General features: G+C 37.2%; 2 long non-coding RNA genes across 2 annotated transcripts; one reads left to right on the top strand and one right to left on the bottom strand.

The window, feature by feature from the left end:
* The first annotated feature begins 14,175 nt into the window (after positions 1–14,175).
* Positions 14,176–40,196, top strand: LOC111096361. The gene is made up of 4 exons (XR_005360406.1): positions 14,176–14,320; positions 26,192–26,272; positions 32,275–32,406; positions 39,810–40,196. It is a non-coding gene; the product is annotated as an uncharacterized LOC111096361 (long non-coding RNA).
* Positions 35,300–68,926, bottom strand: LOC111096360. The gene is made up of 6 exons (XR_005360405.1): positions 68,874–68,926; positions 66,473–66,544; positions 64,799–65,385; positions 64,585–64,684; positions 38,480–38,534; positions 35,300–35,357 (listed from the first exon to the last, which is right to left on the bottom strand). It is a non-coding gene; the product is annotated as an uncharacterized LOC111096360 (long non-coding RNA).
* Positions 68,927–72,089: the final 3,163 nt, after the last annotated feature.

The following is a 72,089-nucleotide window of genomic DNA, read 5'->3' as shown; positions in this document are numbered from 1 at the left end:
GGGCGTGGTGTGTGCAGTGTGTTAAACTGTGTCCTTCCACAAAAGGTAGGTCCAAGTCCTAATCTCCTGTACCAGTGAATGTAACCTTATTTGGAAATAGAGACTTTGCAGATGTAATGTTAAAGATTTCAAGAAGAGATTATCTTGAATGTTGAGTAGATCTGAAATAGGATAAAGGAAAGGGAGACTGAGACACAGAAGAAGGCCAGGTAAAGACAGAGGCAGAGATTGCAATACTGCTTTGAGCCAAGAAACACCAAGAACCACCAGAAACTAGAAGAGGCAAAGAAGGTGTGTGACCCTGCTGGCACTTGATTTTAGATTTGCAGCTTCCAGAGCTTTCAGAGAATAAATTTCTGCAGTTTAAGCCACCCCATGTGCAGTTCATTGTTATGGCAGCCCAAGCAAACTAATGCAACTTGTATTACTGTTTCTACAACTACTTCCAATAACTGACATTTTTGTATGTTTGCAGTACCAGGCACTGATCTAAGGGCATAACGTATGTCAACCCCTTTACATCACTATCATTAGCCCCATGTTATAGAGAAACAAACAACTTAACCAAGTTTAATAACTAGCCCCCATGACCAGAGACTTGAGGATATGGATTTGGCCCAGGCTATCCAGCTCTAGAGCGCTCAACATCTAAGCACCATAGTCCATCAAAACCAAAGTACAACTGGGCCACATGGTTTAAAACCCAAAAGTGAGACAGTGTCTTATGTTTTACATGTGATCTAATGGCCTCCCCTCCCTGTCCTCACGTATTTGTGGGATATTCTTTTCTCTACAGAATCAGGTAAAGAAGGAAAGCTATTTGCCAAGTTAACCTGCCCCTTAAAATTTTATTTCTTTTTGCATGTCCCAGAATGTAAAAGTTACCATTCCTTCCACCAAAAAAAAAAAAAAAAAAAGAGGGCTTTGGCCATTTTATCTGCAAAATAACCCACTGAAACCTCACGTCACGTGATTTAGAAATAGTTTTGCGTATGTGATTCTAATGTTCATCCTTTCTTTTTCCACACCCTCATGTTCTTTCTAACTTCAAAGCATGGAGGTTGTCTTAAATTCTCTTTCAGGTTGAGGCTACCTCCATTTCTTCACCATGTGCTGCTTCCTTCTTCTCCGTTTTGCTTCTTTTCAGGACTGAAAATGCTGAAAACAGTGTATTATTAAGCTCCTCCTTGCACTTAAAGTGTGCCAGATCCTGCACTAACCAACGAGAGCATCGCTGCCTTGTAGGAACTGTAAATAGATGTGCGAGTCATATGTTATCTACAAACTAAAAGACATACGTACCCAAATAGGTGCAAACAGATTCATCTGTGCACTAAAAGGTCAAACGGGCCGTCTATCAAAGACACTGCATTGTTAGTGGAATCACTGCTTTCCGTCTTAAATGGAAGCTAAACTCTATTGGTGCATAAGTTGTTTGGAAATGAGAATGTGCCCTTTCTTGTTTATTCCAGAGGCAGCAGTTTTATGAGTTCTGCTATAACACTATATTTTTGCAAGGGACAATTATGACCATAAAGGGAATTGTGTGGTAAAAACTACAGAATCTGCCGTTAGGCAAGAAGATGACCTTTTTACTCAGCTGGCTTGCCAAATTTGCGCAGGTTCTTAGCATTTGGGAGAGATTTATGGTCACTAAAGGAAGCTTGACTGCCAACCATAAGACTGAAAGTCCTTATTTCTTTAAAGAAAAAAGAAGAAGACGAAAAGGAAAAATAAAGAAAAAATCTATGTGTAAACAGTAACAACTTGTGATTTATATGGGCTCAAGAACTCTATTCACTAGCACTTTTCTCCTGGGTACTGAGACTTGGAATTTCTTCTACTCCATAATCCATGCCCTACCCCTCCATTCAAGGCTGTTTCCTCCCCTAAAATCCCTCAAGAGTATCCCCTTTTAGTGATTGTCTACCTACATACGTGGGAAAGTTGAATTTGCAAGAGTAGAATTTCCCAGGAGAAAACTATACTCCAGACCAGAAGGAATAAGCCTAGAAATTTCCAAGTCAGCTTAGCAAGAAGCTCTTGGGAATATATCATAAATAACTTAGTCTATCCTGATAAATAGGAAGAAAGAACATTAGGGAACCAGTCCAGGTGAGGGAAGGGCCTGTATTATGTATCATTCTGACCTGAAGCAGGTATTGGTTATGTGAGCCATAAACACAAGTTGATCTCTTTGTTAATAAAAGAGGTTTAAGGATGTGATGAAAGATAACATAATTAAGATCCCAATAAAAGTAAATTCCAAAGTAACCAAAAATTCAATTCTCTAAGTATTAAAAAGATAATTGGTTAATATAGGTACATTAAAGATAATCTTGGAATGATAGATATTTTTATAAGTAAGAAAATGCTATAAATTTAAAAAAGAAAGGCCACTATCAAAAAATTAAAGGTTTATAATAGCTATTTTTTTCTTAAATGAAGTGTAAAGACTACCTTACAAGATATCTGCAGCATATATAAATTTTTAAGGAATTTACAAAACAATAGTAAGAAAGAGGCAAATAGTCTAGTTAAAATACTAGACAGAGAACATGACCAAGCATTATGGGTTGAGCTGGGGCCTAAACCAATATCTAATATTCTTATAAGAAAAGCAAAATTGGGGCTCAAAGACACACAGGTTAGAAGGCCATTAAATTATGATGTAGAGATTGGAGTTAATACTGCCACAAATCAAGGAACGCCTGGAGATACCTGAAACTGGACCGGGCAAAAGGATTCTACTCTAGAGGCTTCAGAGGGAGCATGGCCCTGCCAACACTTGATTTCAGACTTCTTGCCTCCAGAACAGTGAGCAAATAAATTTCTGTTGGTTTAAGCCACTCACTTTTCCTAGGAAAGTAACACATCAAGCAAATGACATAAAAACAAACAAATGGTCAATAAATATTAAAAGTCAGTTTGAGCATCTTTTTATGAATTATTGCCCACTTGTAATTTTGCCTCTATCTTTGCTTCCATATATCACATTTTCCACAGAGCACAGAATGTTCTTTGTAAAATTTACACTAGATTAAATCAGACTCCTGCTAAAAACCAACTCATATCTACTGTATCAGGATCAATTTGGTTACAAGTAACAAGAGGTTTAAACAAATAATGTTTGAGACAAGAAGTATGTAGGTCAGGGACTCAGCAGTGCCAGGAAGAACCTAGCTTCTTTAAATCCACGAATCTATTTCTCCATTTTCAGATGATTATGACACTATTTCCTTACCCTTCTCTACTTGTCCCGATACTCTATTTTCTGCAACTCAAAATTATCAAATCATAATCATCAAAATCCCCTAAGTACTCAAACTCTTCTCGGAATGTTTTCTTCTTTGTGCTAAGTGTCAACTGTGCTTCCCTCATATTTCTCATGCCTGAGCCTACAGAGTGTCACATATGCCCCCAATGCATACTAATGCTTCATGAGCATTTTCTTCCCTTCTCCCTTAAACACGTCCAGCTTTGAATTGTATGCAATTAAACTACACCACTAGCTACTCCTCCATAGTGCAGTCACCCACAGACCGTCGCTGTAACTCTCTGAAGATTGTAGCTCCTGAGTTATGGTCACTTTCTCCAATGCTGTGATTCCTGTCACAATTCTTGGTAATTCATAATTCATCCCTTTGTCATGGGCACCTTTCTTAAATCATTTAATCTTTACTCTGACTTTAACATGCCAGCAAACTTGAGTCTTAATTGCTTCTATTTTACCCCATGTGTTTGTCTCCATAGCCACAGCATTTTTTCCTCATGTTTCACAAATAAAATTCATACCTGAGTAAGATCTTTTGTACTAGCAGTTTCCTTTCCCTGGTAGCTTTTCTTTCTTTCTTTTTTCATAGGACTAGCTGCTTCTTGTTTGTCTTTTTTTTAAGATTTATTTATTGATATGAGAAAGTGAGCAAGCAAGCATGAACAGGGGGAGGGGAAGAGAGAGAGAGAGAAAGAATCTTTTTTTAAAAGACTTTATTTATTTATTCATGAGAGACATAGAGAGACAGAGGCAGAGACATAGGCAGAGGTTAAAAGCAGGCTCCCTGTGGGGAGCCCGATGTGGGACTTGATCCCAGGACCCCAGGATCATGACCTGAGCCAAAGGCAACTGCTCAACCACTGAGCCACCAGGCGCCTCAGGAAAAAGAGAATCTTAAGCAGACTCCTCACCCTGAGCCGAAATCAAGAGTCAAACACTCAACCTACTGAGCCATGTAGGTGCCCCAACTTCTTGTTTTTTAAATCTTACCCTATATATTACTTTCTCTAATAAACATTTCCAGTCTACCCAAAATAACATTACCAACCATTCAATGACTGTCACCTAACCCTGTTTTAATTTCTTGCATAGTTTTTCCACTTTACAATGTGTTTATTAGTTGATTTATTTCTAGCTCTCTCACTCCAACCCAATCCCTTCCTAGAACTTGAATGAGCATCCTTGAGATCCATCCTTAACCTTATGGGTATTATGTATAGTCTATCCAGAAACACAGACAGTATTTTTTTAACTATATGACAGGTCCTGAATTAATATCTATTGAATAAAGGTATTAAAAACAATAATGTGGAATTTCTTATCTAAGAGATAAGAAGTAAAAATATCAAAATTGATGATTAGCAGGTATGTAAGGAAATAAAAGTGCCCACTTTTGGAGGTAGTACAAATTGATACAATATGTATAGAGAGTAACATAAAAAAACACATTTAAAATTTATTACATCAAAATTCTGAACTTCTTTAATCAAAAGATAATATTAGGAGAATATAAAGGCACAGAGTGGAAAAGATATTTGTACCATGTATAATCAGCAAAAGTTTGTATCCTGAATCTGTAACAAAATCCAATAAAACAGTTAATAAATAAATAAAGGGTTCTGGAACTTTAACTCCCAGCCAGAACAAAACCCAACATAATGAGTTAACAAAATCCAAAGTATCTACAAGCCACTTATAATGGAATACAATTAAAAATTACAGGAAGATGTAGCCCATAGTCATGAAAAAGGTCAATAAAAAGCATACAAACAGGTGTCCTAGTCATAGAAATTAGCAGAAAAGGACTTTAAAAGAATGATTATAATTACATTAAAGAATTTATAGCAAAAGATGACTGGGTAAACAAATAAAGAGTGGGTGAACAAATAAAGAATCTCGACAGAAACATAGAAATTATAGAAAAAGAACATAGTGGCATACTAGAACTAAACAAGCTCTATCTCCGGAGGACTTTGACTATCTGTTGTAGTGAAGTAACAAGAACCAGATTCAACCCCCACTTTGAAGAAGTAACACACCATACAAAATATGTGATTTAATGTTTTTCAGACTTTCAGTAATAGATATCACAAGACAGTGAGCACTGAAAGAAGAAAAGCAAATGAGATGAGACTATTGTCCCAGAGGACTGGCTATTGCATTTCTAGACTATTGCCCAGGGAAAGGAACCATACACAGATTCTGGTGGTCTCCCTACACTGAGGAGACATTATTGAGAATTCAAGAAGGGAAAGATAACCAAATTATGCAGGGAAGAGTATTAGACAGAGGGATGCTACACAGAAAGAACTTGGGAAAACTAGAGAACAACGTTCCATGAGCCCTCAGCTGAATACTTATCACACAATGGTGAGAAAAGAGTCACAGGAAAATAACTGGAGAAAGAATCCCTAGGAGTAATACAAGACTAGATGCAACACATGTCCCAACAGACACTGGCAAACCTCATGGTACCTGGCCTGAGGAGCACTCAGGAATGTGTTGCTTCATTAGTAGGACAAGACTACAGACTACTCCAATCCAAGATAACAAAGCTGAAAAGCAAACCTTGAAAGGATCAATCTGTTCCAAAGTAGCATACCCATATTTCAGAATTAAATTGAAAATACAAAATATCCAGTATCCAAGAGTTAAAATTCAAAATGTGTGACAGCTAACCAGAAATGATAAGGCATGCAAGTAAGCAGGAAAACATCATGCATAATGAGAAGATAAATTAATCAGCAGGAATGTGAGTAATAATAGAATTAAAAGTCAAGGATATTTTTAAATAACTTAAACTATATTTGATATATCAAGAAAGTAAAGGAAGTATGCGAAAAAGTAGAGGAAGCATGAATGAGTATGTTAGAGTCATGAAAGTATTTTCTAAAAAATGGAACTTCTAATTGAACTTCTCTCTCTCTGTGACTATCATAAATAAATAAAAAAAAAGAGAGATGATATAATCGATGTGTGATTAAAAATATACTGGATAAGGGTCCCTGGGTGGCTCGGTCACTTGAGCTTCAGACTCTTGATTTTTGGCTCAGGTCATGATCTCAGGGCCCTGGGATTGAGCCCCAAGGGATCTCCATGCTCAGCAGAGAGTCTACTTGGGATTCTCATTCTCCCTCTCCCTTTGCCCCTTCCCCCTACTTATGCATGCACTCTCTCTCTCTCTAAAATAAATAAATAAATATTTTAAAAAATATACTGGATGTGATTAACAACATATTAAATACTGGAGGAAGAAAACAGTGGAGGATGGGGAAGCATAGCAATAGAAATAAAAATTGAAACACAGAAAGGGGGAAGAAAACAGAAATAAATGAATAAAACATCAGTGAGATTTGCTACACTTTAATGGGTCTGACATATATGTAATTGGAATCCTGAAATAAGGAGAAGAGAACAGAAAAAAAATAAGTTGAAGACATAAAGGCCAAATTTTTCCAGACTTGACGAGAACTATGAACTCACAAATTCAAAAAGTGCAACAAACCCCAAATGTGAGAAAACGACACTAAAGTACATCACAATCAAATTGCTTGAAACTCACGATGAAGAGAAAAAAAATTAAAATCCACCAGGCATATAGCATAAAAGGAAATAAAAATAAAGATAGCAGTAGACTCCTCCATAGAATAACTGCAAGCTAGAAGATAATGGAACAATCTTTATGAACAATAACAACAAAAATGCTAGAATTCTATACCCAGAAAAAAATATATATCTTAAAAATATATACATATATATTTGGTGTCTTCTTTCTTTTTGATTAAACATTTTTAATTTCTGTAAGCATACCTCAGAAAGAATAGATTTATAAAGAGACTACTTTTTAACTTCATAGCATTTTCATCCATATTTTGGGTTATGCATTGCTTTTATAGTAAAAACTTTAACCATGTGAAAAACCATAATTTCAATGAGTTTAAAATTGAATAAAATCCAGTTTTAAAAGACCAATGCAATGAATTGGATTATACTAAATATCAAAGGAATTATGCATAATTTCAACTCAAAACAGATGCCAGGGAGTAAGGCTAAAGACAGAAAAATTCAGATCCTCAAATCCAGAAAGTGAAACTCATGTTTGCTCCAAGAAGTGAAAGTAGAAATAGAATTATTGAAGTGTAGGTGAAATGGTGCCACGTAGAGCTGTTGGATGGGCAGAAGGTAGGCTCTATTCCTGAACTGTGACTGAGTCTTTCATAAAATTCAATAAATGTACCTACCGATCACTAAAGAAATGGATTTGACTTTCTATGATACATTTGCCAGCAACAACATAAAGGGTTCTAAACTAAGTATTTTCAATGACCATTTAAAAAAATTTTAAATTGAAAGTCAAAGGAAAAGAAGAAAATCCTCCACTTTTTCACCTATACACAAAGTAAATACTAAAGGAAAAAAAAAAAAAGATGAGACAGAAAATCACAACAAAGAAGGGTTCCAGCATTCTTAGGTGCTAGTTAATAACTTTGGGAGCTTTCCAGGTGTAATCTGAAACTGGCCCCCATACCCAGAGGGCAGGGAGATAGTGAAGAAAGACTAGGCCACTCCCAATTGGTACATGACAAGTTTAATGGACAAAGACATTTACATCTGATGCCTGTCTTTGGCAGCCACAAAAGGAGCAGTTCTCTGCACCCTTCAGCCAAATCGTAAATGTTTATAAAGCAATCTCAACTGGGTTCAGTCACATATACCATCCAAAGGTTCTAAACACCATATCACTATCTTAAGGCTGCATCCTGGGGGCAGCTTCTGGGGGCAGGGGACATTCCATGGACACATTCCAAGATCAGGGGACAGGCCATTACCTTGGTCCAGCTCAAAGGTTAAACAGTAGTTATGTCCTTTCAATGACCTCCCCAAATATTAAGATAAAAAATGGGATGATCTAAAGCAAAATTGGAATTACTTGGCTTAGTAAAAATATTTTTCCCCACTTGCCTGTAATGCCATAAGAATAGAAAACATGTCTGTCTTTATTTCCCTATCCTCATCTCCTAAGTACAACGCCTATACACAATGAGGACACAATTCTGAATCAATGAGTTAACTCTTGGTATGTTCTAAACTGTGTTTTTGTCACTACACAAGTAAGGGTAAAAAATTGGGGCTTAGTATTGTAACACAAGTAGGCAAATATAGTTTTATACATAATGACGTAGTTTGATGCTATGGAACTGAATATTTCTTATAGAAAAGGAAATGACAGTACTTAACAAGAAATGTGTGTGTGTGTGTGTGTGTGTGTGTGTAACACATCTAGAAATAAAAATGTAGTGTTTGGAGGACAGTGTTAGGATGATTCCTTAAAGAGAAAAACTACACTCTCCTCATCTATATCACGAAAGGAGCAAAGAGGAAACAATAAAGTATTTGTAAAAAAGAAAACGCTCCTAGAAGAATCATTTAACTGAAAGCAGAATTAGAAAAAAACTTTGATGTATCTTTGACAATGTCTATATTCATAAGAACATGTTATACCAATTCTACACAAACTCTTCCAGAAAATGGAAGAAAAAAGACCACTTCCCAACTTATTTCATGAGTTCCCAACTCACCAGGCTTATACTGATAGGAAAAATGGACAAGGGCACCTGAGTGGCTCAGTCTGTTAAGCACCTGCCTTCAGCTCAGGTCATGATCCTGCATCAGGTTCCTTGCTCTGTTCTGCAGGGAGATTGTTTCTCCCTCTCCCTCTGCCTGCAGCTCCCCCTGTTTATTCTCTCTCTCTCAAAATAAATAAATAAATAAATAAATAAATAAATAAATAAATAAATAAATAAATAATCTTCAAAAAATGGAAAAAGATATTACAAGAAGTTTACAGATCAATATACTTCATAAACATAGATTCAAACATACTTAAATTATTAGCAAATTGAATCCATAGAATCCATTATGATCAAATGTGTTTTATCCCAGGAATGCAAATTTGGTTCAGCATTTGAAAATCAATTTAATTCACCATATTTACAGAGTAAAGAAGGAAAATCATATTATCATTTCAATAGATGCAGGAAATAATGATGAAATTCAGCATTCATTAATGATATGCAATAGATCTCAGTAATCTAAGAATTAAAGGGACTTTCTTTTTTTTTAATTCTTTTTTTTATTTATTTATGATAGTCATACAGAGAGAGAGAGAGGCAGAGACATAGGCAGAGGGAGAAGCAGGCTCCATGCACCGGGAGCCTGAAGTGGGATTCAATCCCGAGTCTCCAGGATCGTGCCCTGGGCCAAAGGCAGGCACCAAACCCCTGCGCCACCCAGTGATCCCATAAAGGGACTTTCTTAACCAAAAAACAACAGCAACAACAACATCAAAGCAAAAATACAAAAAAAAAAAAATCAAAAACCCTATAACTAACATCACATTTAAGAGTGAAATAAAGAATGTTTCTTCCTAAGACTAGGAACAAGTCCAGGATTTCTTTTCATCTCTTCTATCCACCATTTTAAAATTGAGCACAAAATTCATTCAGTTTACCAAAGAGAATGTATGGATGACAAATAAACACACAAAAAGATACTCAACATCATGAGTCATTAGGAGAATGCTAATTAAACTCCCAATGAAATACCACTACACATATATTTCAGTGACTGTCATAGAAAATAAATCTGATAATACCAAGGCCTGGCCAAGATGCAGAGCAACTGGAACTCTTTCCACATCAATGGTGGGGAATGTAAAGTATACTCACCTTTGAAAACACTTCAGTAGTCTCCTAAAAAGTTAAACACATATTTACATGCAATCATCTAATCCCTACCTTCTGGTATTTAACCAAGAGGGCAAAAATATGTCCATATGGTAAGGACTGCAAACATTTTAGTCGCTTTATTATAATCACCCCAAACTGGAATTATTCCAAATGCTCATTATCTGGTAATAGATAAGTAACTATGGTCCATACATAAAATGGAATACTGCTCAGTTAAAAGGACTCAAGTACCGCTACATGAAACAACTTGGATGAATCTCAAATACATTATACTAATTGAAAGAAAACATAAACAAAAGGCTGTGTACTATATAATTCCATTTATATGACATTCTGGAAAAAGCAGAATCATAGGGACAGGAAACAGATCAGTTTGCCACGGGGTTGGGGACAGGGGAAGACCTTGATTAGAAAGGATCAAGACAGAACTTTAGGGAGTGAAGGTGTTGGAAAGATCTTATATCTGAATTGTGGTGCTGTGTACAGAAATGTATGCCGTTGCCAAAACTCAAAGAATTATACACCTAAAAAAGTGAAGTATACTTAGGGAAATTACGCAAGTTATCTATTGTTCCCTAGCAAAGTATCCCCAAACTTAGTGGCTTACAACAATAAACGCTTATTGTCACATGATCTCTGTGGGGCAGAAGTCGAAGCTCAGTTTTGTTGGTTGCCTGTGGCTTAGTCTCTACAAGGCTGCAGTCAAGTGGTGGGCTGGGCATACAGTCATCTTCATGTTCAATGGGAGTAGAGTCCACTTCCAAGCCCACTCCGGTGGGTGTTGGCAGAACTTAATTTCTTACTGCCTGTTGACCAGGGGTCTTCCTCAGTGCCTTGCCAGGTGGCTCTCTCCATAGGTGGCTCACAGCTTGGCCACTGGCTTCCCACAAAGCCAGAGATCAAAAGAGGGCAGGCTGTATTCCCCATAGGAGTGAAACCACATGAGGATTGTCATTCTGGTATTTTATTTACTTCACTCAGCATAATCCCCCCCAGTTCCTTCCATGTCGAAGCAAATGGTGGGAATTCATCCTTTCTGATGGCTAATATTCCATTGTATACATAGACCACATCTTCTTTATCCATTAATTCTGAGAAACAAACAAGGGGTAGTGGAAGGGGAGGTGGGTGGGGAGTTGGGGTGACTGGGTGACGGGCACTGAGGGGGGCACTTGGCAGGATGAACACTGGGTGTCATACTATATGTTGGCAAATTGAACTTCAATAAAAAAATATATTAATAAAAAAAGAGAAGCCTAAGGCAGAAGGCACCGTGTTCTTTAACCTAACCTTGGTAACGACAGCCCACCACTTTTACCTTCTTCTATTCATCAGAAGTGACTCACCACATCCAGCCTACATAGGTTGGGAGGAAATTACGTAAAGATGTGCATACCAGGAGATAGAGCATTGGGAGCTCCCTTACAGCCTGCCCACTGCACAAATGATACCCCAGTAAGCTTGACTTTTAAAAACAAAGGGGATTAAAAATAAGACTAACAGAAAAGTATACAGTTAAGGGCAGCTAAGGCAAGGAGAGTAAAGCAAACGAGAACGTGTTACCGACCTAAACCTAAAATGCGCTCTTACAAATCAAGAGTGATATCTCTATCTGGAAAATCAGCTAAGAATGAGTGGGAAGATGCAAAGAAACAGGGTTTTGTTGATTAGACACAAATTGGGGCTTAAGAGCAAGACTTGAACAAAGGAACGGAGACGGTCTCAGGACTCGGAGAGACAAGACATGATGCCAGCTGTTAATACTGAGCTCTCTGGGAAAGACTTCAATCCAAAGATCAAAGACAAAAACCAAAAACCAAAAAACCTCATCACAAAATTGTTGGTTCACAAATGCTAAATTGCCAAGCCCCAAATATAGGATTTTTAAAGTTGATTATGGGGTCTCACTTCCCTCAGGCTTGGCATGCAGTAGGGGCAGAAGGCAGGCCGATCGTTCAGAGACCTGACTTGACAGTGTGCGAGAGAAGAAACCCTGAAAGGCTTTCGATAACCACAAGTTCAATATGGGCCAATAGTGGAATTAATTTTCTTGAAAGGCCCACTCAATATTAGACTGCTTTCAAAAGCTACCATGTCCGATCAGGGGACATTCCTGTCCACCTTCATGGTAAGATCATACAAGAATTGGATGATTTGGCCTACGTTTTCTCTGTCAGTGAGATTAATCTTTAATATTTGAATGATATTATTTAAATTTTAACAGGGGATTGAAATCCAAAGTGTACAATGGGTAAAGAGATTTTAATGGAAAATTAAAATAGCATGCGCACTGGGCATAGAAACATAAAAATGTATTTTATCTACTAATATATTATATTCATTACACTTAATATAGGTGTTATAATATGAATCTTATTTACATAAAAATATAAAAAGGTCAGATATTCTGTCCCAATACCAAAACAAAAACAAAAACAAAAACAAAAACCCAGCTTCTCCCTTATTTCCGATGGATAATTTTCAGGGAGAATTTCTGGTTCATTGTCATTTTGCAGATTGGGACATGCTAAAGCCTTCCGTGGAAAGCAATCTCAGTAGCAATGCTGCTCGGCTGAGCCCACTCTTTCCAAGCCTCCAATGTGCATGTAAAGATGACGGGGAAGTTTGTGATTTATTCCTCCCATACATATCTAGGTAACTGGCAAGAGCAACTGTTTATTATCAGGTTTCCCTTTGTGTGAGTGTGTTTAAATATGCCATTAACTTAGATGCCTTCTCATGGGTTAATAGAAGAATTTAATTTTCTTGTATAGTTTCAATGAGAAATGGACCCATTTCGCACTGACATGCTTGTGAGTCACTCTTATTACCTTTTTTTAAGAATATGAAACCTGAGGGATTAGGGACCATATGTGTCTTATTTCTCACCCTTAGTAGAAAGCCTGCTACATGGTAGGTATTAATATTTACCTCCAAACTGGATGATAGCCTACTTACTTTCTCTATTCTCTGAGACAATATGAATTCTAGTTGATATATATGATCTTGTCTCAAGTGTTACTATGTTGGATTTCTTCCCCAAAAATCCCAGAGAGCAAATAATTCTCTCACATAATTATCTACAAAATGTGTAATTATGTATAAAGTCAACCCTGCCTTCTCAAACAATCTGGAGAAGCCTAGAGGGGTGGGAGAAACAATTACAGTGATTTTTCTGAAGACACGAAAGCTCCATTAAAAAAAATGCTGAACAAATATGCATGAAGTCAGTTACCATAAAGCAGAGCTTACTCTTAGAAAAATTAAAGATGAAATTCAATCAAATTATAAATTAGAGCCAAGAAACTACAGCTTGAAGAAAATTGAGATAATTGACTAAGTGTTTTAGTTTAGAACACTAATGATAAAAGAATTAAAAACCTTTGGTAACTATGAAAGCTATGTAAAACTATTGGTAACATGTCAATTAAAAGAACAAGCATTTCTTTTCCACCAGGGTTTATACATATGACCACATTGGTGTGTACTGTACACCTGCCACACACAACCTGTGTACCCAAACATGACCGCTGAATCACTATTTACCAAGTAACAGAGTGACTTGCACATGGCATTCCACTTATTCTTCTCAACAATCCCCTGAGCAAGAGATTACAATCTCCATTCTACATATGGGGGAAATTGAGTCATCTAGAGGTGAGAGGGGATCCTGAAGGTCATTCAGCTGGTAAACAGTGAAGCTAAGATTAAAACCACATCTGTTTCAGTTCTAGACCCAATTCTCCTTTTATTCAACATTGGTGTCTGAAATATCACTCTCCAATTAATTTGATTATTTATATTGATATTTATTTGGAAAGTGGAATTTCTTGGTCTGATTTCATTTCTACAAAATTATACTAAAGACTTAGTTTAAAATATAACCAAAGATTTAGGTAAAAAGACGCTCACCATCATATTGCTGAAAAAATAAAAGAGTAATAAACAATAGAAAAATAAGCTCCCTAAAACTCTAAAATAGGCAAGTAGTTAAAAATATTGTAAGATAGAAGAATACACTCAAATATTAAGGACATAAGAAGTGCCCACCAACTATACAATCTTAAGTGATTACAAGCACTAAGAAGGTCACAAAGTAGCTACACAGTAAACATACCTTTTTTTTTTTTTTTTTAGATTTTATTTATTTACTTGACAGGGAGAGAGAGAAAGCACAACAGCAGGAGCAAGAGGCAGCAGGAGAGGGAGAAGCAGGCTCCCCGTGGGGCACAGAGCCCGATGCCAGATCCAGATCGGATTGGATCCCAGGACCCTGGGGTCATGACCTGAGCCAAAGGTAGATGTTTAACCCACTCAGCCACCAGGCACCCCAGTAAACATAACTTTAATGCCTTTATTCTTCTGCACTGCATTTATGAAATTATATTCAACATCTGAATTTGTTTAATGCTGCTCTTTGATTCTAACGTTTACCTGATTCCAGTTCAATATAGAAAATATGTACTTCTTCTTTCCCAAAAGATGATTTCAGTAACAGAAGAAATATAAAAATAAAAACAATTCATTGTTTCCATGTAAAAGCCAAGAAGGGGCCATCGACTGAGTAACCCTGAGGGGTAGTCTGAAAATATAAAGAAGGCTGCCCTGGATTAATGACAGAAACTAGAGCAAAACAAAAACAGAAACAAAAAACAAAAAGCATGCAATTCCATCAGACGTAATAGGATAGCTTCTGAATTAAATGGAATTGCCTGTCACCCAGGGTCTAGATTCATCACTGCTGGAGGGAGGGAGAAAGCCACGGAGGAGTAAGCAGGTTGTTCGTTCAAGACAAGTATTCCGTGTGCCTGGCTATGATGTTTGTGCTCATTGAACACCATAAAATTAACTCTTGAAATAATGTAAACCTCGTCCTTGATAGAGTTTAAGAACAGACTTGCAGCCAGAGAGAGGATTCAGGGAGTTCCTCAGGTCACTCTAGCTAAGAGTATTTATACCACAGAATCAGCAAAAGCTGCAAAGCTTGTGCTTTTTACCTCCAAAGAGCCAGTTGTTAAACATTTATCAGAACACCACATATTGCTGCAAGGGAGGCTGGAAAATGAAGGTCTTTTTCTTTTTCTTGCCTTGTCTTTCTTTCTGTCTTGCCTTTCCTCCCTTGTTTCCTTCCTTCCTTCTTTTTTTTTCCTTCCTTCCTTTCTCCTTTTCTTTCTCTCTCTCTCTTTTTTTTAGCTGAGCACATTACCATTCCATATTCTATTGGCCAAGAGGATGAAAGGATAGAGCTAGCAATAACTATTACATGCAAAGATGTTGATGTTAATCCTCAGAAATTAAAAGCCTGATTACTAAAATAATTTCGAATCTCCACATAAAGGATAAGTTGAAGAAAAAAAGATGGAATTTGTAATCTGGAAGATTGTTTTTTTTTTCCCCAAAATATAGAACAAAATTTAAAAAGGGTAAAACTGTAAAGAAGCTTTATTTTTTTGTTAATTTAAGATGGTATTTGTAATCTGGAAGATATTTTTACCAAAATATAGAACAAAATAAAAAACATGTAACACTACAAAGAAGATTTATTTTTTGATTATAAATATAAAGAAGCTCTAAAAGACATGGAGGGTAGACTGGAAGGATCTAGTGTGTAATGTGTATCTAATAGAAATTTCACAAGCAGTTCTAGTATCCTACAAATGGAGAAGAGAAATAATGGAAGAGGAGAAAACATAAAATACTTAATATAGAAAATGTTTCCTTAGAGACAAGTCTAGGATAGGTCTTCGTGTAATCTGGGACATCAAAGAATAGAAAGAAATTCAAATTATATTTGGGATAAAAAAAATAAGTTACTTACATTAGATTGAAAAGCAGATGGTAAATACCGAACATTTGGTAAAGAGTGGAAAATGGACATGATTTTAACTATGGATAAAAGTGCAAACGGGGGGCAATGTGACAGCTTCTACAAAACTGTTAAATGTACACATCCCTTAGAGTGATCAGTTGGTTATCCTGGTGTCTATCCTCCATGAATATTGGCACCAATGCACAAAGACATATCCTGAACCATGTACGGTAGCGAAAACCAGAGTCCGCCTAGAGGTTTACCACTTAAGAATAATTAAATACATTTTAATATTTTCAAATTATGAAAATCTATATAGCCAATTAAAAGAATACATTCTGTGTCCATATACTGATATGAAAGGATTCTACTACATGTTGCTAAGTGAGGAGCAAGTTGCAGAACAATAGATAAATTTGTGTATCGGAGGAAGTGCAGAGGATACAAGGAAACTGTTAGTAGCAATTAATCTTAGAATTGGTGAAAGATGAATATGTCTACTCCTTATTTTATGCTTTTGTCTTGTATTTCATTTTCTTACAAGGAGCAAGCTCTTCTCTTAAAATTTTTTGTAAGTTATACTAGAATACATCCAAACATAACAGTCCAAACATGCAGGGGAAAATATAATAACAAAGAGCCTATACCTTTATGAACTATAATTTTCATATTTAGCCAGAACTCATGATGTTTAACTAATGTGACTATATAAAAAATAAAACAAAATTTCAAAACCAACTCCCCCATTTAAAAGAAAGAAAAAATAGGGACCCCTGGGTGGCTCAGCGGTTTAGCACCTGCCTTTGGCCCAGGGCGCAATCCTGGAGACCCGGGATCAAATCCCACGTCGGGCTCCCGGTGCATGGAGCCTGCTTCTCCCTCTGCCTGTGTCTCTGCCTCTCTCTCTCTCTCTCTCTCTCTCTCTGTGACTATCATAAATAAATAAAAATTAAAACAGATTTTAAAAAAGAAAAATATGTAAAGTGTATGAAAAAAATAAAAGACAAAAAGAAATTGAAGCGAAAAAACATGTAACATGTACAATAAAGTATTAACTATATTTATATATGGTATTTTAAAATACAAAGTAGAAGAAAAAGAGTTTAAAAGCTTGTCTAAAATTATATACCTAAGAAAGCAAAGCCATGACAAGGTTGGAATTTTACTCAGGCTGCATGAGTGTGGGCACACAGGCTGACCACCCTGCTGCCCTTGGATAACTGGCAAGTCCAAGCCATAGGGGCAGGATGCAGGCAAGGGGCAGGACATAATAAGCCCTCTGGGATGGATGGATATTTAAGTCAGTTCAAAATTTCTGGACAGAAATTTGTAAAATGATTTAAATGACTTCAAAAAAAATGTGCCTGTCATTTGACCTGTTAATCTCATTTGTAGAAATTCACTCTAAAACAATGAGGGAAGTATCCAAAACAGTTTTGTAGTAACTACAGTTGTGGACCTGCGAATACCATTGAAGCATCCAACAATAATGCATTGATTAAAATAATTATGATGTATGGATAGATACAGACTTAGATATATAGAGAAATATCCACATATAAGCCTAGAAATTTAACTTTTGATATATTTTAAGAGATGAGAATACAGTTTATTTCATGTTTCCATTTATGAAAGAAAGTATCCGTACATAGAAATGTATCAGGAAATGTATTGAATTCGCCCAGAAGATGCCTGAAGTGTCTAGTACAGAAGGGCAGCATTGTAGAGAGATTATTACAAGCATCCACCCTGCAGCCAGGGCCTGAGTGAATCGTGAGTCTTCCACTTCTAACTGTGTGGACTTGGGCACATTATGTACGCTCTCTCGATGGAAAATAGTTCTGAGAAGAAAATGCATGGGGGAAGAGTAGAGAGTCATGGGTAGGAACTGGTATTTTAGTAAGAGTGGTTTACGGCAGGTCATAAGAAGAAAACTGTAACAAGTGAAGGAGTAGAGCTCAAGCAGCTCAAAAATCTAGGGAATAGAAGTGCAAGCAGTGGAACTTGCTAAGGCAAAGCTTGAGGTTGAAGAGTCCCTGCAATGTTCTGGGAGGAGCAGGAAGCCAGGGTGGCCATAGCAGACTGAGTTACCCCTACCTGTTCCTACTGGAATTCATGGAGGCCAGTTTCCTCTTCATACCTGTTTAGATTTTTGCCATTAGCATGAAGTACTCTTACAATGGGAAAGAGCAAAGGTATTTACATTTGGAGAAAAGAGAATAACAAGTTACTCACTTCCTGATTACCCTCTCCAGTGAATATGATCAGTGCTCAGTTTCTTAAACACCCGTGCTCAGACTTTCTAAGCAAAATTCAAAGCCATCTGCTTGTGCGGGCTCTCTTGAGAGGGTTTGAGCATGAGGCGTCTGTGCTCATGATTCTGTGTGGGACAGTGCTGTTTTAATACTTCGCTCTTTACCTTGCCTCTCCCCTCCAACCGTGTTTGCTTGAAATCATTTTTAACTTCAAATGACTTTAAAAAAAAAATTGGCATTTCCCTCATGTGCCAGAAATAATGAGCATCTATTTTAAAAGTAGAAAATGAATTTGATAAAATATTTTGCTTGGCTAGAAAAGTTGTCTGTAGTTCATTAACTGCAAGAGAGTTCCCTACTGAATACCAGAGATCCTGTGCAAGATGTTGCCTGGGGCTCAAGGATATGTGTTCACCTTTTAATCACATCACATAGGCCACTAGTCACCATCTCTATTTCAATGGAGAGGAGCTGGAGCATGAATAGAACAAAGTATCAGATAATTCAAAAAGCATTTATGGCTTTGTTGAGGGGTGAGTATAGTTTTCCTCTGTGGGTATTTCTAAAACTCTTTTTTTTTAAAGATTTTATTTATTTATTCATGAGAGATACACAGAGAGAGGCAGAAACATAGGCAGAGGGAGAGGCAGGCTTGCCGCTGTGAGCCTGATGCGGGACTCGATCTCAGGACCCCAGGATTACGACCTAAGCCAAAGACAGATGCTCAACCACTGAGCCACCCAGGTGGCCCTGAACAGGAGTATTATTAAGAAGGAAGAGGGAAGTTCATAGATATGAAGACGGAATCAGTTGAAGTCACTGCATACTGTTCATCCTCCCACCAGTAAACTTTTTATAGTTTTGCAAGACAAAGGCAGAAAATAGGGTCATGTTCACATTTTATCCTGAGCAACTAGCACAGTGCTTGGCAGTTAATAAGTGTCTAACATTAGTTTGTTGAAACTAAAAGGTAATCCTGAACCACAGTGAACTTCATACTTCATATTGTAATAAAGGAGAACTTTGCAATTTTATTTCAATAGCAATTTTCTTCCAACTCTATTCCTGATTTTCTAACAGGCCAAGTAAGAAAGTCAGCAAGGATCCAGTATAATTGCAGAAATTTGCTTCCTTTGTAAGTGAGTACCACTCTGGTCCAAATTTGCATTTTCAGTTTTATGTCTTTAACGTGCAAAATTTTGTTTTTAAAGATGAGTCCAAAAATAATTACATCGAAAAATCATTAATTATTCTGAACTAATATGGGTCTCGTTTATTGTTTGGCTTTGATGTTATTATGTAAACCTGAAGTATTGGGTTTTTATTTTGCTTGAGAAAAAATGTAGAGAAAAATATATGAAAGATTTAGCAGGATTAAGTGGATTATTCATTCTGTATGCCTCTTCCATCCTCAAACCCATCCCCAGTTCTGTGGTGATGAGTAATCCTCCTAGGAAAGCAGCAAAAAACAGAGAGGGAAGTACTTAAAGCAAGTTATCAACACTACCATTAACAAAATATCTTGCCGAGCTTTGCAGAGAATATGCTTTTTGCCATTTCTTTCTCTTTTCCTACTTATAGTTCATTAAAACACCTCGCTGTAGCCTTTGGGTGTACTCCAATGGCAACCTTCTGAGTCACCTCTGTATATTTATTTTTAGTCCTTGAAGTCCTCACCCCTGCAAAAAATTATAAGGTAGAAGTAAAGACAATTATCAACAGCTTTAAGCTACCTTATTGAGAAGATTTTTTTGTTCTTTCAATACATTCTGCAAACATAGGCCACTAGTCACTACTAGTAAATGTCATTTCTCTTTTCATGGTGCAATAATTTCTGCCTTTCTTTAATGGTCTGTTTTTTTAACATGTCTCAAATAGTGATTTCTGAATTTCTTTGCAGTGATTGGAAGATTTTATAGTCTCTGTTCTTTTATCAGGAATGTCCATTCTGCATATGAACAAAAAAAAAATCACCTCCATCCATGCAGAAGTCATGAGCCTCCTCACACTTCTCATCTTGCATACACTGCTGTTTGCAGCAGCTCCAGACTTTCTTTTTGAAATACTGCATTCCCGTATCGGATAGGGATATATAGCAGATGCATGCTGACATCCAATGAAACAGCATTAGAAGCCTCTTTTTTTTTTTTTTTTTTCAGATCTAGAACCTCATTCATCACCTGCTAGCAATTTAAAGTTTTATAATGATACTATATTATAGTCTTTAGGATGTTCTATTTATGACGCATTGCTTCCACTTCAATGTAGCTTTGTGGGTGGGTGCATCATAGTAGGAGCTGAAGCAGAAGAGAAAGTTCATTAAATAATCATTTTGTACTTTATAATATATGCTCCTAATAAATGCATTGAAAGATTTAAAATATTCCAGGGAGGATATATTCATAGAGGCAACTTGAAATATGATTTGAGCAATTATAAAAATATATTTATCAAACGCAGACAACCAATCAGTGTGTTTCAAGGGAAACTTCTTTCTTTTAACATTGACTTCACTTCTTGTTCATTGTTATAGGCAAAGTTCTAACATGCCATTTGTACAAACTCATCAGCATTTATTTTGCCTCCACCATAGTTTGCTTAAAATATACATGTATATTTATGTCATATATATTTAAATATACATATATATGTATTAGAAATATATATCAAGTTTATGGCAAACAGGTAAAAATTAAACTGAAAGATATATTTAATAACAAAATAGTTAAATGCAACAAATTATTACACTGGATTATCTTTTCAAATTGATTAGACAACATGACGTAAAAACAATCTACTTTCAAACACTTGTACCTAATTTGTTTTTCCTGTCTCACCAATAAAGTTAATATGTATTTTAAAGAATGTTTGATAAAGGCACCTGGGTGGCTCAGTGGTTGAGCATCTGCCTTTGGCTCAGGTCGTGATCCTGGGGTTCTGGGATCGAGTCCCACATTGGGCTCCCTGCATGGAGCCTGCCTCTCCCTCTATCTATGCTCTGCTTCTGTGTGTCTCTCATGAATGGATGAATAAAATCTGTTTTTAAAAAAAGAATATTTGATAAGGTAGTATATTAAATATTTTGCTAGTATTATTAATAAAACCCTGGTATTTAGAGCTACCAGACTCTGGATCTAACACAGAGTTAGAAGTCTCCTTGATATCATTGTTTTGCTTTGGAAAGAATCTCTCATGTGGCTTCTAACATAACAGATACAAGACAATGAGTACCCAAACCTTGGGAGAAAGCTTTTAACAGGTTTTATGTGTTTTTGTTTTTTAATAGAGATTACTTCATCCCAAATTTTCCTGGTTTGTAGAATTCAATTTTCTGGGCGTAATGTAAGCCAAGTAGCACAAGGCATGAAGACCTAACTAGGAAGAAAATGATTAGGATTCTATCTCCTTCATTTCAGAGAAAGGAGCCCAGACAGATGATCTAGTATAGTTCTAAGCTCACCATGTAGGTGAAAAAAGGTCGTGTGATAGTGTGTGTATCTGCTTCCATGTGCGTGCATGTGTGTGTATGTGCATGTGTGAACCGAGACGGCTGCACCACCGTACAAGCTGCAGAGGCTCATGAAGTGTCTTGAGCAACCATCATCTGGTAGTCTCCCATCTTGGTGTCTTGGTGGTCTCCCAGCCTCAAGGGAATGTGTCTGGCTTACAGCTCTTGTGCCTGGTGAGATCATCCAGGACAGCCCCCACAGTTCAGCTTCAATGGCAACCCCTGAGGAATTAAATAAAAGAATTTCTTTGGATTGCTTGATTTTCACTGGCTTCCCCAGGGCCTCTGTCTCCTTTCACAATAGCAGCAGTGTGGCAGCACATTTTGGAACAGCCAGTATCTGGTGGTAATTATGGATTCCTCAAGCTCGGAACTGGCACATTTATGAGTTGGCTTTAGCAAAGAAACGAGGACAAATAGACCATGGGGAGCACAGTTCCCTTAAGCCAAGGGCAAACACTGGTGAGAGATACAGATGTAAGTTGTCAGCAACCAACGATGCTGGAACCTAGAGGGAGTGTCTCTGTACTGGACTGGCCTGGGGATCCAGGCGGGCCCAGACAGCACCCACTACAATCTGCCTTCCACGCTCTCACACTGCTCCCTCTCCTCTGATGTAAAGTTGGGCGGAGCACTAGTTTGTCTTAATTAAGGAAATGTACCAGAGGAAAGTTAGTGGAATGAACTACATTTTCTGCCTCTGTAGCCACAACTGATACTTGTCATCTTTCCAGCAGGGGCTCCATGATGACACTTTGGGTCCCATCATCAGTGTCAACTTGGATTTATGCCCAACAGTTGCCATTCCCTTTTGTCCGATATAAGTTTATGTGTGCAAGTAGCCATAATTCCCTTTGGGGAAAGTCTCGGGGAATCATTATCATACATACATACTGTGGTATTTCAGGATCTTTCCTCATGAGGCTTCATATTCTCCAGCCAGTGTGTTCTAGATCTGAGAACTAGACAAAGAACATACATTTTTATTGGGCTAATTATGTCCTGCCTCCTGGTTATACATTCTAAATTCATTTTGATGGTACAAGTCAGGCAACACTCTTAAGTGACTGTCCATACATCTTGTCTCTATGAGCTGTGTCTACTAAGGATCTTCCTAGCGCTGTAGGCCAGGACCCTGGGCTGATGTTCCAGTCTTGCCATAGATTAGTGGAGTTGCAGCCACGTCGCTTCTGGTCATTGATGCTGCCTTCTCTTATGTTGGGTTCCCATCGTGCCCACTGCTCCTAGGGAACCCAGTGCTGTAATAGCATCTCTTAACCTTAGATCTGGCTACCACTGAGCTTCTCAATGAGTCTAGTACATTCAATCAGCATTTCTCTAGCACTTTGGTAAATGGCATTCCCTCCAGGCTATCTATGGATCATGGTCAGCTGGTGTTTTCTGGGCTTATAGAGCTAATTTGGAATGCCTGTTTCTCTTGTCATTTTGATCCTTTCTTCTACTATCTGACATGTGCATTTCTATTTATTATAATACTTATTTTTTAAGATTTTATTTACTGATTTATTCAGAGAGACACAGAGAGAGACGAAGAAACACAGGCAAGGGAGAAGCAGGCTCCCCACGGGGATCCCGATGCGGGACTTGATCCCAAGACCCCAGGATCACAACCTGAGCCAAAGGCAGATGTTCAACAACTGAGTCACCCAGATGCCCCTCTACTTATTATAATATAGGCCATCACTTTCCCCCAGATTCCAAGAGCCTTCCTTACAGCATGATAGCACTGGAGGTCTTGTATTGGGCTTTACACTTTGATCTTGGGGGAGTATTGCCATATCAGTCAATTTTCCCTCATCAACTTTATACCTCAGCCCCTTTGGTCCAGTAATGTCAAGATCCAGTTCCATATGTTCTCTCACAACTATTGCCTGCACATGTTGCTGGATGCTGCAGACCTACCAGCATCTAGCCCCTTTCCTCCATTAGCAGGCTCAGAACAACCCTTACGTTGTCCTGTGAGACAGAAGTCTCTGTATCACCCTTGAACAAGGGAGTTTGCTGACTTTGTCAGGAAGGAGTTTTCCATTTCCAAAAACCTGGAGAAGTGTTCTCTGTTCCAAGATCTTAAGAGCATCGTATCAAATATCTCCATCCAAGTCTCAAGGTCCTATTCCTTCTTGGTCAGAGCCCTGACTTTGCTATAGGAAACTTCCTACGATTGAGAATTTGACCTTCTCTAGAGCTCTACTACCCTTCTGATTAAGTCTTGGGTCTCCTCCTCATCTTCTGCCCTTTGGCTGTCAAAGATGAGAGTCCTTATACATGCTGCCAAGGAAACCATCTAACAATCACGTTTTAGCTTCAACTACTTTAATTTACTTATCCATTTACTTATTAATCACTCTCAGCCTGTTTTTAATCCAACACATCAATATTATCCCAAAACTGCCATTTGATCTGATGGCCTTTAGAATTATTAATTTCCTTGTACCTCTCAAACCCTGGAGATAATTGCAAACATTCACAAAGTCCTTTCTACCCAGTTCACCACCTGCAAAATTCTTAACAGTTCCACCCCCACAACATGCCAGGAGCTGTATTCCCTGCCAGTTGGCCAACAGATGCTATAGTTCCAAACTCCATTTTAGAGCCTGCTTTCTAGGTCACTTCCAGTACTAACTCTTCTAGGTTAAGTTTACTATATACAAGGACAGAGAAGGAGATGTGTATGCAAGGGACTGTATATGGGGAAGGGCCCTTGGGAACCACCCCTGGAAGGAGGTGATGAGAGTAGGACTGGCAGAGAGTAAAGTTAAAGTTCAATTTAGTTACAGTAGAGGCCTCAGGCCCTCAGACAAGTCCACAGAGAGCTCAGGAGTTGAGATAATACTTCAGAGTTTTCCCAAAGTGAGGGACAGAAGCCAGGTCTTCTTCTCCTTCCGTCAGCTAGACTTTGGATGCAGGCTGCTGCAAAGGAAGGGGTGTGCCTTCAACTGAGGGCGACTGCAGGGGTAACCATGAACAGCCTGCCAACCCAAGATCCGGACACCTCCACCCCGGAGGTAATATTTCTAGGTGAAGCTCTATAACATATGCTGCACAAGGTTCTTTGAATCATCAAAGTAAAAGAGAAAGAGAAAGCAAATATCCAGATAAAATTCTAGGAAAAATATTGCAGTGCACGTTTTCTGAACGAAGGAAGAACAGACAGGAAAGGAGAGCAAGAAAGAAAGAATGAGGTAACATCTTTCTATGCCTATTTTCACAAGACATTGTGCTTCACACATAATATATATATGCTGAGTGCATAAGTGAATGAAAAATGAGGCTACCTTTTCCATTCTATAAAAATATTGTGTGCATATATTGTTCAGATTATAAACATCATCAAGAAATTCTGCTCACTCACACTTATTATTCGTGAAAATAGAATCTCTGATTGGTTCCTTGTAACCTTTGCTGAATATTATCTCATAGCAACAGCTAATTTGTGTAAGCATATTTAACATTTGGCAGGGGGACCCCTGGGTGGCGCAGCGGTTTGGCGCCTGCCTTTGGCCCAGGGCGCGATCCTGGAGACCCGGAATCGAATCCCACGTCGGGCTCCCGGTGCATGGAGCCTGCTTCTCCCTCTGCCTGTGTCTCTGCCTCTCTCTCTCTCTCTCTCTCTCTCTCTGTGACTATCATAAATAAATAAAAATTAAAAAAAAAAAACATTTGGCAGGAATTTACTTCCCTTAATCAATGCAATGCAGACAATGGGGCTTTACTTCTTTTGGAAAGAAAAGTAGACAAATGGAATATACTTAGTAAACTCATTATTTTACAGCTTTCATTGGTCTGTACCTAGTAATGTTAACAGTGCCTGAAAATTAGTAATTAAAAATATGCTTTGAGATAACTATTTAAATATTCAACCTGTTATTAACATTTAAATTAATAATATTTACTTGACTTTAAATCTTTTCTTAATTGTTTAAATATTCATTTTAGATTGGACTTTTTTTTCCATTTTAAGGTATATTCAAGCCTTAGAGCATGATAAATGTTTCCCAGGTATATTTTGATTTAATAATTATCTTTAGGGGCATTCTATATTAGAACTATTATTCCACATAGTTTCATGTTTTTTTCCTTACAGAAGGCTTAATGATGCTGCCATAATAAATCATAGTCTCTAATTTAAAGGAGTTATGTAACTATAAACATAAAATACCAACCAACAAGCTATTTCAAGTAGTCCTAAATATAAAGGCTTCCAAAAATTTTTCACATCCTCTCTAATAAAAAGAGTAGTTTGATAAGAAGTGTCATCTATATATTAGCAAAGTATTACAGGTTTATTCTGCAAACCTTTCGGAACAGCTATTATCTGGTCAAAGCCTTGTGCTGGATGCTGTGGAGACAAAGCAATGAATAAGACCTCCTAGCGAATGCTGTAACATTGAATTAAAAGATTATGAAAATAATGTATCATCAAAAAAAAAATAATAATGTATCATCATACAAAATAAGATAAGTAAAATATACTCAGTATAAGCAAAAAGAAATGATCAAATTATTCCAATCCTAGGGATGAGGGAAGACTATATTACCCTCTATCATAATGTTTATCTCTGTTTCCTTTTGCAGTAAGAGCGGGATTGAATGATCCCAGTATTTCCTGTGGGTACTCCCGAGCTCTGAGCTAATAGATGATCTTCTAGCCTTTAGGTGAGCTAATATGTAAAGTACATGCACGTTGAAAGATGAGTATCTGTTCCGTAGGGAGCTTTCCAAAATGAGAGGAAGGCGTCAGCTTGTTCACACAAGTCAGTTGGTGTGATGTTAATGTTCACCTTGAGGAATTAGATGCAGATGTTCCTGAAGTAATAAGTGGATGGCAGATGCCATACCAAAGAACTTGATATTGCCTTGTTTTGTAGGCAAAGCGTTGAGTATTTCTTCATAATTATATAGCATAATCTGAGAGTTTATCAGGATATTGGGTCACTGAAGTCACCCATTTGGATTCCCATTACTAACCTTTCTAACTCAATCTCAGAGGGGAAGATAAATGAGCCAAAGGAAGCCAAAGAAATGGACTAGTTTTGCTCCAATTTAGATAAGCCAGTTCCAGAAATAAGAGTTTGAAGAAACTAGAATATATTTTCTAAACTGCATCATTATTAAATTTCTGCTGTATTTCAGGTAAAAATAATATCCCTTGAATATGTTTCTAATTTAAAGAAACAACCTCACTGAAAGGTTTGTGGACAAAGATGCTATCCTAATAACTTTGGAAATGAATATAATCTATAAGACTAAAGGTAAAAGTAACTGTACATAGCAGTACTCTATATTTGGCAAAGGGTCTTCCCCGGCACATGGGTGAACAATTTTGAAAGCCTTATTATATGGATACATGGAATAGTTAAAGTAAATGGACAACAGGTTTCTCACTATTGGAGTGGGAAGAAAAGTCAGGGGAGGATATTAGAATGACCCATGTAGCAGATGGGAGTTACAGACTAATGAACTCATGTTTGGTTTAATATAGATAGAGGTGCGCATATTCGCAGACATGTGTATATGCATGGGTTAGCATGCATACAACCATCTAGTTAGCTTGTCATCTTAGAGGGCCAAGAAACAATAACCTAACAGTAATGAACACTAGTGCGCCGATCTTAGTTTCTCACACCATTCTCCAATAAAAGGAACCAGAGTTTTTTGAGGAAAGATTGATGCTAGAATGAAGCAGAAAATACACAAGAGGAACCTAGAGTATCTTGTAGAGCCAAAAAATAAATGCTTATAAATGAAAAAAAATTATAGGGCCCAAGAGTCAACAAAACCAGCTCCCAACATTTAAAGCTGAACAATTTGAGCAACAAAATTTATGAAGTATAGATTTGAGTTAATAATCATAGTGATGATTATGTTGTATCAACATCAGTTTATTAACAGGAACAAATACCCCACATTTAATCCGAGTTGTTAGTAATAGGGGAAACTGGGAATAGGGTATATGAGAACTCTTTAAGTTGCTGGTTTTATGTTTTTTGTGGTTTTTTTTGCAGTAATTCTGTAAATCTAAAAGTGTTATAAAATTATGTTTATTTTTAAAAATCACACACTTTAAAGAGCTAAGTATATGTTCATGGTTTATCTGTGGATAGATAACAACATTGTATCCCAAAGATCATTGGAAGGTCTTATCTTCCAGATTTCAAGTTCACTAAACTTGCAAGATGCTCAAATTACATAGCCTAAGCCAATTTTATGGCAAAAGACAAGCCCCACATTTCCAAAGCAATTTTTAAAACAAATTTTTATCCATAAAAACAAAAGTAATGCTTTGCACTTACTGTCAGATTAAATTTCACATTGCTTTTAATCTTTATTGCTTGTATATAAAACACATTGCAGGTTTCAGAACAAAATTCACTTAGACAAGTAAATGACTTTTGTGCTGTATATTTCCACACATTAATAGCATCATTTGCATGCTAAAGAAATGAAATTTTTATTCTGCTGTGGCCACTAAGGATTAATTTAATGAATTGAATAGAGTTTTGATTGCCTTCTGAGAGAGAGAAGGTTAAAAGGTACATTTTGCTAAATATTTAAAATCTTTAACCTTTGTAGTATAGATCTCCATGATTAAAAAGAGAGATAGTTCCCGAACTATCTTGTATCTTGATTAAAATTTTTCCTTTTCAGATATGATCTATATGATTCTTTGAATTAATACAAAATATTTCTAATAAGGCTATGTAATTTCTTCTATGAAAAAATTTTCAAACATGTTTATGAGATTTCCTATAATTTCCATTTTATCAAACCTGAGTGCATAGAGGAGGAACTTCTGCATGTGGGCAAGCAGCATTGAGTCTCTTATAACTTTTTCTTGTGCAGCTACATATGAGATCATCTTAGAATTCACTATTCCCATTCCTAAATGAATGGCCTTTGTAGTTCTATTTAATTTTTAATTTGGTTACTTGTGGAAAAATTAAGAACTATTTTTTAATTTGTGTTCTTGGAACTTCTGTATCAATTTATTATTTCACATTTGGTATTCCCATCACAAACCATCCAATATAGAACAACCCATACACCAGAGTGTTTTGTGATGCAATGGATACTATGAATAGCCTCAGACCATTTCTTTTATTAAATATGTTCTCTTCTCACAATTAACATACTAAAAGGAATCAATCAAATATATGATTGAGACATCTCTATAAATATCTAATATTAGCAGCCTAAAGAAAATTGATTAAAATAATCTCTTGGTAGGAAGAAACATCAATTTTAAGTGGTAAATTACATTATGAAATGTGTTTTATATTCTTGACATAAGTAGAAAAGGGTATCTGAGCTTCAACATATAATAATAAAATATAAGAACTTAAGTAATATGTTTTCTTGAATTATTAAATTTAATCCAACTCATAATGTGTCTATTTAGTATTTCATTTACTAACTACATTTACATTACTAATTTTTTATTTATTTGAGAGAGACAGAGAGAGAGCAGATGAAAGAGAGAAAGAGAGCATGAGTGGGAAGAGGGCCAGAGGCAAAGGGAGAAGCAGACTCCCTGCTGACTGGGCAGCCCAATGTGAAGCTCAATGTGGGACTGGATCCCAGGCTTCTGGAATCATGACCTGAGCTCAAGGCAGATGCTTAACCCCCTGTAACCCCCTGAGCCACTCAAGCACTCCTCATTTACATTTACAAAAAAGTAAACTATGAGGTTGGACAAAAATGAACTTTCCATACACAAATACATTTTATTGTTCCATTCTTTTTATACCTTTATATTATAAATATATACATGTTAACACATCTGAAAGACAAGAGATTGAAAAAGTGTTTTATAAAAAGTGAACTGTTTACAGTACACACTGTAGTTGCTTAGTCCCTACAGCCACCAGTCTTTCCAGTATGTCACTCTGGTCTCTTTCCAATGGCTGCTGCATTTCAGCCAGACTGCACTTAATTCCTTCCAGAAAAATTGTCATTTGTCTAACTATGACACCTGGCCCCTCTTACTGTCAATCTCTGTTGTCTGCTTTCCTTTCCTATGCATGGGTCTTATTTGTTCTGTGCATGTATCATAAACTTTTGTTGAAACTGAACATTTTAGGTAATATATTGTAGCAACTCTGACTATTGATTTCCACTTCCCCTTTCAGGGCTTGTTTTTATTGTCGCTTCTTGTTTATTTATTTAGTGACCGAGCTAGAATATTTTAGTGAAGTCTATTATGCCTGCAGGGTGAAGCGTCTCATTTTCTCCTCCTATGTGTAGCCCTGCAGGTGTGCCTAATCACTGCAAGATGGCAATTGTCTAAACAAGACTCTCTTTGTCTATTTCCCTGATCTGTCTAATGGGCTATTTGCCTCTCCTGGTATCACACCCTGCTCTTAAAACTGCCCTAATTGTGAACTGATTGCTCTATTATTTTTGACAGAGTTCTCAGGCATAAATAATTCCAAAGACTGGTCCACTTAAATATGGGTAGGGATGGTTTTTAAACACTGTCTTGGAGGCTTGTTCGGACTCTAGGAAGCTTTGTCTTGGCTCATCTCTGGTGAACTAGCTGACCTCTGGTTCAGCTCAGTGATTTCATAAAGCTAACAGTATTTTCTTACTCGTTCATCACCTGAATCTCCATTGTTTTTGAGAGTGCTTTTCCCATATTGAAATTACACCATGTTTTAAATAGAATTAATTTCTTTGGTGAAAGCTTTGAAGTACTGTTTTAATGTACTATCTGTTCCCCTGAGCAACTGATCTGAATACTGGGCAGGGGTGATAGCCTTTGTTATTCTCAGCTTGCCTTTCCTGACGTTGAAAATCTGTTCAGCAAATGAACTGTGATGAAGATCATAGCCCTAATACTCATGCCCAGGTAGAGCAACCAACATACAATGGAGGAGGAAAATTTCTGACTTTTCAACTGGACGCACCAACAATGTAGCCTCAGCAACTCAGTTGGAGGAGATTCAAAATGATGATGACCCTCCCTTCCTAGTACATGCAGTGTCCCTTGATTGGGAGCTGTAAAGAGAGGAAGTGCTGTCTTCGTGGACATATCCCCCCAGAGGGGAGCTTCCATTAAGCTGAGCTGGTGCTGAAGAGGGGTTAAAGGAGACCAGGAGAAGGAAGTGAGCTGTGGCTCAGCTTCCACAGGCTCTTAGCATACTCACCAAGTCTTAGTAGATTTTCCTAAATCAATGTTTCTTCATTTATTTGCTGTATGCTCTGGATAATTTTCGGACTTTAAATAGTTGTGTGATGTGTGTGTGTGTGTGTACAGATATAGACATATAATTTTATCTATCCATCTTTCTACTTATCTATCTATGCTTCTGGCACTGGTGAGCAGGTTGGTGGAACTCCTCATGCTGCTGTTCCTAAAGTGGAAGCTCTGTTGATATCATTAGTTTTGAGCCAGCCATGCTAAGCCATCATCAATAGTAACAGGATCCTCTAATCTCATTCTTTCTTTTAGCCAAATCAATGATAAGGTTTGTAAGAGTTCAGTGCTGCTATCTCTAGCATCAGAGCTCTTTCTTTCTCCTCAAAATTTCCCCAGGAGAACAAAACTCTCAGGGTCTCCAAAGCCTGACATAAACAGCAAATGTGACTGTTAGCAACTTTCTGTCTCTCAAATGTGTGAAAATGTGCAGCAAATTCTTGCCATTGAGAAGATATTAAAACTTAGAGCTTATTTTCTGCTATAAAATCTGATTGTCATATTTTGGATTAGCAAAATGTACCATACTCCATTTGATAAAATACTATTATGCAATAAAAAGGAACAAACTATTGATCCATGCTTCAACACGGATGAACCTCAAAAACATCATGCTAGGTGAAAGAAGCCAAATGCAAAATATTGCATGTTCTATGATCCCATTTATACGAATAGACCAGAGAAGGTAAATATATAGAGACTGAAAGAAGATTAATTGTTGCCTGGGTTTTAGGAAGGAATAGAGATCGACAGCAAATCGGCCCAAGAAATCTTTTTGGAGTAATAAGAGTGTTCTAAAATTGAATTTTTGTGATGATTACAGAGCTCTGTAAACTAGTAAAAATGATTGAATTGTACACTTAAAATGAGTGAATATGTGGTATTAGAATTATACTTTAATAGAATTCTTAAAATACGATTATCTTATTTGTCTTTATAATTCCTATATTTTAATAACATTGATGAGTGAATTAATCGATTAATAAAGATCCAATTGGCTGCAGACCAATTCTTGCCCAAATGGTAGTGTCAACAGACTGGAGTGCATGAAGCATCCATGGATCTATATAAGCTCACCAGGCACGAGAAGGGGACATGAGTGACAAAAACACAAAGTGCAAATAATAGTAAATTACAGGCAAATCTTCTCTAACTCTGGTTATCAAGTAGATGGCTACTTTAACACCATTCTTCTCCCAACCCATACCTCATCTAAGGAGAAATGTAGGGAAAAAAGGATGACAAGCCTAAAAGGATCCAGGACCACTCTCAACTGACCATGTTTCTGTCAAAGGAGGTCACTACTATCTGATTTTGTATTGTTTAAGATGCCTATTTTAAGTTTTCATTTAAAGACTCTCTGTAGCAAACAAGCAAAAAGTATATAAGTGATTTTGAATAATCACATTGAACTCAATGCCAATTGATTTTTAAACAAATTATTTCCTAATTGATCTTATAGATGATCTTCTCAGGATGCCATCATTGGCCTGGAACATCCTCCATTAATCCAGAATGTAGGAAAAAATACACATCAGTTTGGGAAAGGCTGGACAAGAGTTTCCTCATTCATCATTCTATTTCTGGAAACATAGTAGGTTCTTAAATATCAATTGTATGATTTAATGAAATATTGAAATTACCAAAACAATGTCAAACAAACTCAGTGTTGTAGCAACCTTGCAACTCTTAAGGTGAATAAAACACAATCTCTATTTGCCGGTTTGTCATAGGTTTCCTCACTCTCTTGCTCATTTTGAGATGCTGATATATTAAGAAACTTATTGAATAATCAATGACATGCTATGCACCTGCAATGCTGTTTACAGGAACATTTTGCCTGATAAAAAAACAAAATAAGGCCAGTATGCCAACTATTTTTCCAATTCAAAGCACCACAAAGCTCAACATCGAACGATAATATAAAATCAGTTAAAAGTCCATTTCTCTTATTTGTAAGTGTTCAAAATTACCCCAATAACCATATTTAAAAGCTTTTGGTTTAATCCTTTTTTATATATATCCTGCAAGTTTTTACATCTTATAAGCATCCAATTTCTGACCTGCCCCTAGATAGAGCCTTCTGCTCTTTATTAATTTAGGCATTACCCTTCCCATGTAAGGGAGAAGAAAAAGAGAACAGAAACAAAATCTAAATGAAAAGTGTTTGTGACTTGATTATAATGCCACTAAAATTTTGGTATGGGTTGAGGTTGAGAAATATTGCTAAATGTGGTTTTTCAATTATCTATGGATTTCAATTATCCAGGGATCCCTCTCCTTTATTAGATAAATAACTGTGAGTTAATGTAACTTATTTGGATAGAATTTAAATCTCATCACCACACTCAACTTCATTATCTGGAACTGGGCTTTCATTTTCAAAGACTGAAGGGAATTTAGGAAATTACATTATTGTTATTTTTTCCTTTCTTTAAAAAAGCTGACACAAAGTGTTTCATGCATCAAGAAAACAATAAACCAGAAAGACTGTCAGCCACTTTTTGTACTTTACTGATTCTAAGACTTATATTCTATCATATTTCTCAAACTTAATGGCTATAATACTTGGAAAATGTTTTGAAACATAATATGCATAGATATAGAAGTTTCGTTGGTATATTACATGCACATACATGAATAAGCTATACCAGAGCCTTGAAAGAAATTTCTAAGCTTAAATAATTAACTATGAAAAGATTGCACATTTACTGCCTTCCTGAATGGACATTCAACATTAACACATGTCATCAGAAGGTCTTAATTGAATCATTCTGGTTAGAATATGGGCCAAGGATATTGATCATGACCTTCAGCAAGTTATTTGACTTCTGGAGTCTCAGTTTCCTTCTGAATAAAATGTATATATTAATGTTTTTTGTGAGGAACAGGTTATAAATACACATAAATATAAATACATATTATATATACAGACATACAATAGCCATATAGTATCTATATTTGTGTAATACCCAGCACATAGGTAATTTTTTAAAGATTTTATTTACTTATCATGAGAGACACAGAGAGAGAGGCAGAGACACAGGCAGAGGGAAAGGCAGGCTCCCCTTGGGGAGCCCGAGGTAGGACTCAATGTCAGGATTCCAGGATCATGACCTGAGCCAAAGGCAGACGCTCAACCACTGAGCCACCCAGGTGCCCACACATAGGTAATTGAATAGCAGTTATACTATGGTTATTATTGCCATCTTTGACTCCTTTCTTTTCCTCATGTCCATATCAAATCAGCTGAAAAATCACGTCAAGAAATCAATTTCTATAGTGTCTCTCAAATGTATCCAGTTCTCTTTTTCCCTTCCACAAGTCTTACCTAAGACCATAACACTGGTCTATTATAATAATCCCGTAATTGTTCTTACACCCTCTGATCTTTCCTTCTCTACCCACAGTTCTGCAAGAGCTATCTTTAAAAGCACAGCTGATTGTGCATTACTCTGTGGAACAAAAGCTTTAATATTTTACCATATATCATTTCTTTTAAGATTCAAGAAAATGTTCACCTTATTTTATTTTTTTATTTTTTAATTTAAATTCAATTTGCCAACATATAGTATAATATCCAGTGCTCATTCTATCAAGCGCCCTCCTCAGTGCCCATCACCCAGTCTCCCCATCCCCCTGCCCACCTCCTTTTTTCCCGCAATCCTTTGTTTCCCAGAGTTAGGAGTCTCTCACGTTTTGTCACGCTCTCTAATTTTTCCCACTCAATTCCCCTCTTTTCCTTTATAACCCCTTTCACTATTTCTTATATTCTCCATATGAGTGAAACCATATGATGTTTGTCCTTCTCCGATTGATTTATTTCACTTAGCATCATAACCTCCAGTTCCGTCCACGTCGAAGCAAATGGTGGGTATTTGTCCTTTCTGATGGTTGAGTAATATTCCATTGCATATATAGACCACATCTTCTTTATCCATTCATCTGTCAAAAGACATTGTGGCTTCTTCCATAATTTGGCTATTGTGGACATTGCTGCTATAAACATTGGGGTGCGGGCGTCTCAGCATTTCACTGCATCTGTATCTTGGGGGTAAATCCTCAGCAGTGCAATTGCTGGGGCATAGGGTAGCTCTATTTTTTACTCTTTGAGGAACCTCCACACAGTTTTCCAGAGTGGCTACACCAGTTCACATTTCCACCAAACAGTGCAAGAGGGTTCCCCTTTCTCCACATCCTCTCCAACATTTGTTGTTTCCTGTCTTGTTAATTTTTATCAGTCTCACTGGTGCGAGGTGGTATCTCGCTGTGGTTTTGATTTGTGTTTTCCTGATGGCCAGTGATGCGGAGCATTTTCTCATGTGCTTGTTGGCCCTGTATATGCTTTCTTTGGAGAAATTTCTGTTCATATCTTCTGCCCATTTCATTATTGGATTTTTTTGTTTCTTAGGTGTTGAGTTTAATAAGTTCTTTATAGATCTTGGATACTAGCCCTTTAACTGATATGTGATTTGCAAATATCTTCTCCCATTCTGTAGGTTGTCTTTTAAGATTTGTCCCCAGGGTGCAAGGGTGGTTCAACACCTGTTAAACAATTAACATGATAGATCTCATCAATAAGAGAAAAAACAAGAACCATATGATACTTTCAATAGATGCAGAGAAAGCATTTGACAAAATACAGCATCCATTTCTGATTAAAACTCTTCAGAGTGTAGGGATAGAGGGAACATTTCTCAATATCTTAAAAGCCATTGATGAAAAGTCCACATTCATTCTCAATGGGGAAAAACTGAGAGCCTTTCCCCTAAGATCAGGAACACAACTGGGATGTCCACTTTTGCCACTGCTATTCAACATAGTACTGGAAGTCCTAGCCTCAGCAAGCAGAAAATAAAAAGAAATAAAAGGCATTCAAATTGGCAAAGAAGAAGTCAAACTCTCCCTCTTTGCAGATGACATGATACTGTACATTAAAAACCCAGACTCTACCCCAAGATTGCTAGAACTCATACAGCAATTCGGCAGTGTGGCAAGATACAAAATCAATGCCCAGAAATCAGTGGCGTTTCCGTACACTAACAATGAGACTGAAGAAAGAGAAATTAAGGAATCAATCCCATTTACAATTGCACTGAAAAGCATAAGATACCTAGGAATAAACTAACCAAAGAGGTAAAGGATCTATACCCTAAAAACTACAGAACACTTCTGAAAGAAATTGAGGAAGACACAAAGAGATGGAAAAACTTTCCATGCTCATGGATTGGAAGAATTAATATTGTGAAAATGTCAATGCTACCCAGGGCAATGTACATGTTCAATGCAATCCCCATCAAAATACCATTGACTTTCTTCACAGAGTTGGAACAAGTAATCTTAAGATTTGTACGGAATCAGAAAAGACCCCAAAAAAGCCAGAGGAATATTGAAAAAGAAAACCAATGCCAGGGACATCGCAATACCGGATTTCAGGCCGCATTACAAAACTGTGATCATCACCATATATCATAAAATAGAGCCTCACATTGGCATTCAAAGTTACAATGTGATCTAATCCACATTTCTAGTGTCTTCACCCTCTATACCACCTTCTGTCTTCCTCACTTATTCATCACCCAAGAACATCTTAAATCAGACTACCTGACTGATGACAAGCTCTGGATTTTCTCAGTTCATAACCTTGCTTGAATTATATTCATTGCTCTTAACATCCCTCCCTCTATGATGAAGCCTGAAAAACCCTCTAAAAAGACACCTTAAGGGCACCTGACTGGCTCTATCATTAGAGCATGTGACTCTTGATCTCAGGTCATGAGTTTGACCCCTATGTTGGCAGTAGAGATTACTTAGGAAACAAAAGACACCTGATCTGTATTCTGGTGCCTTATGAGGTCTCCCCAGACACTTACTCATACTCATCTTCCAGAACTCCTATATTGTGCATTTTTGCATGCCTCACATTTGCTGGAGCACTGCATCAGAGTAGGCTTTTGCTTATCTGAAGATTCCTTAGATTGACACTTTATTATGACTACATGTTTGATTTTCTGATACAATTGCAACACTAAACAAGGGCTTTTAGATTCTCTGATCATGCTCTTGAAAGAGCCTCATGTCAGTAAGATTCACTAGCTCTAGAACGCTAGCCTGAACAATCATTCAAGTCCAATTTATATAAGAGGGAATTTGGAACATTTGGTTCCTCTTATACTCAAACTAATGTGTCTCTCAAATTTCTACTATATATTTCATCTCTCTCAAGAAGTATTTCACAGCCTCTTTAGTTGGATTGCTCTCTTCTCCCCCTGTAATCCAGTTGAACCTTATCTCTTTCCTGTAATTCACATCACATACTCCTTTTTCAGAATTTTTTATATTTGTGCCTTTTACTTTTAGTATATCACATGCTCTAGATAAAGCATTTATTTTACTTTCTACGATACCTACATCAGAATATATCTCATAGCAAATATTCAATACATGCATGATGAGTTGAATTGATATAAGTCTCTCACCTAATATTTGTAAAAGTCCTTTACTTTACACTTTTGAAAACAAAAGTAGAGATATAGACATATGACAGAACAAGGGATGCCATCAATGCCCAATTCCAGATAAGAACATTGAGACTCAGAGAGTCGTAGACATATGACTTCAAAACAAGAAGCCTAGTTCTCACAGCTTGTCCAGAGTTTTGCCACAACCCCGAAGAGCTTTCTAGCCTCAAATATATCTATGATTCATAAGTTTGTGGTGATACTCCAGTGTTGTGGAGATAATACAGAAGTCAAGCCATTGCCTGATACATGCATCTTTCCTCTCCTACATCGAAATAATTGTACTGTTTATTAAGAAAAAAAAAGGTTAAAATAAAGAAGAGATGACCATAATGCTATGTTACCCCATGTAGCACCTCAGAGGGAAGGTGTAGAACTAAATATGTTAACATGGAAGTGTCTCTAAGACATGAGGTTAAATTAAAAGTCCTTTCAAAATGACAAACCAACATTACATCATTTATATATTAAAACTATAAAATATAGGATACTATATATTCTCTAGAACTGCGTATGTATTTATGTAAATGCATAGCAAAAGGTCTGGAAGAGTGTACCGAACAGAAGTCATTACCTCTGAGAATCAAGGAGAGGGAGACTGGGGTTGGGATGCCAGCCATAGAACTGAACTTCAGAGGTTGCTTTTTTTAATTCCCCCTATTTAAATAATGTTTTAATTTTTTTTAGCAAGTAAAATGTATTCTGGCCCTAAGCCAGATGCCAGAGTTCAAATCCTGTGTCTGCCGTTTACTACTTGGGTGAACTTGAGCAAGACATTTTCTCCACCCCTGTTTGTCATCTACAAAATCTTTATAATACACCCCCACGATAGGCAATACCGCCTTCATGGGCAACAAACACTTTTTTTAAAAAAAGATTTTATTTATTTATTCATGAGAGACACACACACATACACAGAGAGGCAGAGACACAGGCAGAGGGAGAAGCAGGCTCCATGCAGGAAGCCCGATGTGGGACTCAATCCTGGGTCTCCAGGATCACGCCTTGGGCAGAAGGCGGTGCTAAACCGCTGAACCACCTGGGCTGCCCACAAACACTTTTTAAAACAAATTTAATACTTGGGTTAACCAGCAGAATCTTTAAATAGAAAACAGACATCCAAATTCCCCAAAATATGTATTTTACCTTTTAGAGTTTCCATATCATATCTGGGAAGTTTCTATATACCATATATTGGAATCTGAAAATGAAAGTTAACAATACCAATTTAGAGATGCCATTGAATTGAATTATGTCTTAATAATTATGTTCTAATGTTATAGGTTAGATAGCACTAAAATATTACAGAAATATTCATGTGGAAAATTCAGCAAAAATTTAATAAACTCTTTATCTATTTGAATAATTATGTTAAACACACCTTCTTCTGTATAATATCAACTTTCTATACTTGGCTACATGTTCTTATGAAAGAGTTTTCTTCAGTGGTTGCAAATTTCTTTTCACTATTATTGATTCCTCAATTTTAGAAATTTTTGACACATAGCAAAATGATTTCCTAGAGCTTAATATATATGTAAAGGTGAAAGAAGTAGCTCAAATGGTTAATCCAAAATGAAGCCTAGGTCATACCTAAATGGGTCTTAAAAACCTATTTACTGCTGTATAAAGAAAACAAAAGAATTTCCACATTAACTCAATGACGCTGCTACTTTATTTTACATGCCTAGTTTAATTAAAACTGAGACTGTGCCAACAGGGAATAGCAAGCCTTGTTTTGCTCAGAAACTAAAAGCCTTAAAAACTTCTGGCCTTCACCGATTTTTTTCGTTTGTTTTTCTTAATGTTCTTGTTGAGAAAACCCACAATTGAAAATAATTTTGTTTAACATCATCTCCCAATATTTCCTGAACCTATACTCTGGGCCAGGAATTGTGCTAGATACTGGTAGTATAGATGAAAATACATGACATTCCTTGGCTTTGTAAAACTTGCAATCTAAAAAGAAAAACACAGAAGCAAACAAGTTTCTTTGTTTTGTTTTGTTTTGTTTTGTTTTTTGCAATTGATCTATTAGAACTAAGGCTCATGGGGCAGCCCGGGTGGCTCAGCGGTTTAGCGCCGCCTTCAGCTCAGGGCCTGATCCTGGAGACCCGGGATCGAGTCCCACATCAGGCTTCCTGCATGGAGCCTGCTTCTCCCCCTGCCTGTGTCCTCCCCCCACCCCCACCCCACTCTGTCTCTCATGAATAAATGAATAAAATCTTAAAAAAAAAAAAAAAAGAACTAAGGCTCATCTGCTCTAGCCATACACACACACAGTTCTTTAAAAGCAATTACATTCATCCTTAAACCTATTATTTGAGGGGAAAAGAGGCAAATTTAATCCAAACAATGTCAATCATGTTATATACTAATTATTTGTTATTAGTGATTTTTTTCCTAAAGTCTGTTTTTCTGGCTCAAGATATTATTTTAATTTTTTTTTCTAACTTGATCTTTATATCTACAACAGAAATATCCCTCCAAACTTCATTGTGGAGACATTGAAATGAGAAGATCCATTCACCAAGTGATTTTCTTCTAGGCTCTGCGTTATCTTAGATCAGAAGACTTGGATAGATCTTGATTAGCAGCACACTTCTTGTCCAGGAGCCCCAGGACATCTCTAGCTCAAATCGTAGCATTTAAAAAGCGGTCGTGAATCTGTCGAGGGATACTGTCCCGTGGACACCTGCTATAAATCCGAGTCAGTGATATACTTTGGCAACGTTACTTTCCAAGTGTTTCTGTTTGATATAATCAGGCCTGACCGCCAGCTTATGTTTCTGTCAAGTCTATTAGGTATAATTTTTAGTTGATGTAATTCTTTTAAAGCCAAATCAGAGTGCTGTGCGGTAAATAAAGCTCACTCTTCTTCACAGCAGGCAACTGTGTGATTACTCCTACTAACTTTGTTTCTCTACCCCTTCCAAACCATGCATATCACCAAGGAGATGCCCAGGTGTAAGAGGGAAAGAATAGAGCGTTCCTGAACTGTAATGATGTGTACTTTATCAGCCACTGGCTTGCACAATGAAAGAAGTAGTAATTGCCCGACGATGTGTCAGGTGACCTTTGGGTTTTACATAGAAAAGAATTCAGAGGCGATAATACAGAACAAGTAAAAGTGACATTTTTAATATCACAGCTGGAGCAGAACAACCTACTATTTAGTCTACTATTTCCATGTGAACACCGAGTACTTGGGTTGGCTTTTTCATGTCACAAATTTGACTGCATTATTTGGACTTTTCGCAAGTTGTAAATAAGCACTATGGTTACTGATTTCAGATAAATATTCTGATCTTGGATATTTTCAGTCTTTCTGTGCTCTGAGCTCCTGTAGTGTCTAGTCTGAATCACTCGACTCAACACTTCATTAAATGTAAGCCTTTGATTGCATTCTTGGGTATAAAACAGAATCTTCCATTTCTGTTGTAACTCTCATCCACCTATAAAGGACTGGCACATAGTAGGTTTCTGATAAAAACCTTTGGATTGTTTCAATCTCTTAGTTCCAGACCTGTTAAACTCTACTCAGATGGTTAAAGTACTGCAACAGGAAGGGAAATGTTAGTCCGCTTTACAGAGAATACTATGAAGCAATTTTCAAAGGAACAGTAGGTTCTTGGCAAAAAAAAAGAAACAAACTCAGAAATCCTAAAATAATTTCCTTTCTGTTACCTATGGGCCACCCTATAGTTCGATGCAAGATTCAGAGATACTTTTAGTCTCTAAATATTTTGCAAGAGGGAAAAGAAGTGTTCCAATCTCAAGAGAAATTGAAGGAGATGCAGCATTCAAAGACCACATTGAAAAAAAATGTCTGCTTCTGAATTAGGAACACCAGTGGCTCATTACTCTAAAAAAGACCACACATATACAAAAAAAAAAAAAAAAAAAATCAATAAAATTTGAAACAGGCTAAAAATTAAGTGTTTTTATCAAATAAAAACTGAAATTAACAAAAACCCTTATTTATTCAGCACTTCTATTGCACCTATATAAGATTGCTTTACAAGAAAAAAAAAAGATTGCTTTACAAGTACTAGGAGCTTAGATATTAATTTATTTCCCAATATATTCTGATCAATCTAAATATGTATTAAAGACAATAATAGAATCCCTATTTCTCAATAAAAAGTTATTAATTAACAAGCAAGGAAAACTGTTCTAATTTCTAACATGTACCGATTTGGTAATTAAAACCATGATATTCTGAGGCATGAGACAAAGTTCTTAAGTATTTAAAGTAGGAATTGGACAGCTGTCCTAAAGCAAAGTAAAACAAACCAAAATTCTCATGGATTTATATAATCTCATCTGTTCCCAAATGGCTCTTGTTAAAATACCATTTACCTTATGTTAACCCAAGGAAAATCAAATAGTTTTGTTCCCCTCCCCCTCAATTGCCAGCTGAGTGATAAGAACGTTTATGGCACTAGAAGGTCTAGATCAGGAATCAACACGAATCCTTCCCCACTTTCCTTTCTCGGCAAACATCTCTTACCACTAAACCAATGTGGTTTCCACTCAATCCCTCAGGCCACTGAACTCCCACGCTTTGAAGAGGAACTCCAGAAGCCATTAGACCATTTGACAAGGGATAGTAATTCACCTCAATATGCCCTTCAAATCTGTTAAATAGATGATAGCAAGCTGGGTGTTCCTTCTGTGCTGCAGTTCAACTGCTAACTCAAACAGCTGTGAAAAGTGAGAGTGGAGATACAGCAACTGCATGGCCACCTGCTGTTTTCTGTGACAGGTGCCACTGCCCCTTGACACTGAAATGCATATCATCATCATCACCCAAAGCCAGGCAACTCAGGAGTTTGGGGATATATATATATATCTGAGGATTTACACTGTCATCCTAATACTAAAAGTAATGGCTAATAACCTCTCTTCCAAATGTATGTTTGCAAAACTGTCAAGCCAGGATGGTATTTCTGCATTAGAGAAATAGTTGCCTTTTCCATCAGCAGTCCTGGCTTATTTTCTTTATTTTCAGTATAAATTAAAACAAATGATGGTTCTAGGATTACTCATATGAAGAAAGGAAGCTTTGGTTTCTCACTTTCTGGACAAATATACATCATAAGCACATTTTTAGGAGCCGTGCTCAACTCCAGCATAAAGATCCTCTCTTTTATAAGCACTAATGATCTATTATTCAAGCCAAAATGTTGTAGGCTTTATGGTTTTCACTTAATATTCAGACCAACTGCTCATGACTATGTAACATCTCATATCCCGTCAATGTCTCCAGCTAGAGAAAAGTTGAGTATGTTTTTCTCTCTTATTTGAATTGGGAAATTCAAATAAATGTGAATCAAAAGAAGAGTCAACCCTTTTGTAAAAATAGCTATTATGGTCTGCTGGCTGACTGATTAAGAACAAAGTATTTGATGAGAAACTGTGTTCTAAATTGAAACCAAATCCATACATGGCACCTTCATCAGAAGGAAAGTAGACACAAACATAAGACTTTCTGCTCTCATGGGGCTTTCCTTTGACAAGTAGAGCCACCTCCCACCCTCTAAAAAAAGGGGGGGAAAAAAGATCAACCTCTCATTATTAGCCCAAGAACACAATATGGGTATGGTAGCTGAATTGAATATAGAAAATAACTGGGTTAGCATTTATTTTTATAGTATGGGAATGGAGGCATTTCCTATTTTTATTTTAAGAAGATGATTCCCGTTTAATGCTGTTGTTGATTTAGCCCGTTTTTGTTTTTGTTTTTGTTTTTTGATTTAGCCCGTTTTCTTATCTTTTGTGGATGACTTCCCAGTGAGTGAGCTGAAGGGAAACTCGTACAATTCATAAATACCCAAACATTGCTAAGCCTCTCCCCTGTACCTTTCGAGGCCAAAATTTACAGATAGATACTGAGGGACCCTGTGATGATGCATTGGATTAATTCACCAGCTTCTCACTTCTTTAAGTTTCTAAGAGACCAAATCTTTAAAGCTGACATATGGGAGAGTGGTGATATATTGCATTAATTCTGTAGCCCCTTACTTTCATTTTAGGTCCTATGTGTTTCAATGGACATTTGTCTCCATCACAGCCACATCACACCAAACATTTGATTTGTCAGTTCATTTGGTCAAATACCACTCAAAACAAGAGGTGCTCAGAGAGGAGAAGAATCTAGCTCAAGATCTGCAGCTGTTTTCTGAAGTTGACCCAAATGACTTTTTTCTTCCAGTTTCTCAGAATCCTGCCTCTGTAGTTGTCTTTCCCTTTGGTCCATCCAGGACTTCAAAGCGATAGTTTGGTGTATTCTCTCCCCCCCCCTTTTTTTCTCACTAATGAATCTATAGCAGCATGGATTTTCCATATTTTGTTTAATGCTAAGCATTAGAGTTTTCAGTTTATAGTTTCACTTCCTCTGATGCCATTCTTTCTGCTGTAGAGTCTCTGCCTAAGATCATAGTTTAAATATGTTTCCCATGCTTTTTCTGCAGTGACGGGCCTGGAATATAAGTTTATTATGGATGAAGAATAAGAAAAACACTGAGAACTGTAACACAAGCTCTGCCGCTACCTGTGAAACAAACTGAAACTGACTATAAAACAATTAATATTTGTAGTTTGTATATAAAAACATTTTCATGTCCAGTATTTCACATCATCCTCATGAAAGAGAGAAGCGAAGTGACTGTCAATCTCAGGATTGATTTGCATATGAAGAAACAAGAGTCTTTAACAGGTTAAGTCACTTGTCCATCACCACACGATTCTTACAGAACAAAATGGGGAATTTCACCAGGTCTAACAAGTGATGATCTTTCCCCCAAACCACCTTGCTCTCCAGTGAAAGTTAGAAAAACTGGGATTTAAAACAATAAGGTACAGATTAACATGGGTGAGAACAGGCAAATTCACAGTGGCGAGGATCTATTTGAGCCTTTCCAGCACAACAAAACAGGAAGTGAATATCCACATGAAATATGTGTATCACCGTCCTTGGAAAAAGGAAACATGAACTCTTCCAGAATATATGGGCCAAACACAATGTATAGTGCTCTGTATAGCTGCTGTTTTGTAAAACTCACATGATAATCACGTATTTAATGTTTGTCTTCACCATAAAACTGTAATCTCCACAAAGGGAAACTACATCAATTATCTGCATGAATACCAAGAAGGAAAATAAAGCAATTCTTCCTTACATTCTAGATTCCGGCCAGTGTCTGCTCTAGGGTTTCTAGGTTTACCAGGACTATACTAAAAGCTTCTATTTCATTCTATGCACAATATTGAAAAATAGGATACTTGAAACATGAATTCTCTGAATCCATTAAACCCAGGTATGGAATATCTGAACATGAGTCAATATACACTGATTACTTTTACAATGAGTACTCCGAAAGAATTGTCTCAAAGGTAGCAAACAATTTGACTGATGTGAAACAGTCGGCTGTAGAGACCTGTGGGCGTCAGTAAAGAATACTTGATGGATCAGACATAATAAGGAAAATAAAGTCAAGAGTTATTCAAAATTAGACGGAAGAAGAAGGCAGTGTCTGATGAGAAGTGAAACAAAACAAAACCTAATAACAACACAAAAACAACCAAAAAATGAGTTGTTCAGGAGGAGCTCTGCCAAAAGCACTTGAGCCAGAAGGTAGGGTATCCTCCATTCTAACCAGGTAGCTTTAGACAGTCCATGTACGTTCCTGTGACTTCCTCCAATACTGTTATAGAAAGACTATGAGATCACATGACAGAGCCCTTTAAAATATATGCAAGTGATAAGTGGAGGTGGTATGCTGTACAATCTTGTGCAAGTATAATTTTATGAAAACAGACTTTACTACATTGGTTATTTTAAAGGGACTTTAAATCAGTACTGGTGAGAGAAGAAATAGCCAACTGTCTATGAAACAGATAACATGGTAGCCACTTTCCAACTTCAGATTTGAGCTTCAGTGAGCTATCATTTCCTCACATTCATGATATGGCCAATAACTGAAATTATATCTCTAGTCTTCATTGAAATTTCTATAATGTAAACGGTTTTGCTGTTCTCTCCACACAAATACACTCAGAGAACCATTAGCTATCACCGTAAGACTACGTCAAGGTTCATTTTGTTTTGTTTTGCTTAGTTATGTAGGTCTGGCCACTACTACAATGTTTAAATTAGGCTCATGCTTCCCTCTGTTAAAGAAGATAAAGAATGATTCATGTGCTTACTGCCTTCAGAAATGTTGGGTTAAAGGAAAATAGGCATTTTTGCCAGTGAAGTAATCCATATACTCAGAACAACTGCTACAGATAAATGGGCTTTGCAATAGGGAGTGATAGCCTTCCCATCATTAAGTAGGCCTATAGGAGACCTTACCTTCAATCTTCTTATTTAATGTAATAAGGAGTCTTTTTAAGGACTTGTCAGGGGACATAGTGGTAGATGAAACATAGCGCCAACTATGTCATCGTAGGCAGACTGAAGCCATGAGTCATCCAGTGTGCTGAGAAGTGGAGAGGTGTGTGCCATCTTCAGGCAAGCTTATCTAGACAAAATACATGTTAGGTTATGAGAACTGACAATTATGGAGACCTTGAATGCTGGTTTTTTTTTAACATAGGATTCAAATGAAAGGGAAGGTAGATGTAAGCCAACATGACTTCCATGTATCTTACAACGCAGCACAGTTGAAGGTGCGGAGTGGGATGGGGGATATTTAACTTGGCCTCAGGAAACCTGGATTACAATAAATTAAAATGTGATCTTGGGAAAAGCTGACATACATAATGTTTTAAAGGCATTTTAAATTATAACATTGCATCACTCTTGATAACTAAAAGAAACCACCATTGTTCATCTTTTGTCCAGTGTCATGGCTATTTCTAGTCTGTATCTGTCTAGAAGGTCAAAAGCAGAGTCTAAATTAGGACATCTCCCAAAGACAAACAGCATGGGGCATATTCAATATCAGCTTATTCAGGACGCACCAAAGGCATGATCTAAAGTTTTTTTCTCTGGCTAAGCCCTGAGTACAGACTTTAAAACTGTTCTCTATTTTCAGGTCTCTTTATTTAATGTTTTATGGAATCTGGAATCTGTAGAGAAGAGGGAATCACTTTTCTTTGTCAGTCAACATGATGGCATGACAACCAGTTGAAATGTGAAAGACTGTCAAATCAACAATTGTTTTGTCTACAGGATGCCAAATAACAACCAGTTTGATTGATTTGGGTTTATTCTTAAGTATAAATTTGTTCAGTTGTTGAAGCCTGTCGATGCAAGCCTTTAAATAATCATACTTTTTGTTTTCTTCACGGGGAACAAAGTGGTTTCAAAGATATTATCTCATTTTTATTCTGATTTCTCCCAACAACCCGTTAACTATCAGTAGAGCAAGTATTACTACATTTGTTTTACAAATAAAGATTACAAGTGGGATTTACAGAGCATAGGCCTAACTATCCCAATTAATTTGCTCCATTTTTTTTTTTAGTGGAACTGAAAGAACTACAATGTTTTGTACATCAAATAATAGTGTGTAATTTTAGCCTAGCCCAAATGAAATGTTCAGTAAACAGTATTCAATTAGAGTCTTTTATTTTCCATCATCAACAGCAGAGTCTCCACTTTCCTGCTGGATTCTTGCCCTTCCATATATCTATTGGCATATGTTGAAGGCTCTCGTTGTCTTGAATAGCCTGAGTGCTGGAAAAAGCATCCAGCTTTGCCTCCTTCACTTAAAATTAAAATGGTTCCCCCCTCAAAAATATGAACCCCTGGTTCAGTTTCCATAGACCAATTCTACCAAAATGTCTTAATTAACATTTTAAAGATACTGAGGGTTAAGAAAGTAATTTGGTCAAGACCACTTGAAAGCCTATCCTTTCAATTACTTCCTTTTTTTTTCATTTTTAATGTCAAATCCTAAAACTCTATGGTTATCCTAGAGCCTCCCATCCATTGCACCAATGGTTTACTGTACCTCTAGGTAAGGGAGATACCAAATAGAAAAGGAAATGATTGTTCAACATCACCTATTAAAATATAAATATCATTTTATTTTATCCCTAGATGCAGTGTTCTTCAATGCCAAGTATTATTTAGCAAGAAGCTGGTTTTCTTTATTCTTTGGGGGCCTGTTAAAATAGCAAGAGCTGGCCCTGAATGCTTGAGCTGTGGATGGAGAGAACGTGCCATCTGGACCAGCCTAACCTGTGATCTATTTATTCCCACATTCAACAGACTTTATTGTCAGCCATGCAGGGAACAAGATAGACTCATGGAACTTCATGGAACTTGCAATCCAGCAGATGGCTCAGATATTGACTAAGTAAAAAGGAGTGTGATGGGCAGAAATGCAGGGTGCTGTCAGGGACATTTAACAGAGAGTGAACTTGGTCTGAAGCCCAGAGAAAGCTCTTCACCAGAAGTGACAAGATATTTATGCTGCAACCTGAAGTGTGACCATGAGTTAGCTGGAGGAGAACAGATTCAGGCAGCTGGAAAAACATATTCAGAGTTTGTGATGGTTCATTTTTGTGTGTCAACTTGACTAGATTATAGATCTCAGTTATTCAATTAAATGCTATTTAGGTGTTGCTGTGAAGGTATTTTGTATATGTGGTTGCATCTACTATCAGTTGATCTTTGGTAAGGGAGATTTTCCTTCATAATATGGGTAAGCGTCATACCATCAGTTGAAGGCCTTAAGACCAAAACTGAGGTTTCCCTGAGTAAGAAGAAATTTTATCTGGGGCCTGAAGTTTCACCTCCTGCCTTAGAGTTTCCAGCCTGCTTGAATCTACAAATTTCAGACTTGCTAACCCCACACTGTGTAAGCCAATTGCTTGAAATAAATCCTATATACATCCACACACACAGAGTACAATTCTTCTTTTTCCTCAAAAGTGTGTGTGTGTGTTGGGGGGGGGGGGGGTGTCTATATTTTTCTCATGTATATACACACAGAGAGAGAGAGAGAGAGAGAATCCTGACTAGTTTAGATGTTGGTACCAGGAAAGGAAGTGGGGAGCTACTGTGACAAATACCTTAAAAGATGGAGGTAGCTTTGGAATTGGGGAATGAGTAGAGACTGGAAGAACTCTAAGGCACGTGATAGAAAAAGCCAAGACCGTGTTGACGAGACTGTTAGTGAAAGTATGGGTGTTCAAAGTGAAGTTTCCAAAAGAAATGAGGCACATGTTATCGAACAAGTGTAGGAAAGGGGGTACGTGTCATAAAGTGGCAGAGGACTTGACTGAATTGTATACTACAATTGTGTTGAAAGCAGGATTTGTAAGTGATACATTTGGATATTGAGTGAGGATATTTCCAAGTAAAGTGTGGAAGATAAGGCCTTTCTCCCTGATGATTTTATTAAAATGCAAGCAGCAAGAAGTCCATTGAAGAAGGGACTATCAAGCAAAAAGGAGCCAACACTTTCTGATTTCAGAGATTATCAGTCTACCCAGATTGCCAAGGATGATAAAATCAAGAAAATTATTGTTGAGAAAGCATGCTCTAGACAGGAGACTAAGGATGCAGCTGAGCAACTTCTTTTTTTTTTAAAGATTTTACTTATTACTTATTGATTCATGAGAGACACAGAAAGAGAGGCAGAGACATAAGCAGACGGAGAAGCACACTACCCACAGGACTCAATCCCAGGACCCCAGGATCAGGACCTGAGCCAAAGGCAGATGCTCAACCACTGAGCCACCCAGGGGTCCCTTTTTGTTGTGGTGGTTTGTTTGTTTGTTTTGTTAAAGAGATTAGGTATGTGATTTTTGGATCCAATCATCCATCTCAGCAGAAGCCAAGTATAGGGCTGGAGTTACCCAAGGGTCTGTGGACGATCATTTTTGTCTAATGCTTGGATCACCTTGACCTACAAGGGAGGCCCCAGATGATTTTGAGAATGTTATACCAGCAGAAACATTTCCATCTGGGACCGAAAAAGACTGGATGAAATGAAAGAAGGTTGTTGTACTCCCCAAATTCTATAAGCAGGAAACAAGTTGTTAGAGATAAACAGCTGCAAACATCTGCTACAATTCAAGATAAAGGAAGAATGACAGAAGGTGAGGAAGCTACCAGTGAGGGCACAGAGGGTGAGGGAGCCACCACTAGGGGTGCACAAGCACACACAGCCCTCAAAAGCACCAGCTAGCATTCCTCTCTTGCGGGGTCACCAGAGCCACAATCCACAAGCAACTATCTCTGGCTGTACCTTGAGCTGCTTTAGGTTATTATTTTTATACAATTACTAATGCCTCTTGCTCCAACATGTTTTGACACACTCCAGGGAAGCACATCATATTTATATTACAAGTGGGGGAGGGGGTTACTAAAGTGACACAATCTGCCTAGACTCCAGTTTTCATTTTTTCAATTCCTGAAGAAAACTTCCCCCAATGATTCTCTATAATTTGATCAAATTCTGAATTCTCATTTTTTTATTTAAGATTACAGAGTCACTGGACATAATGCTGTGTGTCTTGATTCCGACTGCTTTCTGTTGCTTAACGTAAAAAATGTAAGTCTTGGCTCTTTCAGCCCCTGCAAATGTTCCATCCTCAAGCCCATCTCTGTTTCTTTAGAGACATTCCTATCCCTGTCTTAGTGCTCTCTATATATCCCCCTACCACTCTCTACCTACCCAATTCCTACTTATGTTTCGTGGCCACTTCATTTTCCAAAATCTTTCCAGATTGCTTGAGCCTACCTAGCCCTTCTCTTTTACATTGCACTTAAAGTCAATATCAAAACTTTACTTGGTAATTTTTGGCTTGTAACTTTTTACAAACTTTGGTTTGTAATTTCTATCTAACTGTTTAATGTGTTTGGCACTCATCTCTTCATTAACTATACCATAAGGTACCTGAGGATGTTGATTATTTTTTTTTAAGATTTTATTTATCAATTCATGAGAGACACAGAGAGAGAGGGGCAGAGACACAGGCAGAGGGAGAAGCAGGCTTCCTGTAAGGAGACCGATGTGGGACTCGATCCCAGGACCCTGGATCATGACCCAAGTCAAAGGCAGATGCTCAACCACTGAACCACCCAGGCGCCCCTGAGAACATTGATTGTATCTTCTATTTTTGCAAAGATCAAAACACAAGGAATAAAGCAAACAAGTCTTACTAAAGCTATAAACATTATGATTGAGCTGTAGAGCAACTGAAAGCATTTCTGGATCAGCAGGGAGTCTTCTTCAAACCTCACTCGCCCATCTCTGTGAACCTCTGTGCAGCTCTCTTCAGGCATCATGATCATCCAGGATGGGGTTTACATACAAGTCCTCAAGGCCTTATCTGCAAGGATTCTGTAGTGAGGACTTGACATCTATATTTTTAACAAGCCAATCAGGTGGTTCTGAAAGTTGGAGGACAATCTTGTAAGGATATTGCTGTAGGTGTTAGTAATGAAACTAGATGTCCTGGGATTTGAGACTTGTCAGGAAGAAGAGAAGCAGAACCTATAGCCAGGACCCTGGAGAATCTCCCGCTCCCTGGATGCTGTGGTCGGAAACCTTGCACTCAGACTCCCTAACTCTTTCTAATTCTTCACTTGGCAATCCAGCCTTAAACTTACTAGGCTCTAGTAAGTCTTCTGTATCCACACTAACTCTTTAAAATATAATAAAAATGTATGAGTTCGATCCCTATACTCTCCCTGTGTTACAGATGAAGAAACTAAGACACGGAAGGTTATGTAACTTGCCCAAAGCCATAGACTAAGTATATAGCAGGGCTGAAAATCAAACCCAGGCCATCTGGCTCTAGAATCTGTATTTTTAACCACTGTAACCTCTATAAAACCACCACTGTGTCCTGCCTCATGGGCTCCACATTTTGGACTTATTGCACCTTTTTCCTACCTGCTAATATCAATGAAATAAAAAAAATAAGTACTCAATATCTATTATGTTTAAGATAGCATGATAACTACCTGGAATGCACCCCAGAATAAGATTCCATCCATCCCTGCCCTCAAGAAACCTACATTATAATGGAGAATTCAGGCAAGTAAAGTAACATATAAGCAAACTTACTGATGAGCATAGTAAGAGGGGCAAGAACACGATACTATAGGATGACAAAGGAAGGGAACCTATTTTAGTCTTGGGAGCTGGATAGAAAGCCTAGAGGAAAGGCCATGTGAGCTGAGATTTGAAAAAGCCCCGGAAAGCAAGCTAAGGCTCCCAGGACAGGTAGTGCTTAGCAGAGGATGGCCACTGGAGAATATTGCAGTCAAAGGTAAGGGCACATACAAAAAAACATGAGGTAAAAGAAAATTTGAGACATTCCAAATAATGTAAGTAGTGCACTGTCACTGTAAAGTACATACAAGAAGGTAAAAGGTAACAATGAATGAAGGAGGAAATGTTTCACAAATCTTGATTTTTCTATCTTCACTGCTGACCTTAATAGGCCTACTCAAACTCTTGATTATTCTCCAGGCCCAGTGGTTCAGTTTGAAGTTTTCTTGACCCATGAAATAGGATTAATGGAATCCTAGTAGCTCAACAGAGCTCACCTTACACCCTTTCCTCGAATTTAATATGTGCCAATTGATCAATTAGCCTAATAAATGAATAGCTTATTTTTAAGCAGACCTAGGCATATGACTGAACATAATCTTCTCCAAACAAGAAAAACATCAAAGAGGATTCAGAACTCTATGTGTAAATATATCCAATAAAAGAAAGCTTAATCTAATACTTGAAAACTTGAATAATTTTTGTCAGTTGTTTAAACACTTCTAATTTATAGTTAGGGACCTTCATTTTCAATCTTCATTAACAAGCACAGGGCAATAAAGATGGATCACTATATTAATAAAACAGAATTATTATGTGTTATTTATACAGGGCAGCAATAAAATCAGACTGAGAAGATTAAGCACTCTAGCATGCTGTAATTTATGTCAAAGCAATGTCCTACTTTGAAATCAGATTCTGGCTTAAACAATGAGTAGAACATATATTCAAAACAGCAAAGGAGGATGGGAAAGTAAAAAACCAGCTTTATGTAGAATATTGAGACTCTTGGACCAATTTAAAAAAGAGATCACTTAAAGAATATAATCTGAGACAAAGGAAGGTTAACAGTGGCTTATTCTCTCCTTCTTAATCCTCCATATTTAGTCAATGTCATTTCAAAAGCTACTTTCAAAAGAGCAAGTAAGGTAAAGTGTTTCAAATGTCCTCTGAGTACTCTAATGCTCTATTTGGCCCAGACACCCTGAGTCACTACCTAGAGAAACACAAAGAAAACATTGCAGTATATTTAGAGATGTTTAGTTCATAAAAGAATCTTGCACAATCAAAAAATTACTTAAAAAGAAAACCTAGTGCTAGGAACATCCTGAGCCTTACTCCTACTGCATTTATTCCTATTAAAACTATAAAGTAGCTCTTTGAAATAATTTTGGGATAAATGAACAATATGGCTTCTTGTAATGTTTCTGAGACCTGATTTTGAAAAATGTTTTAAAGCTATAATTTTTAATCTGGGGTCCTACCAAGACCTGTGCAGCAATATATTAGAGGAAAATGATAGCCAAAGATATAAATCTGTTGCATCATCCTGGAGAATCAATTTCACTAAAGAATTTTGGAGAAAAGTTCTGATTTTTTTTTTTTTTTTTTTACACTTAAGAGGTTTTGTCACACCCACATACAACCAAAATTACTTTTTGGGTGTGAGCCTAGAAAGTAGAAGTTTTTATGGGCTGCAAGTGACTGTCAAGTTTTATTCTTCTTGCATTATGAGGAAGCCCCAGATACTAGTATTACAGTTGAATTAAAGAGAATGGGTCATCAATGGAAGACAAATAGATTATGGTCTTGCCCTAGTCTGGGATCCATGGTTTTGGTTTTTTGGTTTTTGGTTTTTGGTTTGTTTTGTTTTTTGTTTTTTTTTTTTTTCAGAGCTGGAATTTGCCATATTTTCCTGAGTCATTTTGTATTACATGCATAAAACATTGACTCATCAAAATTATCTTAATATCTTGACACAAACGTGTTCATATATACTTTTTAAAATATATAGCCACTATTTTCCCATGTTGTAGAAGAATGAAAAATTCTAGAGTTTGACAATACATGTGAACTTAATCTTATGTTGCTTTTGCATTTTAAAAGCTTAAAGATTTTTTTTTAAAAATTCTTGCAGCAAACAAGGACTTGAGGTTCAAAAGAGAAAGTCTGTAGAAAACATCTCTGAATCTCAAGCTGTGTTATCCATAAAATGGGGATAGTTACTGCCCTGAAATTTCACACAGCATAATGTATATTTTATTTTTTTTTTAATTTTTTTTATTTATTTATGAGTCATAGAGAGAGAGAGAGAGACAGAGACAGAGACAGAGAGAGGCAGAGACATAGGCAGAGGGAGAAGCAGGCTCCATGCACCGGGAGCCTGACATGGGATTCGATCCCGGGTCTCCAGGATCACGCCCTGGGCCAAAGGCAGGCGCTAAACCGCTGCGCCACCCAGGGATCCCTGCAGTTACTTTTAAATCTGTAGATCATTATATGCATGTCAAGGGATCCTATTTCCATTGTGTGATCATATTAATTGTCTCCTATAGCCTAGCCCCACAAACATAAAAATACAAAATAAACTATACAAATACAAATGCAAAAGAAACAATAAAAGTTCATGAACATATAATTAATATTTCCTAAAAGCCTTAATGCACAGGACATGAAGGACTTGACCATCATTAACAGTGACCAGCACAAAGTCTGATGTGGCAAATATTTTAAAAATGGAAAACATGTTGAATATTGTATCTGTCCAGTTCCAGTCAGAAAAATACAGGCCAACGGCTATTTTAATCATGTTACTGAAGAACTGAAAGTGTAGAAAGCAAACATTACCATATCAGGGAGGTAGTAACTGCAAAAGCAGCTATCTTCCAAGGGGAAGAGGTTGATGACTTCAACTTAGGAGGTGGAGAAGTGCTCAAACAGCAGCTGACACTCAGATCTCTAAGGATGAAGAGATGTTTGGCTGAAGCATCTCCAAGCTTAGTATAGGGGATGGAGACCCGTGGGTCCAGATCTCAGAGGAGCTTATAGCTACCTGGGTTTTTTTTTCCTTCAGCTCTCCAGTCTCCCTCTGGAATCCCATATTAGCTTAGCCCAACACAGAGGCAGCTCTAAGCTGGCAGAGCAGAAATGTGGTGAGCAGAATTCCAGGAGGAGCCTCACAATACAAGGGTGGAAGGGCAGGTTTGGACTGGCCCACTAGCATTGCACCTAGCTCAACCACAGGAACGGCAAACTGGATGAAGAATAAAGGGGCAGAGAAAGAAAGGAATGAAGGTATGAATCATTCATTCTGTGCCTGATTAGGCAAAAATCTAAGCTCCCCGAAGTGCTTTCTCAAACCTGTATTCCCAAGGACTAGATATAAGCTGAAATTTATGAATCATATCACATTCAAATGCACTAGGGAAGTTTGCTATTTAGAAGAATTTCACGGCAAATTGTTTTGCAAGACAAATAATCACTCACTAATTTAACTGATGCATAAATCACAATTTTCATTCATTTGGTTTGCTTAAGCAAATTGGATCTATATTGAAAAATATGAGATTCACATTATAAAATCTCTAATACCTACTTGGCTCCCAAAGGACATCCTCAACATATAATTTGCCAGATTGAGGTGGCACAATTTTAGACTTTGGAAAGATGATAAACTCCTGTTTCCTCACTCCGACCTGGCCCAGCCTTGAAGGTGTAGAAATTGGTAACATTGATAAAACAAAATTTAAAACTGTGAGAACTATTAAGAGAGAAAAGGGGTGTGTGTGTGGGGGTGTGTGTGTGTGTGTTAGACGGAGTTGTGCTACAGTCTTCTGGAACAGAAGGTCTTAATACCCCAGAAGAAAAATGGATTGTGGGACAGCAATTAGGTTGTCCTGTTTTGCCCCCACTGCATACTATCATGAGTAGATCATTGTTTCTCTTCCCTCATTCACAACAAGAGTCAAAAAATTATGACACTAACCCAGTAGCACCATAGTTAAGGCATAACAAGCACAGCTGGAATGATGAACAACTGATAAGTAATCAAATCAAAGTAGCAAGTCCCGACATTTCCTGTGCTATCTTCCACTCTTTCCAAAAATTAGGGCTGAAAAATTATACCTTAAGAGAAAATTGTTAAAGAATATAATGCCTTGGGAAAGACAAATGGAATATAGTAAATGCTCCCTACCTTATACTGCATCCACGTCTAACTCCTACATTCTAAATCTACTAAAAGGTGTGTCTGCTTGGACTTGAGTTGGAGCTTTTCAAGTTAATTATACATTACCAGACAATGTAGCTAGCATTCCTTTAAAATGAGATAACTAGCTAATTGAGAAGGGTAAAAACTAGAATACCAAGAGAGTTCAACAATCTAGATGGAGTCTAGACATATTACCATAAAAAATGCAAGAACACTAAAGACAAAGAGAAAATTTTTAAGTTGAGTAGATTGCTAAAAAGAAAAACAAATAAATAGCAACAAACACCTCAAGAGCAAGACTAGTGCAAAAGAGAAAATGGAGTGGTTTTTAAAGGTATTTAGAGGAAAGAAACTTTGAACATTAGATCTAGGTAAATTGACATTGGAATATATCAGTCTATACACATATATGAGAATACAAAGCTTAAGAAGGTTTGGCACTCACAGACCATCTTTAAAAACACTCTGGGATAAACATAAACAAATCTAGAGATTTGCTAAAAGTGTGTGGTAATTTAATAAAATATACCATTATTTTATAAATCAACACAAACCACACCACTAAAGTAAATCCAAACAATGTAAAATTATAAATGATACATGCACAGAGGGAGTAGTGGAAGGTGGGTATCCTGGAGGAAATGTGAAGGGAATGAGGGTATAGATAAGTCTTATTTGGACAAAGATCTAAATATTGTCAAGCTTAAGAAGTTGAAAACAAAAAATAATAACATGTTTATGAGACTTATTCTATATAACACTACGATTGGAATGCATAGCTTCCATGGCAACAAAGAACCAACAAAAGATATGCAAGAAAGGAAAAAAGGGAAAACTTATATATGGCAAAAGGCTTAATATGACAATAATAAAACTAAATTAATTTTTTTTATGATAGTCAGAGAGAGAGAGAGAGAATGGCAGAGACATAGGCAGAGGGAGAAGCAGGCTCCATGCACTGGGAGCCCAACGTGGGATTCGATCCCAGGTCTCCAGGATGGCGCCCTGGGCCAAAGGCAGGCGCCAAACCACTGCGCCACCCAGGGATCCCTAAATTAAAAATTTTAAATTCACCAATTAAAAGCAGTAAACTATCACACTGAATAATACCAGTAACCTACTACACATTAAGTACATGTGATAGACTAGAATTAAAATGGTATTAAAGTTGAAATTTAAGTTTAAAAAGCCAGTATACCTCACAGTTATGAACCAAACACGTGAAGTAAGCATTTCAATATCAGAAAAGAAACAATATATATACACATACACACACATACACATGTACACACACACACATGCACAGGTGCTCACAAGATAATGCAAAGTAATGGTAAAATAAAAATGATCAAAACCTAACAACATAGCTTCAAAAAATATCAAGAAAAAAGCTGACAGAACTATAACGAGAAATTGGAAATTGAAAGTTGCTTAGTTTACATTGTTTTATTTTGTTTTTATGGAGAAAAAAACCCCACAGGGCATCTTCACAGACATAGAATACAGGTGGATTAAAGCTTTAAATGTAGGAGGAAAAAATGCATGAAAAAAAATATGGGTGATAGAAGAAATTTCAGAATACTTCTGTGACCTTCTGATAGAAAAGGACTTTTTAAGATTAAATCCTAATAACAAACACACAAAATATACAGTCAAATACATGTATTTGACTACACCAAATAAAACTTTGTGCCTAATGAAAGACAATATTAGATACAAATGAGATATATAGTTGGAGAAGATAATTGCAAAGTCCTAAAGTAAAAACATTGACATTTGGAGTATAAGTGGGACTCCAGAAAAATGTAAGAAATGTATCAAAATCCAATATAAACATGGAAAAAGAAAAGGAATAGGACAATTTCAATGCTTTCCAGAGAAAACAAATAAAAATACATGTGAGATACAAGTCTGCATCCACTAAACTTGGCAAAAAGAAAAAAAAAAAAAAAAAGGTAATTCCAAGTGTTATAATAAGGGCAGGTATATGCTTCCCACACTGTGGATAGAAATATTCTGGAAATAAATCTGATAAGACTTAATGAAAACCAAGTTAAATATAGTGTTTCCTAGAGCTCATTAACTTCACTTCCAGGAATACACCCCAGATGATAAAATATTTACATAGTCACATCAGCGTCTTATTGGTGATGGTCATCACATACTGAATCCGAGTGCCACCTCTTTTCTTCCCTTCAATGCTCACAGTAGAATCTGTCCTGGCACTGGTAGATGTGTTTTGCTATTACAATTAGATGGTAATGATCCCAAGATCATCCAGAGAGTCTGCATAGAATCTGAACTGGATCAAACAGGTTGAAAACTGGGTCATGGAGGCTTATCTGGAGTTTGTGGCTTCTGGCATTTGACCATAGTCTCTAGCAGCACCTGTAGGCAAAGCTAGAAAACTTGATAATTATGGCTTGGTCATTATAGTTCCCAGCAATAAGCTCAGAGAAAAACAAATCAAAAACTTAGATGAATCTGAAAATCAAAAATTCAAAGCATGTGAAGAAAACTAATATGAAAAAGCCAGTAACATTGGTAACCAAAGAAAAGGAATATGAGAAAAGCTTAAAAAGAAGATTCTTTAATGAATATGGTTAGAATTTCTCATAAACAAAATTGTTCACCAATAGTTGCTCCCCTTCCCTGAAGAAGTATTTTAATTCTTCACTCTAATGAACTCAGATATGGGTGATTTGCCTTTGAAAAAAAAAAAGAGAAAGTGGTAAAATCCCTTTATGAGTCTCCTGCTTGAAAATTTCCTGTAATACCTATTTATCTAACTATCTCTCCATTTAGTAGCAAAATTATCCATTTCTACCCACCTATCATTTACATCTATATAAATATTTGCATGTAGATCCATTTCTTATTGTTTCTCCAGGACAATAGTCCTGTTTTTCCTTTGAGAGAAACAAAACACACCTGTCTTATAAATTATGCCTCTTCAAATATTTGTAACAAAAATCATGTATCTTTGTCTTTCATTCTATCAATAAAATATCACAACCTTATAATTTTTCCTTATGTGGCATAGGTGTCAAACTCCTCAGTATGATACTTAACCTATTTCTCCAAATGTTTAATGGGGAAATCTTAAAGCTGGGCAATCAAACTTTACATTTTTGGGAAAAAATATACAAAACATTATAAGCCTGGAGCCACAACAAAACCCACTCTGGAAACTAATTTCTCTTCATGATTATTTAAAGAAACATCACAAAAAATACTGCCCAAACAAGATCAAACAAAGACGTTAGAGTATAAAGGGAAAAAAGTATTATTCTTAGTCAAAACTATGGATAAAAATTCCACCTCTGCACCTCACATGAACAAGTTATTTGAATCGTATGGGGCTTGGTTCACTCAGCTTTCATATGAGGATTCAAAAGACTTCCACAATAATTTATGGTGTAAGGAATTATGTAAATAAACTCAATGAGTGCCACTTCAGAATGTTTGGAAATAATGATAAAACATATTTTAAGAAAGCACTACCAAACTTTGAATCATACATTTTGACAAAATAAATATTTAAGTGCAATTCTGACAAAAGTGTGAATTATATTCTTCCAGTTGGAGAGATTATTTTTGAAAAGACATGTCTCAGCAGCAGTCATTTTAATCTAGCTCGTTTGGATTAACCCTTAAGGTGGGTCAAAAAAAAAATCTGTCTCTGTGTTATTTTTCCATGGTTGTTCTTCCTAGTTCTGAGGTTTCTGTATGATATATTTAATTGAATGGGACTCAGTGATGGAAGGGAGGCAATATTTTGTAAACCTGGTTGACAGCTTGCAATTGATGGGGAGGGTTCCTCAATAAAAGAGAAATCTGGAGCTGGAAGTCAATAAAATAAAAAATGTGAGAAGCATGAAAACTTCACTTATATAAGAAAATCACTGATTTTTATTGGAACTGGAAGAAAAATTATTATTCTAGGTCTGAGAGTGTCATGTAGTATCTTGATCCATCATGGTTACGTGAAAGGGATCATTCTCTAAATTTGTATAGACACACACACCATGAATATATGCAGGAATGAAATAAAGTAGAACATCAATGGGCATGGGCATCCTCAGAATTCTGGGAGGAAAACACTGTTGCTCAAACGTGACAACCTGTGATTGAATGTGTAAGCAACAGTCAATATTTTGACTTTAGAAATAGGTCATTACTGGCTCATCCAGGGAAGCAGACAGGGATTTTAGGTTGTCAAGTCAAAGAACAATCTCAAAGTCCCAGCTTCTTGAGTGATCAGAACTTGATCACTTCCTGAAGGAGAGACACTTGACACACTGAGAGGGACACGCTCAGCTATTAGAGTGCCTCTGCAGACCAATCCTTTTCTCTGCATTGGAAAGATCGGCAGCTGCTGCTTGCCCTTTCAGTCAGGAAAGAAAAAAAAATGGCCACAGCAGCCATAACAGCTGTCACTCCCAGGGAAGGGGATGTGGAGAATTCGAATTGGGGTAAATAGGGTTGGCACTACAATAAAGATGTAGAGAATTAATAATGTACCAGGCAACTTCCTCACGATGTCCCTAGCCTTCCATCAAAAGCAACTGAGACTAATTAAATCAAGCCAAGTATTTCAATTGACACATAAAAGGACAGGTCTAGCTAGGAATTCTTTTCTCTGTTTGATATGATTAATGTTGCATTATACTTCAGAAGGCCACTTAGTAAGTGGTTAAACCATGGTACATTTGGCATTTATGAAAGAATTTTTGTCATGTTGCAATGGTGCTTTTAAAGCCTGACCACACAGTATCGAGTCTGGCTTTGATAGTGCCCTCGTGAAGGCTGTCTGTGGGAAAATAGTGAAATACTTTTCTCCAGCATGTAGTTGGCCCTGCTGCTTTCAACACTGAGGCAAGATGTTAGAACACATTTGCCCAATTTCAGTTCAAAGAAACCATCCAGGCTTACATTCTCATATATTTCTTTTGTGAATGTTTAACTCATTCTGTTGATGTAAATGCTCAATGTGGATATTATTATTACTATTATTATGATCACTAGTCCATAATCATATCGATCTCATAAAAGTTTGTATTTTTTGTTAAAAAATTCTTCCATGGATCCTCTTAGTTTCTTTCACTCCAGCTTTAAAATAAATTTGCAATCTTTAGCAATTCATGTTGTATAGGATGCTACCTATACTGCCATCAAAACACTGAGAAAGAGCAATATATGCCTAAAACTTTTCAAGCCCTGTTAGACTTTCTGCTCTTGAGCAATGGAATCCTAAGAGGTAATGCAAGCATTAGCAATTGAATGTGTTCTTCATAACAATTGAGTTGAGAGAGTAGAGAATGCTTTATTTAAACAAATCTTAATGAATGTTACAGGAAAATAAAAAGAGATGCCATTATAGAATGCGTGCAAGTGCCATAGCCACAAAGACAGACTTAAATGAGATTCTATTTCTAAGCGATGCTCCTTTCAGTGACATCGTTTCCAATAATGCCTTTACTTTAACTTGAACTATCTTCAAATTTGTATTTGTCACTATGGATCTTCTTTTTCTCTAAACTCATTTAGGAAAGAGAAAGATGGCCGTCCTAATTAGTCTACAGAGTAATAACTGTTCACACCCAAGCAAACTATTCATAATTTTTAAGCCCAGATAAATGAAAAATATTTTAAATGGAAAGTATGTGGTGAATTTAGTGTGGAAAAAAAACTTAGAAGAAAGAATTCTGATCCTTCAAGGCTTGCATTCAAATAATTAAGAACAAACCATTCCACACCATGGAGTGGAAAGGTGAGATAAGAGCATGTAGCATTCTTAAATATATACCTCTCATTATAAATATATACCTCTCATTGTTTAACACTTGCTAACCCAGGACACAAGTATGTGTAATAGTACTTATATCTCTCAGACCATAGCCATTATTATAGTCACAAAAGAAAAAGCAATATTCAGATTGGTTTGAAAGAGTGAACCCCAAAACATCTATGTCTGTGCATCATTGTGCAGCTATTGCTAATGCTAGTCAAGGCAGGCCATCTTCAAAGGTACTGCAAGATTCATCAGGAATGCGTCTACTTGCTGTACATTTCTAAGCATTCTCCCAGAAAATTTCTGGTTCTTGAGCTCCCCTTCTTATTTTAAATGGAAACAATATATCTGACCTAGTTTTGAGTACAGAACTTATATTCAACCAGGTTTTGGCTCCTATCTCATCATCTGCCTCCTTGATAAGAGTCGAGCAGATACTCCTCCAGTAGAGCTCATTATCCAAAGGCTTCCTTCCAGGCATTAGTCCACTCAGGTAAAATGGTCATTATTTCCCAAGGATAAGGGTTACTTTCTGAGTCTTTTTTTCAAAGTCACATTTGATTATAAGGATAGCACTCCTAACAATTTCCCTCTCACTCATTTCTTCTTCCTGTGCAAACAGCCATTGGTGCGATAGTCAGTTAAAGCTGACGGGAACTTTTGTTCTTTAACAGTTTTAAAATCTTAGGAGAAATTGTCAGGAAAGGCACTCCATAAAAATTGACAAAATAAATTTCTCATGTCATTTCCTAAATAGAATTCCAAGATTGCCTGCATAATCAAGTTTATTTTATTTGAATGCTTTGTGTGGGGAGAATTTGTAAATCAAGAATAAAATTCCTTTTCAAGTGTTCTGATTATACAATATTAACCATAAGGAAAAGAGCTCTATTGTATTTACAACATCACTGAAGAACTGAAAGACATTATCAACTTTTATAGAAAAGTCTTCATATGGGCGCCTGCGTGGCTCAGTGGTTGAGTGTCTGCCTTTGGTTCAGGCCATGATCCCAGGGTCCTGGAATCAAGTTTCACATCGGGCTCCCCACAGGGAGTCTGCTTCTCTTTCTGCCTGTGTCTCTGCATCTCTATCTGTCTCTCATGAATAAATAAATAAAATCTTTTAAAAAAATAAATGCGTTTATATTTGTATTGAATGCATATTTATACCAGCAAATATAACAAGTTCTCATTTTAGGGTAATTCGTTGTTGTTGTTGTTGTTGTTGTTGTTGTTGTTTTATTCAGATCATGAGCTTTCATCCAGTCTCTAAAAGTAGCTAAATTCATGCATTGTATCTTCTCATCTTTGTTGGTCATCAGGATGACACTTTTAATTCCCTTCCATTGATTATCATGATTCAAGTTCATCTATTTCCAACTTATAATTATTTCAGGAAAGATTCAGTGAAACTGCCTATTTTGCCAGGGAAAAAAATTCAACTTTTGATTACTTTCTTTTATTTTTTTATGCTAGAGAGCATCTGAATCTTCCCTTTAGCTTTGCTTCACTGCTTTCCAGAGCAAACTGCCAGGACCCTCCCATTATCATTCACCTCCCTGAACACTTCCATATCATTTCTCCTGTGTGCACTTTACCAGAATTACAGAACAAACCAATTTAATCTCTGATGCTTGACAGTATATTTCACAGGTTGGTCTCTCTTTTATGTAATACTTATATATGCGGATGGATTGATCAAATAAAATATTTAGAAAAGGTTAGTTTCATAAGAGAAACTCTGATTATACCAATGTATACCATATAGGTCATGCACATACCTTCATATTTATATCTCTGTCTATTGATCTATCTAGATACATCCGTACACTTTCATACATACACATGCTCTCTTAGCTTGCTGCACATAAATAAAATTGCATCTGTTGCAGCCATTTGACTACCTGTCTTTAAGGTAATTTAAGCTAGTGTGCACGTGTGTGTGTGTGTCTTTCTGTTTTTGTAGCATAATTCCTTTTGGTTTATAGCTCAATAAATAAAATATCCCATCATTTAAACCAAGTCTTAAAATTTGCATTACCAAGATAAGGATGTGGTGAGGATGTTGTTATACAGTCAATCACAATTTAGTGGGGGCTAAATAATAAATACTATAGCACTCATATCCTCTCTTTCCTAATATTTTACGCTTCCTTATTTGGCAGCTATTGGCAGATAGTAGGCAATTAATATATATTGGGAAAGGTTTTGATTAAATTGAATACTCTCAATTGTTTCGAACATGACCTTAACTTTTCTCATTGGTTTTGAACTACACCTTTTATCATTGACTAGCCCACCAGAGTTATGTCCTTGTTTAAGCCATTTTTTCCATTACTATTAGCATAACTCTGGTTTTGTTTTATTTTGGTTTGGTTTGGTTTTCTGGATTATAAATTTTTATGGCACTGTTAACCTCATCTCAAATCCATTTAAGTAATTTAAACTGTCCTATTTTTTTGGAGACTTCTGCCTATCTTGTCAATTTTTGTTCAAATTAGCATGTTTTTTCTTGAATATGTAAGTTAGAAAACACCATAAATCACTTACTCATTATTACATGTACCAAACTTGATACAATCGGGAGCCATCATTACCAGTATCAGAGCAGATAGAGGAATGATTTTTCTACCATTTCTAGGGCATTGTTCTGCATTCCACTTTGCTACTATCTCCACATCTTCTTCCATCCCAGAGAAAGGCACCTCTCCTCCTGCCTAGGGTAGTCACTGCCTCTCCATCTCCCTGTAGGTACAGCACGCTTCTCTTCTCTAAGGGACTTGGAATTTGGGCATTTTCTCTTTCTTTCTTCTACAGCTTCTCCCCTCGTGGTTCTTTCCCATCTAGTTGTCACTTTTCAATACGTATATTACTTAAACTTGTTTTAGTTAATTTCTCTTAGTAGTATCTGACACTAGTGACCAAACCCCATAGTTAAAATATTTTCTTCCCTCAGTTTTTCCTGACCCTTACTCTCCTTAGCCTCCTTCTACTGTTCAGGCTACTTACCAGTTTCCTTTGTTGTTATACATTCTTAAAGGTTAGGGTTGTCCTAGATTCTATTTGGGGAACTCTTCCCTTTTGATCCCACATTCCCATGCATGTGTTCTCTTTCAAGCACCTTGCTCCCATTTCCAGCTCAACGTTGGTGCTTCTCCGTTCTCAGTGCCCAGGTCCACCCTATCTCCTAAGCCTCAGACATGTCTGTCCAATTGCTTACCAGCCCTGTGACTCCAATGTCCCACAGACCTTAAAACTCATGGCTGTGTCACTTCTCTGTCTCTGAGGCTCTTGTAACAAATGATCACAAATGCAGTAGCCTAAAATGACACAAATGTATCCTTTTACAATTCTGGAGGTCAAAAGTCCTAAAATCAACATGTCAGCAAAGCTGTGTTCTTTCTGGGATTGTGGGAGAAAATTTATTTCCTCACCTTTCCCAGCCTCAGCTTTTTCTCACGTCACTCCAACTTCTGCTTCTGTATCTCCTTCTCAGACTCCGAGTTTCCATGCCTCTTTCTTCTTATGATTACGTAGGGCCTAACTGTACTGTCCAGGCGATCTCTTTATCTTAAGGTCCTGAATTTAATCACGTCTGCAAAGTCCTTTCTGGCAAGCAGGATGTGGACCACTTTGGGGTCCCAGTGTTTTATCTACCATTGAACCACTTCCCCCTCATAATTTCTTCTTCCAATACTGATTCTCAGTGAATGACACTGCCATATGTTGAGTTGTTCAAATTAGAAAACTGTTGGGGTCTTCCTTGATTCTTTTCTCTAATTTACTTGCTTGCTCCACAGATTCAATCACCAGGTTCTGTTGATTTTACATTGTGAATATTTTTTAGACCAATTCAGCTTTCTCCAACTTCATTATTGCTTCCAAAAATCAGGTCACCATCCCTTCTTGGCCTTAATAGTTATTCCTGCAGGTTGCTTCTCATTACCTGTTCTATGGTCCTAAACATGATTCTGATTCTGCTGGTTCACTGCTTAAAATCCATCAAGGATTTTCCATTTCCCTAAAAAGAAAAATCAAACTTAGCTTATATTATAAATTTAGTGTTACCCTCTTAAACCTTGTCTATTGATGTCGCATTCCTGTTTCCCAGTTCCTTACTGAACTCAAAAGTTATATGAGCTCTTCGGCTCCGTGTGACTCAGGATAAAAGTTGTTTATTCTGTTGGGAATGCTTTGTCCTGAGTCCTTGAATCCTACTGATTCCTCCTACCCCAGTTTCATACCATTTACCCACGGAATTTTGCTGTGTTCAAGCTACTTGCCACATTGCTTTTGTTTCCAATATTCCTGAACTTTACCGATTTAGCATTTTAAGATAATTGCACGTTCCTTATCTGTCCCTCCCTTCACATCATATGCTCTGGGAAGGCAGGATCTGTGTCTGCCAAGGTTTTAGTTTATCCCTGTGGCTAGCATGGTCTTACACAGGGCTCACTATGTCTTGTTGAAGAAATGGATTTGCAATAAACTGCACAATTTCTACAAGAGTCACTAACTATAACTGAAAAATTTGATACTGATCAACATTTTATGAACCATTTAGAGCCATTTCCATGAAACATTAAACATTGAAAATTCTTATTATATGCAGAGAAAATCCAATTCAATTAACGTCTGTGAAAATCATACTAGGCACATGACACTGTAAAAGCTACTATTAAATGTACAAAATTCACTTAAATTCCCTGAAAGTACTAATAAGAAAAATATGCTAGATATAAAAACAACAATGCAATATATAATAAGATGCACGCTATAAGAAAAATCTACATGGATGTACAACTACACAAAAAAAATGATTATTGTAACATATTAATGCACTTAGTCAATAGTCCAGACCATAAAGACCATCGCCCTGGAGGTGGAGCCCACATAGAGAAGGCACTCCCTGAGTAGCCGAGGCTCGTCCCTCCAGGAACATACAGGGGAAATGGCTGCATTTTTCCTGACTGCAGCATCCAGAGTCAACTCTGCACCTGGCCTTACATCTGAAGTGGCTGCTAATTCTTCAATCTTGCATTCACAGTGTCCAATGATGGCATTACTCTGCACTACTGCCATTCACCCAGCTTAATTTTATAAATTACCGGTTTCAGTAATAGCTGAACATGTTCAAAATGTTAACAAAGTTTTTGTTGAATGGTAACAAACGAAGCACCCTGAGGAAACAAAGATACAGACTATTATTCATCTTTTTTAAAGCATAGCATCTCACTGGGACTTGGTATATATGTAGAACAGTTTTAAAATATGGCTCCATAAGTCTTTGATTCCTCTTCATCAAGAAATGGGTCCATTGTCCCCACATCTTAAATCTACACAGACTTGTGTCTGCTTAACCAAGAAAGTACAGAAAAAGTGATACTATATGAGTTCTGAAGCTAAGTAATAAAAAAATGCAAGCTTCCTCCTACTTCTCTTGGAATATTCAGCCTCTTGACTCATTCCTGGGATGTTCTTTCTCAAAACCCACCAGCCATGATGTAAGAAAATTTAAGATACATGGAGAGGGCCCAGCTGATACCAGACATTTGAGTAAGGAAGTTTTCAATTGTTCAGATATTTGAGTCTTCCCATATGAGGCTCTACTAATAGTGGTAAGAGACAAATAATCCCTCTGTGCCCTGTCCAAATTCCTGCCCTATAAAATCCATGCATAAGATGAAATAGCCATTGTTTTATAAGTGTTGACTCTATATAGGAGGACTTTTTATAGGAGGTTTGTTACACAATAATAGATATGCAGAAAGAAGGTAGCAGCTGAAAAAGTATTTGAAGAGGAAGCTGGAAAGAGGAATGGAAGGAAAGAAGAAAGGAAGAGAAGGGAAGAAGGAAGGAAAAAGGAAGCAAGAAAAAACAGAGGCAGAAATACAGAGAAAAAAGAGGACTTAAGACACTTAAAGAGAGACTTTAAGTCTCTCTCTCTTAAGAGAGACTTAAAGACACAGAGAGATAGAAGAGAGAAAGGAAAAAGAAAGAAAGGAAGAGAAGTAAGTAGAAAAGCAGGACATGAGGAAGAAGAAAGGAAGTCTTTATTTTGCTATATTTTTATTAAAGATTTTATTTATTTATTCATGAGAGACAGAGAGAGAGGCAGAAACACGGGCAGAGACAGAAACAGGCTCCACGCAGGGAGCCCGATGTGGGACTTGATCCCAGAGGACCCCAGGATCTCGCCCTGGGCCAAAGGCAGGTGCCCAACTGCTGAGCCACCCAGGCATCCTGACAGAAATCTTTAATTCAAAGAGAAGGAGAAGAAAAGTTTCCTGAAAGGTAGAGAGCATTGTAAGAGAAAACGTGTACCAAGTAGGTCAGTTAGGTGTCAGTCTAAAAAGTAAAAGTCGCTTGATGTATATCAGGGATGAAATGTCTAATAGAGGAATCAGAGGCTTAGATAACCAAGGAAGACCTGGGATCAAAGGTCAAGAAACCCACCAGCATTAGACGGAGGTGGGGGAGTTCTCACAAGCGTGGGAGAGAAGTCTCACTCATTGAAGCTCAATGTCTGGCTGCACCTGTGCTTGAAGAATAATGACTTCTCCTTCCCTTATGCCTTCCAACTCTTACATTAGTATTTTTCCTTGGCAAAGTATCCTGGATCCATTCAGGGAGAGAAATTCTGGGAAAAATATTTCCTGGCTTCACCTCAGCCCAATCAGCCCAGTGGGCAAGTGCTAGTACGCCAAACATCAGTGTGGAGAGACGCAGGTCCTACTTAAGAAATGAAACTGGAATTCAAACGAAGGACGCTAGGCTACTAAGGCTTTACTTTTCCCCCTAAGACAGTGTTTTCTGAATTTTGGATATTTCATCTATCATCTTGAAGATTTGTGTTAAAATTCATGTACCACCCATAGTATTACTTAAATTTGTATTCCAATATCATTGTTTTAAATTAATAATTCTATATAAGGAAGATTGACATCCTGGTCAAAAATGGAAAGTGAGTATCACCCAGTAAAGTAGAAGGTATCAATGTGAATCCTGATTCTGATGGCCTGAAGATTTCTGAAACCTGTTGCAAATAGAAACTTTTATTTCTTAAGAGGAGGGAATAAATGGTAACACACTGTGACCATTAAGCAGGTTACACCAAGATTTATGCCTCCTTTTACAAAGAGAAATATATAGATATAGATGTAGATGATATAGATAGTAGCAAGGAAAGAAATCGTGTACTATTTGGGAAAAAAATCCTCTGCGAAACTTCCATAATCATAAATTATACTTTCTTGGTTTTTAATATTTATAATAGTGAATAGAAGGTAGCTTGCTCCCAGTGAAAACACTAGCTGATGCCACAACTCTGCTAAAATGAAACCAGAGCCACGGGCTGGCAGGTCACCCAAGCTGTGCATTCCATCTCCAGGGGGTTAATAAAGACTCTTGGGCTGCCCTTGCCCCATCATGCCCATTTAGCAAGGCTGCAGATTGAAGATCCACCCCACTCTAGTTCAGAGGCCCTGCAGAAGATTGAAGTCATCCCACCTTTGATCAGAGAACTAAAGTGCAGTGGTGTCACCATGTTGGTCAGCATTGTCTGGGAGAGAGAAAAAAAGGGGGTTAAATACAAAGAAAAATCTTTTAACTGGTGTATGTCTCTTCTCTATGCTTATCTCCCTGAAACTGAAAGAATGAAAGGAGGGCTTAGGTCAGAAAGGGAAGAGGAATCTGGGTTTGGGGAGTCCTAAAATAATGATAAAAACAAAATAATCTTGCTGAATTCTGGCTAGATATTTTTACCTATGAAGGTTTTGCCACTGAGTCTGTTCATCCTTCCTCTCTCTCTCTCTTTAAAAAAAAAAGAAAAAGAAAAAGAAAGAAAGAAGAAAGAAAGAAGAAAGAAAGAAAGAAAGAAAGAAAGAAAGAAAGAAAGAAAGAAAGAAAGAAAGAAAGAAAGAAAAAAGGATTACCAAGTGTCATAAGGCCACATCAACATCAAATATGCTGGTTCTCTTTGCTGTAATCAAGTGTCTGAAAGAAAAGTGTAAAGAAATACTCAGCGAGACAGTTCTGCTTAATGTTGTAGGAGGAACATGATCAATTTTCTTGTTGAACTTGGTGTTACTGTTTTGAGGCAGGGGTAGGAGATAATTCCAGAAGCACTAAGAACAATCCCCGGTGTCAGAGAGTTCATTTTAGAAAGCTATTACAGAAATGCAAGCAGGAAGGAGATAAAAGTCTTATTAGTAATTGAAAACTAGGCTGGATCATCTGAAAAAGATTTTAGGAGGTGATACAGTAGAAGTGAGACAGAGAGGATTTGAGGATGGCAAAAGGATTCCAGATTAGAGGCTATTTAAATGAGGATGTTGCCAATGCAAACTGAAATGACAGAAAACAGCAAATTTTGTTTTGGACAGAGGGGGTTAGGATAAATGTCCATGAGAGCTGCAGAACATGGAGAACGCTTTGTTGGATACGTCCAGGAGGCAGGTGAGGTCCTGAGCTTGGACATGCTCACATCTAGTGACAGAGATTTGGAAACCTGGACTCACAGAAGTAAATGAGATGCCCCGCAGAGGCATAGCAGAGCAACAACTCCAGAAGACCAAAGGCAGATTTCTTATATGATAGGTTCTATCCTACATGCAAGGAAATGCTGGGGGAAAGAGGAACAGCCAAAGAGAAGAGAGGCAGGAGAACGAGAGCTGCAGATGACAGCATCAAAAGCAAAATGGTCAGAAACAAATCAGCTGAAAATTAGTAACCTGGAAAAGAAGAAATAAATGTTGGTGAAAAGACAGGGAATAGATTTAACTTGTACCTACGTTTTCAACTTGTGGTTCTAGGACCTGTCATGCTTTCTCCTTCTCTTTGTATTTCAAACCCAACTGACTGCTCTGGATGAAGCCCTGTCCCTTCATCTTCCTCCTGGTTCATTCCTGCTCATACTCACCCTTGCCCATGCACAACCCCCAATGGAGGGGCAGCTCTTGATCTTCTGATGCCCTGTGATGACAGCGTGTACCATCCTCTCTCATACACTTTGTTTAATACCCTGTATGTCTGATCCACTTGTCTAGCTTCCCAACAACGGTACAAGGGGGCTCTTGGAAGTAGGGATGCTACATCTCCTTCTGAAGGGGACAATACTTGGCACACTGCAGATGCTTCTAAATCACACATCACGGCCTCTTGATCAGCAATGAGAGAATTTAGCCAGAGGAAACTCATCTCAAACAGTTTTGATAGTATTAATTGGAGGTGAAGGAGGACTTAATCGAGGACTGAAGCAAACACAATTAGGGAAAATTATAGATTATCAGTGAAGTGCACATAGTGAGTGGGTTTGTACGTGGAGAGGAAAAAATGACTAGTTGCCTCACTTTCACTTCTAATGCAGTGTTCCCCAGTTATTTGACCACCAAGTTCTGGGAACATCCCATGATCAGTGTATTTCTTCTCTGCCCCTAATTTGAGTTTCCAAATTTTCCTTGGCTCTCTCACTCCTGGCTGGCTGCCCTAAAATATCCCACTGCCTGATGGAATGCTGTTTAGCACATAAATCAGTGACACTTTTGTCTCCCAGCGTGAGGACTATGAAGAGTTTACTCTTTGAAGAACCTCAAAGTGAACTGGAGAGATCAATGGGTCTCACTTCCAAGGAAGTGAATGGTTTTTTACCTATACTAGTTTGCTGCTAGATTTTTTAAAAAGATAGCCAGGCAGAGAGCCTCCCAACCATTCTCAGTGTGAACTGTAGGATAACCATATAGGACAAAAAATATATGAATTTAATTCTGTTCTTCTTGAAGGTGACCTAACAATACACTTCAGTAAAAGTTTAAGGACCAAAACTTCTAGTCAGTTCCAGTCATCTCTAGAAGTGTACGCTATATTTCTATAAATGTCAGATGCTATGCTGACCCCTGAGAAGAAGGTAGACATGGAGCTTCCCTCACTTTCTTTACCGTCTGGTAGGGAAATCTGATGAAAGTTTAATTACATAATAAATTTAAAAATAAATACATGACAGAATAAAGGACAGAATTTTTCTAAGATATTAATTCAGTGGCTGAATATTCCGGTCTTTAAAAAATCATGGATTTAAATTTCCTTACAGATTCCATCAACTCTAAAAATCCCAATGGAGTATAAAGATTTAAAGATTATCATCCACACGTTTTCTTTTCATTGGGAAGCAATGCTCCCATTGTAGCAAGAGCCATGTTGAAAGGATCCTCAACCTCACCTGTCTCTTCATCCACTTTGCCCTCAGGTTTCTAAAATGCCAATAGGACCACATTATTCTCCTGCTTACACATTTTCAGCGGGTTCATATTACCCACAGAACGAGCCCAAGTTCTTTGATGTAGTCTATGGGTGTGTGTTTTTATCTTCCAACCCTTAATTATAGTCTTTCAGTTCCATTTCTACTGACTGTCCCTGGCATCTTGATGCATACACCACACATACGCAGACACCTTATACTTCATAATGTAAAATCAAGAGTTCTTGATACATACTCCAATGGCCTACAAGTCTGCTTTGCACAAATTTTCCCATTGCCTGGAGGTCGCTCCCTATCATTTCTATTTCCTCCATCAAGACATAGCTCCTGTGTCCTTGCATACCCCCCAGGAGGTGTTAAATCTTTCTCTTTCTTAATGCTCTTTGTTCTCCTGTGGCCTCCATCACATGCTTTTGTCTCAGCATTTGCCACTTTGGGTTCATTCATATCTCTTCTACCGGATGGACTAC

The sequence above is a fragment of the Canis lupus genome, chromosome 6, assembly GCF_011100685.1.
Source record: "Canis lupus familiaris isolate Mischka breed German Shepherd chromosome 6, alternate assembly UU_Cfam_GSD_1.0, whole genome shotgun sequence".
In the NCBI taxonomy this organism is placed as follows: Eukaryota; Metazoa; Chordata; class Mammalia; order Carnivora; family Canidae; genus Canis; species Canis lupus.
The sequence above is the reverse complement of the archived record's forward strand: the minus strand, read 5'-3'. Positions and strand labels throughout refer to the sequence as shown.